Consider the following 62,241-nt stretch of genomic DNA (forward strand, 5'->3'; position numbering starts at 1 on the left):
ATTGTTGGTATAATATCCCCTAGGTCAAGGTTGACCAAATTGACTAAGCTTGAGTTGGCTCAAGCTAGAATCTTGATGTTTGAGTTTCGATGTTTGATATGGAGATTGCAGATGCAACCGTCCGATTGGAGATATTATTGGTGCAATTTTCCTCTGGTCAAGAAATGATCAGTTTGATGTGAAGAAGAGTCAAGTAGGTCAAAGTTGACTGGATACTTGACTGGGAAAGTCCTAACTGGAGGTTAGACAAGTGGAAGTCCTGGTGAGTGAAGTCAGGTGAAAGATCTAGTGAGTGAAGCTAGGCAGGTGAAAGTCCCGGTGAGTGAAATCGGGCAGTGGGAAAATCCTAGTGAGTGAAGCTAGGTGAAAGTCCTGGTGAGTGAAGTCAGGCACATGAAAAGTCCTACTCAGTGAAGCTAGGTAGATGGACAGTCCTGGTGAGTGAAGTCAGACACATGGAAATCCAGGTGGGTCAAGATTGACCAAACACTTGGTGTTGGAAAATCCAAGTAGGTCAAAAGAGTGACCGAACACTTGACACGAGATGGTAAGTCCAAGTGGGTCAAGGTTGATCTGATGCTAGACATGAGGAGTCCCAACAGGTCATGGTTGACCGGATGTTGGATTTGGGAGCCCTAGACTTGACTCGGGCAAGCAAGGGTTGGTCAATTTGATCAAGTGATCAAATTAGACTAAGCCCAATCAATCAACTGATCGATTGGGCACAGTGTTGCGACAAACAGCAACTCAATCGATCAGCTGATCGATTGGGCACAATGCTGCCACAAACAGCAACCCAATCGATCAACTGATCGATTGGGCACAGTGCTGCCACAAACAGCAGCCCAATCGATCGGCTGATCAATTGGAAAGTGATGCCGCAATTATAGAACGGTCCCCAATTGATCAACCGATCGATTTGAGGCTAATTTTCTCGCGCGGATACAGGGAAGTCTAAATTGATCGATCGATTCAAGTCATTTCCAGCGGAGCACAGAGGTGCTCTGAATCGATCAGCCGATCGATTCAAGTCTCCCCAATTGATTGGGATATGACCATTGCGTAGGTAGCGAGCGATGGATGACTGGGATGGCGTGGATCTCAAGTGGCAATTGATTAGAAGCAAGCCCAATCAATTGGGAGCCCTAGAAGCATCGAGTATAAAGTCGTGGTGAGTTTTCTTCTCCGTAGCGCTTACACGACTTCTCCAACTACTCTCCGCCAGTTCTTAGAAGCTCTTAGAGACAAGTGTTATTTTACTTCTAAGGTTCAAGAGGCATCTACAAGCAACAAGAGAGCAAGAAGAAGGTTTTTCATTTACATTCTTTGTATTTTTCTTCTTGCGTTGAGTTGTATGCTTGTGTGAGTATTGTAAGATGTTTCTCCACCTCCGGTAGTATCTAGAGGGAGTTTCTTTCTTAGTGGAGAGTGCTTGTGTGTGTGGATCCTTAGATTAGTCACCTCTTCTTAAGGTAGATACCAAGTAAATCATTCATGTTAGCATTGTAAGTGTGTTTCGTGTTTCATTCCGCTGCATATCATTATCACGAAGCAAGACAACGAGCGCGACGACCTATTCACCCCCCCTCTAGTTATAAATCGACCCTAACATATATCCATTTCCTAACTTCAGATGTCTTTTTATAACCCTTGGAAAATTCTATCCGAAGCTGGAAGGCGCCTCCAACGAGGCAAACGAGGATAAGACTTTATCCTCACCAACAACTACTTTTTGTCCGGTCTAAGGCGTCTTCAAGTGATTGAAGGCACCTTCCATGAATTGACGGTGGGCGCATGGTATCTCTAGCGTAATGGCCAGGGGTCGATTCTCAGGAACTGACGACCTGGGGTTTACCCCATCATGCGCCTATGACCTGTGTACCTGCATGAACCTCCCTCCATATCCGTGGGGTCGGCACTAGGGGGGCCGCTAAGGTAGCGGATCTACCTTTTTTTAAAGGTGCCTTCTATGAAGGCTTGAAGGTGTCTTCAATAGCTTAAAAGCGTCTTCCACCAGAAAGGAGTGAGGGCACCTCCAGCAGCGTTGGAGGCACCTCCAGCAGCGTTGGAGGCACCTCCAGTAGCTCCGTTTTGCTCTTCCATTGCTCTGTTCGCTTGGATGATTTCGGCCAACTGGAATAGGGTTCACCCGAACTCATTTTCCGGCTTTCTCCTTGAGCAGCCTTCCTCCTCGGCTTCTTGTCCCTCAGACCGCCACGCGCGTCCTTCTCATCCCCCGGTGTACTCTTCCATTGCACCTCATTCCTCAAATACACCGAGCCCGTCGGCTCCCTTCGTGCGCTATCCTTCTTGCTAGCTATGTCTTCCACTTGACTTCTTGTGTTCCTAAGCTCCTACACACTTAGACAAAAGGATCAAATATACAGGACCTAACTTAACTTGGTTGACCACAATAAACCACCATGGGGCTCTAACCGTTAAAATAAAAAAAAATCATATATCTTCACAATGATATGATATTATCCACTTTGGGTCTAATCCCCGTCGATTTATTTTTGGACTTTACCTAAGGTCTTATTCCAATTGAGATATCTTCTATCTTTTAAACTCATAATATTTTTCATGTATTTCTAATGTGAAACTATAATTGTATTCCCAATAATCCTCCCCTCAAATAACATACCACCATTATTCTCATGGTCTAAGTCTTCCTTTAAGCATCCAAGTCACCCTTAACTTGCTATGGGCATTTCCTCAAGCATCCGATCACTATTGATCTGTTTCAGGTCTCCCCTCAAGTATCTAATCACTATTGACCTACCTTTGGCCTTACTCAAACATTCAATCAATCGAGATCACTTCTCTCCTCTGAGACTTTTTCACTACCTAGGGTTCACTTCCTCAGGATTTTCGCCAAACATTCGGTCTCTTAACTTGCTTGGACTTTTCACCACCTAGAGTTCATTCCCCCAGAATTTTCGTCAAGCATCTCATCACCCTTGACTTGTTTAAACTTTCTGTTTGAGTTCACTCCTCTGGGAGCCCCTACCTCCTTCATTCATGGTCATTATTCCATCCACATGACTCGATCTGGACTATAACTCTGATACCATTTGTTATGACCAAAAGAATTCACACCTCTTCACAATGGTATACTATTTATATACTTTAGGTGTAAACCCTCATAGATTTATCTTTGGGTTCTATCCAAAAGACTTCATTCCAATGTAACTATCTTCCATTTTATAAATTCATGATCTTCTTTGTATATTTCTAATATGCGACTTAATTGTATTCCCAACGGGAGGAATTTATTCCCCAAGGGAATGGATCCGAAGGGAATCAGACCTTATTCTTGAGTGACAATTCTACCATCCAGTATTAGTTCGGCTACACCCATGGGAGTAATATTGTCTTTTTTTTGTTGACATCATATATCTAGTTCATATTATTCCTTTTTTGATAATCTATGTATTCAGCTTTTTGAACTGATTAATTTTGGAGGTGACCGGCCCGACCTCACGGAAATTTCTCATCGGCCACCAAAATAAATCAAGAAGCGCTCACGGAGGCCCATCCATGTAGTCAATGTTCTTAGAGTTATCGTCCCATGAGAGAAAAATCCTTACAGTATATCACAGTTAAGATTCAATCATTAGATGTCTGATTAAGTACTTAGAGGGTCTAACCACAACACAGTAGTTTTAGGGGTGATATTGCTTCATCTCAAATAGTCCAGTATCACTGATCCGACGTTAAAATATAAACAAATAAATTAGGAAAAATATTTTATCAGCACGATGACTTTTACATGAAAAGGTCAAGCATCCAACTAACTCCATTACGAACATTAATACACATGTCCACATTGTCATAATTATTTTCATAAATTAATAGCTATTAAATCTTTATTATTAGAGTTATTTAAAATAAATTTAACTGATTTATTTCATATTATTTAATTTAATATGAAAAATAAACTAGTAGTAGACAAACTCGGTCCAGTTTTTTTTTTTTTGTTGTTAAGCACCACAACATTCGAATTTGTTGTGTTAGGCACATACCCAAGGTATTATATTCCACAATGTATTGGCCCACTAATTCAAAAAATTAAATTCAACTAGGAAAATTCTTAAGACACAAAGTAAAAAAAAAAAGTTTAGAGGTGAGTAAAAATTCAACTAGAGCACAATCAAATTTGATAAAATGACTACGACAGTCGCAAATAACTCGGGCCCAGAAACATATTGTGGAATCCATCCAACTCAACTAATGGAAGCGTGCACGCTATTAGATTTCTTGATCTGGATTTGGTCCAACCTCTCGCAATAAAAGTTCCAACTTAACCATCTCATTATTTGCCCACCGATGTCAGCCCAATTTTCCCAACGCATAATTCCAAATATATTCAAATTCCATAAATTTTATAAATTTCTTTTCCGTTTATATTCTCCTCTTGCAACGTGAGAATCCAAGGCAGGGATTCAAATTTCGAACCCATTACCCTCGGCCCCACCTCTCTCACCCAATCACCGCCCGACTCGTCAGGTCCAACTGTGAGAGGCCGGCTTGAAAGAAAGCGACCCGGCCGTCGACCGAGCGAGTTTTTTTTCCCTTGATTTTTTTTTCTGAACCAATTACTCTTTTGTGCCAGATTTACCCTCAGTGAAAGTCTCAAATGACGTTCCCGTCCCTCCCCCAAAAGCCGCCGCGGCCGTCCGGCGGCCGCACCGAGGCGCGCTGGACCACGGCTCGCTTGTCATCTACGGAACGAATAACCGTCGGCGAGCGCCAACTCACGCAGGGGCGTCATCGTCAATTCACTCGAGTCACGTGGATTCCTGACGGAAAGATGCCTGCGAAGCGCGTGACTCCGAGAAAATATTCTCAGAACAAAAACATATAATTTCTAAAATTGCATTTACGACTCTAATTCCTATTCCATCCCTCTCTAGTCGAGTTAATCACCGAAGTCTGATAATATAGAAAGAAAGACTGCCTTGTTCTTTTTAAATTTTAATCACTTTTTTTTCAGTAATTATTGTAGAGCCATGAGGAAAGGGGGAATTGGAATTTTAATAATTAGGAAACAGCATCACATGAATACGGAAAGGATATGGGGGTTTTTCCCTAAAGATATGGCTAAAAGCTTAAATAAAACAAATTCATTTCCCTTAGTGAGAAAAAGCCCAATGCGTTGGTGTGTCACTCGAAAGATATGGACCATGGGAAGTGCATCATAGTGGATATAGTGTAGCACTTAATTATCACTCAAGATTTTAAAGGTAAAATTAAAATAAATGAAATACTATGAAATTTGGTTCCTCTAGTATAATATTATTATACTGTATATATATTTGTTTTTCAAAAAATGGTAACTTGAAATTAATTTAAAGTTGAGGGAAAAAAAAAAAAGAGGGAGGAAAAGGGTGGATGAATGGGGTTCTCGGGGGGAAGGAAGGGACAGAGCATTTGTTAACAAAGCCATTGAATGACCCCGAGCGCTCGGCTCCTTTTTCTTCCCCTCCTGCACCTGCCTCTCTCCTCTGCAACCCTTCTTCTGCACCTCCTCTTGCGCCTTCTCCTCCCTTCTCGGTTCGAGCATCTCCCACCCTTGGCCTGGCCGTTCAGGTACGACTAAGCGAGGGTAGAATTTCACCTTTAGGTGGAAATGGTGGGAAAGGTGGAACCTTTCATCGATGCCGCCGCCTGGACTTTGGTTTCTCGGTTTATTCTTCTCCTTAATGGTGTGGTTGGGTCGCAGGTTGGGAAGGAAAACTCCATGGAAGCGCTGAAGGCAAGTTTGAGGCAGGAGAGTTCGCATTCGGGACAGCAGCAGCAGTTGTCGACCGAGGAGACAAGTTGGGTTGGGGAAAGGTGGAGTTTTTCCGGCGAGGGGTTCTCCGTTGATGATCTTCTGAACCTAGGTGAGTTCGCGGAGAACGAGGCGGAAGAACCGGAGGTGGACGACGCAGGAAGGGAATTGAAAACCGAAGCTGAAGCGAGGGGAAAGGAAACCGAGAAATCCGGCACGGATTCCTCGCCTTCTTCCTCGGCGTCGGGTCTCACCGTCGAGCTCCAGGCGCCGTTACCGCCGCCGCTTTCGGACATATGTCTCCCTGTGAGTTCCGTTGTGGAGAAAAGAAAGCGAAGTTGCAATTTTAGTGCTTAGACAGTGATTTTCGATTGATTCTGAGGTGTAATTTTGAGTTGTTTCCCGTCTTTAGGGTCGTGATGCTGTTGAAGAACTTGAATGGATGTCCATGATCATGGACGACTCCATCTCGGAGATTCCGCCGCCTTGCTCCTGTGCTCCACCGCTTATTTTGCCGCTGGGAGAGGGCCAAAAGGAAAACCGCCAAGCCGGCGTCTTTGTGTCACAGAGACAAAACTCCCGTCCCTCTTTTGGACCCACCGTCTGTGCCCTCTCCACTGAGGCCATCGTCCCGGTAAAGGCCAAGCGGAGCAATCGCTCCCGTGGTGTCACCGCCGCCTGGTCCATGTCCGGCCCGCTCCCCTTCGCTGACTCGTCCTCCTCCGCCTCCTCGTGCTCCTCGACGTCCTCCTCTCCACCCTGCCTCATATACGACCCCTCCGCCGGCGCCGATGAGGAAAGTTTCCTCCTTTATAATATCCCCTCTCCGCCGCCCCTGCCACCGCCGCTGATCAAGAAGCACAAGCCGAAGAAGCGCGGCCGGAAGCCCAAATTCCTGCCCACCGCCTCCGGCCCCTCCGGCGAGCGGCGGTGCAGTCACTGCGGTGTCCAAAAAACGCCCCAGTGGCGCGCCGGCCCGCTCGGCGCCAAGACGCTCTGCAACGCCTGCGGCGTCCGGTTCAAGTCCGGCCGCCTCCTCCCGGAGTACCGCCCCGCCTGCAGCCCCACCTTCGTCAGCCACATCCACTCCAACAGCCACCGCAAGGTCCTCGAGATGCGCCGCAAGAAGGAGACCGAGGTCCTCACCGCCGCTCTTCCCGTTGCTTCCTTTTGAGCCCGGCACGCCCTCTCCAGTCCACTCGCCGATGGTGCATGTCTACCCTCCGTTTTGGCAGCGGTGTATTGGATTTTGCGGCTTTTTAGGTAGCGTTTTTCTAGGTGCTCTGTCTCTTGTAGCTTGGCTCTTGTTCTTCTCTTCCCCCTCTTTTAGTTTAGGCCATAATTAAGGGAAACTTTCCATTATTTTCGTGTGAGCTTTTACTGAAACAAATAGCGAGCAGCGAGAAAGATCCTTAGGAAGAAGAAGCTGCACTGTGAGTTAGATTTTTAGCAGAAATAGTTCTTGTGCCATCATCATCACTTGTAATATTTTCCAACCTTATACTTAGTCAGGAACAGGCAATCAGGAATCTCGTGATGGACTGCATTTTTCTTTCAAATCAATTGTCTCTCTCTCTTTTTTCTTATTATATTTATTGCGCTGAAACATCTGTTGCTGCAGTGCTGCCAGTGCTGCTCGCTTTGTTTCTCTGTCCAAACTCTCTCATTTCTTTTTTTCTTATTCTTGTTTTGGGGCGTAGAAGAAAGGGTGAGTCAGTCAATGTGTGTGATCTTTATTTCTGTGAATTGGACAGTTGGAAATTGTAGACGCCGACACGCCATTTGCTCCCAACTCCTAACCAATCCTGACCTAACTCCACATGGCCAAAATATCTACCGGTTCTGCCTCTGTAGCTTATAATACTGGCTGGGATTGCATATCTTACAAGCCTATGTATTATATATACTTCTTCCACTTGGCAAAGTTACATTAGGAAGAAGAGAAAGAATTATAAAAATTTTGAAGAATAAGTTGACAATTCCTTTCTTCTGTGTTTATCTAAAGCCTTTCGAGGCATTTTGTAAGGTGATGATAGGATGCATCCATCATTATCTTGCTAAGATGTGTTAGTAATACATATTGATGTTGAAGTGTCAATTGAAAGGAAGAGTTCAAAGTAGTTACTCAGGTCATATTTCTTCAACAGTGAACTTAGATGCTCCTATCTTCAACAGTAAAAATTTTAGTTAGATTGTTTAACTCTATATATATATTTACATTTCATCTAATTGATGAACAATCGTGATCATACCAAACTTGAACTCACTAAAATCAACTACTAGGGTAGCTCATTGTTGGATATCGGTTAGTCGACAACTTTTATAAATCATCATTGTAAGCTTAATTTGGGCAGTACGAAGGTAGATAAAAGTGCATCGACCTTTAGGTGCATGGCAATGGGCAAGCCATGTTCCATGGTGTGGAAGGCAGGCGAGAGTGGGGTCTCACTCAACCACCATCTTCTTCCGGAAAACCCTTCTTCTTATAATCATATAAGTAGACATATACGGATGGAATCAGAGATAGAGACAGGGGATGGCACATCCACTCACAGAGCATGTGATCTCTCTTATCTCAATTCACTGTTTGGTTTAGCTTTATTTTAACCTTTAGTCTCGATGAAGGACTGGATCTTTAAATTTGAACAGGAAGTTTCCACCCGCTCTGCTTGCCGGGCCGCTGACACCTGCCGTGCCTACTCACCAGCCAGCCTCGGCCCCAAGGCTGATATTGACCTCGAGGTGGGAATTTAGGATGTTGCAGGGGGATTTGTATGATGTTGGGAGTGATGAGTGATACAAGAGGTTTCCACGTCAAAGGAGAGAGTCAATGATCTTACTCAAGTGAAGAGTCAAAGGTCAAGAGTGGTCAATCATAGTGTTCTTGCTCAAGTTGTCTAAAGGGATTCAACCTAGTTGCTCCACTTGACTCTACGCTCTGCTCAGCTCTTCTCGACTCTAGGTGCTCAGCTACTCAATTTAGTACCTTATTCATCTCTAGCCAGGCTACCCAACTCTACGCAATCAGCTCTCCTCAACTCTAAAAGCTCAACTCCCCGATTCAGTGTCCTGCTCATCTCCAACGAGCCATCCGATTTTATGCTCTGCTCAGCTCTTCTCGACTTCAGAAGCTCAGCTCCCCAATTCAATATTCTACTCATCTCCAACCAAGCCACCCGACTCTACACTCTGATGGGTCCCAATTGGCTTGGCCAACTCAGCTCAAGGGTTAGCCTCCTTTGGCCTATGCAAGAGGAGCTTCTCAAACTTGGCCCTCTTTAGACTCAGTGGGCCAGACCCTTAGGCCCAATAGGCGTTTATCATGTAATTAAGAGTCATAAATGTTACCCTATGCAGATGGTTAGAAAGCATGAAGCAGTATGATTATATAAGATACAGTACCTACATTGTATAATACAAAATATATATATATATATATATATATATATATATATATATATATATATATGTATATCATGATGAGAAATTTTCTTTCCAATGACACGATAGCCAATTAATGAAGAAAGATTGTTATCTCCGTGGTATTATAAAAGGAGAGCTCATATCTACAAGTCAAGGTATGCACACTGATAGAAAGACACTCTCTTCATCTACTACTATTCATCTTCCTCCCTCGCCAGAGCCAGGACACCCTCTAGCCTTCCTTCTAACACTCCCTCTTCCTTTGTCTCTATTTCCAGCTTGATGAGGTCTTCCAGTGTTCAACCTTCTATAGTGCTCAATGATCAAGTCAACCTCGAAGACAACTTATTGGTGGCTCATCTATTGACGATCTCAGGCAGGATCAAATTAGTATCATCTGTGGAAGCATATACCTGAACTGAGATGTAAAGATGGATGATACTAAAAGACATGTTGTCATCAATATGAAGCAACAAGATCTCAACCTACTTGTAGCAGCCAAGGTACAAGAAGCAATGCAGAAGCAACAAATGGTGAACCCCTCACCTTCAATGATTCCCGCAACGTCCACTGTGGGACTTCAAGTGCCCGACATGAGGCCAAAGTCACTACAACCGATGGAGTTCCATCATCCCTTGATTCAAACTCTTGCATAAGTATTAATGAGGCATGATCGATCTCTAGAGTCTTCAACGGGAGAGACGCCTCCTTGGGATCCTCTTCGAGGCAAAGACTCGGCTACCCGCCGCTCAAAAGATTCTTCGGGTACTCCTTTTTCTTGGAGTATTCTTGAAAACCAACTACCCTACCACTTCTAACCACTCCAAATCGGAGAGTACACTGGGGCAACCGATCCGAAAGATCACCTAAGCAAATTTGAAAAATACAGCTTTGTTACATCAGTATACTGATGCATCAATGTCAAATGTTCTTGACAGCACTTTTCGTGTAGTGTCCGAAACCACTTAATTAATTAAGAAAATTTATTGGATTAAATTAGAATTAGAATTTATTTAATTAAGAAGATTTATTAGATTAATTGTAATTTAATTAGATTTGGAATTTAATTAATTAAGGATATTTATTTGATTAATTATAATTTAATTAGAATTCATATTTAATTAAGAATTTATAAATTTAAATAGATGAATTTAATTAGGATTAATTAAGTTAACCTATAATTATCGAATTTAGATTAATCAAATTAAGAAATTAATAGGATATATTATATAAAATATATAATTAAACAAGAATAAAAAAATATAAGATTAATATATTATGTAGGTAACATGTAATATATATAGTGTAAATAATGATTAAGAAATTATAATACTATAATATATGAATTATATATCTATATTATATATAAGGATATCTATATAAAATTATATTAAATTAGCGACTTAGTCTTCGTATAAAAATCTATATAATCATGGATATATATATAGGATATAGGAGGTTTGATTCAATATCAAATTAATGACTAATATAAATTAAATAATATAATATGTTAATTATTATGTATACATGTGGCAAAAGGCGATTCGCTCGCCCCCAGCGCCCCCGCCAACCCATCCCTAGGCGAACACGGAGGAGGTAAATCACGGGTGGCTATTAGCCATTAGTGCAAATGGCCAAGACATGGGGAGGTTATGCTCGGTCACGCCGAGTTTCGACCCCAATACCTCATGTGACAACACCCCATGCCTTAACCATCGTACCGCCCCGAGGGAATAATTATTATGTATACATGATATATATATGGAAATATATAATTTTATTCAATATCAAATCAATGACTTGTTATTAAGAATTAATTATATATATATACACACATGAATATGATATCCTGCGCGACATAGGTAGTGGTGGCATGTTTTTTATTCTGAAGAACAAATAAAAGATGTATATTTTGCAAATACTAAAGATATGGATGAAGACAAAAATAATAATGAAGAAGATGGAAACATAGGTCATTCTATAAATATATTTGATCCAAGAGTTTGGGATAACCTTAATACAAAAATGAGGGATTTACTCATTGAAAAATACCCAATTAGAGAGGTTAATTTTGAATACCCTCATGATGAATTTGGTAAATATTTTTCCTCAGAGCATTATAATAGAGTGCTTCCAAACAAAACCAATCATGGAAGAAAATGACTAGTTTATTCAAAAGAGTTGGATAACATATTTTATTTCTGTTGTAAGCTTTTAAAAATATTGCAATCGCGAAGTCAATTAGCAAAAGAGGGATCTAGGGATTGGAAACATCTAAGTGAGAAACTTAGAGAACACGAACAATATCGTGAACATCTTTGCTAATTTAAGATCCATGGAGTTACAGGTGAAATTGAGGAAAAATGAAACAATTGACAAAGAACTACATGAATAGATTAAAAATGAAATATACCATTGGAGAGGGGTTTTGACAAGAATTATAGCAGTGGTAAAATGTTTGGCTAAAAACATCCTAGCATTCCGTGAAAATAATGAAAACTTAAGATGGTTCCAAAGGTAATTTCTTGGGCTTGATTGAGATGATTGCTGAGTCTGATCCTATAATGCGAGAACATCTTCAGATCATTAAAGGAAAATAAATTTATCATCATTATCCCATTAATAAAATTCAAATGATTTGATAACAAATATGCCATTAAAAGTGAAAAGTTTAATCATTGAAAAGATCAAGAAAGCAAAGTATTATTCGATGATACTTGATTGTACTCCTGATACAAGTCATAAGGAACAAATGACTTTAATACTACAGTGTGTTAATGTGTCATGTATTCTTGTAAAAATTGAGGAGTACTTTATAAAATTTCTGAATGTTGGAAACATGAGTGGATTGAGTCTTTTCAATGAATTGTGTAATGCATTACACTCTCTTGGCCTTGATATTGATAATATTATAGGATAAGGTTATAATAATAGCTCTAATATGAAAGGAAAATACTAAGGCGTTCAGAAAAGATTGTTTGATATAAAGCCGAGAACCTTTTACATGCCATGTGGTAGTCATTGTCTTAATTTGGTGATTTGTGATATGGCAAATTTGGTGTTAAAGCAAAATATTTTTTTTGGAGCATGTCAATGCATGTATACAGTGTTCTCCAATTCTACAAAATGTTGGAGTATTTTACTTGATTGTTTGGATAATTTGACACTTAAGTCATTGTGCACCACTAGACGGGAAAGTCATATCGAAAGTGTCAAAGTCATTACATCATAAGTTGGGCAAATCAGAAAAGCTTTACTTAAGGTAGTTGATTTAACTGATGATGCAAGATTATCATGGGATGTTAGATTGTTAACAACACATGAACTTAGCAGCTTTGAATTTTTGTTAAGCTTGGTAATTTGGTATGATATTCTCTACAACATACACTCGGTCAGTAAATTCTTACAATATGAAATGATGTGAATTGATGTTGCGGTGAAACAATTGAAAGAGCTTGTTTCTTTTTTTTTTTGAGAATTATAGGGAAAAAGGATTTGCATCAGCCATAAATTCTGCTAAAGAAATTGCTTCCAATATAGGAGTTGACCCTGTATTTCCTGAGCGATGACAAACTTCTAGAAAAGATAATTTGATGAGATTGCTAATACTGAAAGAGAATCACAAAAAATTAAAGAATGTTTTAGGACTGATTATTTTCTTGTTGTGGTAGATATTGCTCTTATGGAGTTGAGGAGTAGGTTTGAACAATTGAATACTTTTGAAGAGATGTTTAGATTCTTGTTCGATGTAGAATTGTTAGTGGCATTGGATGAAGATGGTTTGAGAAAATATTGTGTGAATCTTGAATCTACTTTAAAAAAGGATGATCTCTCTAATATTGATGCCTATGATCTACTTTTAGAATTACGAATGTTGCAAGAGATGCTACCCCTAAAAGCATATGACACAAATAAATCTTGGACGACCATTAAAATTTAGAGTTTGCATTGAAAATGGATATTTTCCCTATGGGCGTGGTTGTCTATCAAATTTTATTGACTATTTCTTTGACTGTAGCATCAGCTAAAATGAGCTTTTCAAAGTTAAAATTATTGAAATTTTATTTGAGAACTATAATAAGTAAAGAGAGATTGAATGACTTAGCGATCTTTTGCATGGAAAAATACATATTGGAGGATATCTCATGTGATGATATAATTGATGACTGCTTCAAAAAATGCAAGAAGTGTACATTTTAAGTAATATTGATTGTTGAATAACTTATTTTGAGAAATCATGTAAAATGTTCTCTAATATATAGTTTCTTCAATTATATATTTTGATTTACGTTGATTATGATATTTAATTAATTTTTTAATATATATTTGATTTTTCAACTTAATGCAAGAGGGAGACCCCAAATGGCCAAATCTATAGTTTTGCTCCCAACCTAATTTTTCTCAGGGTCGTCCCTAGATACAGGACATGCATACCATGATGGAATATTCTTTTACTATGACATGACAGTTAATTAATGAAGGAAGAATACTATTAAAAGAGAATTATTTAACAAACTAAATCAAAATTAGGATGAAGTAATTATTAGAATATATCAATTAACTAATTTTTTTTATTACTTTGTCAATTGACAAAGTATGTAATTCCTCTATATATATTGTATATCTCATGGATAAATAAATCAAGAAGTTTGTTTTATTATCTCTTATCTCTCGTCTAGTTATCTTTACATGATATCAGAGCCTTTATTCTTCTTTTTCACCACGTCAACACCACCGCCTCTTATTCCTCCAGCCTCTTCTCGAGATGTCGACCATCGCCTCTTCTTCCTCCAGCCTCTACTCTATCCATATTCTCGATTTGGACCTCCATGTCTTCTTCTCCATCTCCGTCAATGCTTCCGTCGAAGAGAAATTCCAGATTCACATCCAGTGCCGCCATTGAACTCCTTTCTCCATTGAATTTTTTTCCCCTTCTCTCTTCCGTGTTTATCCCTTTATAAAATCTTTTATCTAAAATCTCTTTTTTTTCTCTTTATTAATCTGCTTCTAATCCCTCTTATTTTCTTATTTTCTTTTATCTTTAAAAGCCCTCATCTTTTCATTCCCACCTTAAAAATTATCCTTTCAACTGCTAGCCGCTCTCCTTCCCATGCCTTTGTTCCTTTTTTTATTTTATTTATGATGTCAGATAATCAATAACATCATGACCAAAGGCAAAGTTCAGAACTATATCAAACTTGTCACATCATTGGACATACTGGAAATAAATATTCTAGAAGATTTGATTGGTCATATACTCAAAGTAATGTCAAATTTATCTCAGAATTGGACATATTGGTGTTCAATGTCCTAGACAATTTGACTCAAATTTCATTGGTGGTCCTATGGTTTCAAGATAACCAACTATTTCACAAGTATATCCTAAAACACTCTCATCTATGCCTACTCATGGTAAACCCCCAGAGTTTTCATCTACTGAATGGTATATTGACACTAGAGCAACTCATCATGTCACATTAGATTATAATATCCTTACAAACGTAATATCGTATTATGGCTCAGATACGGTTTAAGTAGGCGATAGTTCAGATTTACAAATTGTTAATCTTAGAAACACATATATATTCATTTATCCAATCGTACTTTTTAAATACGTAATATCTTTTATGTTCCATCTATTACTAAAAATTTACTCTCTATATGTCAATTTTATTTTGATAATAAAGTCATTTTTTAGTTTTATCCTAATCATTATCTTATAAATGATAGAGGAACAAATACTATTAGTTTTATAGGAGAATAAAAAATGACCTCTACTATTTTCAAAGTTCTTCAATCAAAGCTTTTGTTGGTGAACACACAAATATACCAGCTTGGTATGCTTAACTTGGTCATCCTTCTCTTCACATTGTTTAGTCAATCATCAATAGGTATAATTTATCTACTCATTTATCTCCTCTCCATCTCATTCATGTAGGGTCTGCATGGAATTTAAAAGTCATAAGTTACATATCTCTTCATCCGATAATATTTCTAATTTCCCGCTTGAAATAATTTATTCAAATGTTTGGAGTCTTGCAACTATTTTGTCTAACCAAGGTTTTCAATATTATATTACCTTCATTGACCAATTTAGTAAATATACTTGGTTTTATCCTATGAGAAGAAAATATGATTTATTAGATATATTCTATAATTTTTAAAATCAAGTTGAACGATATTTTAATCAAAAAATACTCTCTTTTCATTCTAATTGGGGAGGTGAATATCAAGCTCTTCATCGTCATCTTGTCTCTTGTGGAATTGTTTATCGAATCTCTTGTTCTCACACTCCAAAATAAAATGGCTCTGTTGAGAGAAAACATAGACATATAGTTGAAGTTGCCTTAACTCTTTTTATCATGCATCAGTTCCGCATAAATTTGGGATGAAGTTGTTAGCACTGTCGTATATCTCATAAATCGACTTTAGACTCCATTGCTCAATCATAAGTGTCCTTTTGAAAAACTTTATAATTAAACTCCTTATTACACTTTACTTTGAATTTTTAGTTACGCATACTATCCATGGTTACGTCCCTACTTTGAACATAAACTTGACTCTCGTTCACTACAATGTATTTTCCTTTGTTATAGCAATTTGCACCATGATTATCGTTGATGAGTCTCTATTCCCTTTTTCTGTAGTTTCTTCGATCTCTCCTCCAGATACAAGTGACACCTTCTTGATGCCACCTAATATTGTCAGAAGTGATGGTATCCTAGGTCCTACTCCGGAGCTCTCTAATAACTCTCATATACCATCAAAATCACCTCAAGTTGTTGATTCAATCTCTGAAGCCTCATCAGTCGAAGATAATACAAGTCTATCATCAAAATCGCCATGTCAGTCTACTTTTTTGTCGCCATCAATAAGTGATTTAGATGATAATTCTCCTCGTCGCATGCTTCCCTTAAGTGGCATATATGCACAATGTTCACCGATGACAACTAGACATCCCCTTCCACGAGCTCTAGTGGTCTCCTCAAAATCTATTGAACTAACTTGTTTTACACAAGTGAGCAAGGATCCAAATTAGTGTAGTGCAATGGCTACAAAATTTGATACACTTCTTCTCAATGGAACATGGAGCCTAGTTCCGCGCACTCCTTCCATGAATGTTGTGAACTCTAAATGAGCATTTCATCTTAAGCATCGAGCTGATAGTTCTCTTGAACGACGACTTGTAGCCAAAGGATTTAGTTAGTAACCAGGTATTAACTTCAATAACACTTTTAGCTTAGTCATCAAAATTACATCTGTCAGACTATTTTTATCGATAGCTATTAGTTTTAATTGGTGTATACGATAATTAGAAATTCCAAATGTGTTTCTCCATGGTCATCTTGAGGAAACTGTATTTATGGAGAATCCACCTGAGTTCATTTATTCACAATTTCCATCTCATAATTACCAATTCAAGAAATCCTTATATGGCCTTCGACGAGCTCCTCATGCATGGTTTCATCGATTATCTAATTAGTTACAAGCTCAAGGATTTTCTGGATCAAAGACTGACTCCTTTCTATTCCACAAATATAATGATTGATCTATGATATTTTTTCTTATTTATGTGGATGACATCCTAATAATCGATAAAATCACAAGGGTATCATAACTTTATTAAATCTTCTCAATCAAGAATTTCCTTCTTGAGATTTAGGTATTGCTCATTTTTTTCTTGGTATTGAACTTATTCCATATGGGGAAGGATATCTTCTCTCTCAGAGTAAATACATTGCTGGACTTCTCCAAAGAGTCAAAATAGATAAAGCACATCTAGTCTCTACACCAATTGTCATAAACAACTCTAAAGTTTCATCCTCTCCTGCTCTCTCTGATTCATAGATTTATTGAAGTATTGTTGGAGCTTTACAATATATCACTATCACACACCCTGATATGATCTTTACAGTAAATCGTGTTTGTTAATTCATGCATACTCTAACTCAACAAAATTGGGATAATATAAAAAAAAAATACTTCGGTATTTCAAAGGTACTATTCTACATGGTCTTCTTTTATATCGTCAATCGTCTTGAAATTTACATGTCTATAGTAATGTGGATTGGGCAAGTTCTCCTTAAGATAGACGCTCTACTTGTAACGACCCGGCCCTCTTGGCCCATTTGGCGACCCTCGGATCGTCGACCGTCGGCCCTTATGTCGTCGGCCCATTTGGCGACCTCTCATGTCGTCGACCGACGACCCTTGGCCGTGCCGTTACTCACTAGAACTTTCCACCCCTGGCAGTGGATTTTTGCCTCCCCCGGGATTCGAACTCTAAACCTCCAGGCTTATGTATTAGAGTTTATGAATCCTGGTAACCAAGTGAGCTCACCATGTTGTTGTAACGACCCGGCCCTCTTGGCCCATTTGGCGACCCTCGGGTCGTCGACCGTCGGCCCTTATGTCGTCGGCCCATTTGGCGACCTCTCATGTCGTCGACCGACGACCCTTGGCCGTGCCGTTACTCACTAGGACTTTCCACCCCTGGCCAGTGGATTTTTGCCTCCCCTAGGATTCGAACTCTAAACCTCCAGGCTTAAGTATTAGAATTTATGAATCCTGGTAACCAAGTGAGATCCGCCCAAGAGGTCAAAGGGCCGGGTCATTACAATAAAAGGCGCCTTTTTATTGTAACGACCCGACCCTTTTTGGCCTCTTAGGCGGCCCTTGTGGCGGCCCAACTGGCGGCCCTTATGTCGTCGGCCAATTTGGCGACCTCTCATGTCGTCGACCGACGACCCTTTGGTCGTGCCGTTACTCACTAGGACTTTCCACCCCTGGCCAGCGGATTTTTGCCTCCCCTAGGATTCGAACTCTAAACCTCCAGGCTTAAGTACTAGAGTTTATGAATCCTGGTAACCAAGTGAGATCAGCCAGTTGGGCCGCCACAAGGGCCGCCCAAGAGGCCAAAAAGGGTCGGGTCGTTACAATAAAAAGGCGCCTTTTAGTGTAACGACCCGACCCTTTGACCTCTTGGGCGGCCCTTGCGGCGGCCCACTGACGACCCTTATGTCTTCGGCCCATTTGGCGACCTCTCATGTCGTCGACCGACGAGTTGGTACTGAGTAACGGCACGGCCAAAGGGTCGTCGGTCGACGACATGAGAGGTCGCCAAATGGGCCGAAGACATAAGGGTCGTCAGTGGGCCGCCGCAAGGGCCGCCCAAGAGGTCAAAGGGTCGGGTCGTTACACTACTAGTGGATAGACAATATTTCTTGGATGAAATCTTATCTCATGGAATTCGAAAAAGCAACCTATGGTATCTCGTTCAAGCACTGAGTCATGCAAAATATAAAACTATAGCAAATACAACGTCTGAAATTATTTGGCTTCAATTACGTCTCCCTGAACTTCATCTTGCATCAAATATTATACCAAAAAATTGGTGTGATAATATTGGAGCAACATATCTCACAACAAATCCAATTATTATGCTCTTACAAAACATGTGAAAATTGATTTTCATTTTGTTCGAGAGCATGAAACGACTCAACAATTATCGATTTCTTATATTTTTTATAGATGATCAAATTGTTGATATCTTTACCGAGCTATTATCTAAACAACATTTCAACAAGTTAGCAAGAAAATTAAACATCAGAGATCTCCTGTTGAATTTGTCGGAAAGTAAAAGAAAATTATTCAACAAACCAAATCAAGATTAGGGTATAGTAATTATTACAATAAATCAATTAGCTAATTTACTTTTATTACTTTGTCAATTGACTAAGTATGTAATGTATATATATATATATATATTTTGTATATTTTATGGACAAATAAATCAAGAAATTTGTTTTATTATCTTTTCTCTCTCGTCTAGTTATCTTTACAACTATCTCCATAGTATTATAAAAGGAGTTTGTATCTACGGACCAAGATATGCACACTGAAAGAAAGACATTCTCTTCGTCTACTACTATTTATCTTTCTCATCCGTCAAGACTAACTTGAGTATCAGAGTGGTTGAGCCAGGGTACAACTGGTTTTTCTTCTAACACTCCCTCTTTAATTCCTTTGTCTATATTCCCAGCTTGGCGAGGTCTCCCGGCATTCAACCTTCTACCACGCTTAACGATCAAGTCAACATTCAATGGCTCACCGGGGCTCATCCGTCGATGATCTCAGACAGATCAATATAATTTTGTGCTAATTATGGTAAATACATAGACTCCGGTGCAGTTGCTACACGTCAGTGGTGTCGATTGGGACATTGTCACCGACGGACACCGGCCGTGGGAATACCGGAGGGTGGTGATGCAGAACAGAGATCCAGGGACGGAGCCGGCGAGCTCAAGGGCTTCTGGTGGAAGTCGACGTACGACAAGGTAGGAACAATCCCACTTGAAGTATTTATTTTTCCCTGAATGTTTAATCTCCCCCCTTCTACTTTACTTTATTACGGATTATTCTTTGAATGTTGATGCTGCGGTTAAACTTAAAGAGAGGCAGCTAAAAGCTTCAGGAATTGTTGGATGCTTTTATTTGCTTTCGGGCTGACTTTTGCTTTGCACAAGAAGTTCTTTGTAACCTTGACCCTTGAATTAACGTCAAAAATTTTGGACTAGAAAGTGTGAGAATTTAATCCTCGACATTATTAAGTTAGCCACGTTAATCTCTCCTATCTTAGCCTTTCCTATGGGATAAACATTGAATTAGTCTTCCTATTTTAATTCCTATTTTAATGGGATAAGTAGTGGAATAAGTCTTGTTTTGTGGTGTATTTAAAGAGGCCTTCGAAGCTATAATTGATATTCCATAACAGTAAAGATTTTCTTACGTTTTTTCACTGTGCGTTTCTTTGAGTGCTGTGTGTTTCTTTTGAGAACAGAAGTGAGGCAACTTCTTCTTTCGTTGTTTTATTTTTTGTTCGCTGCATCCTGCTGCTACTCACCGATTCTGAGCCAACACTTGGTATCAGAGCGTTGGTAGTATAAGACATCCAAGAATCTACGATTCCATAAAATGTCGAGCATCCCAGTAAAGGAGAACGGCGGAGTGCCATTTCCCTATTCGATGCTAAGTCCTCACAATTATACTGTGTGGGCAATAAAGACAGAGGCGATCCTTGATACCCAGGGAGTCTGGGAGGCGGTGGAGCCAGCGGAAGGAGCCCAGGTGGATGCAAAGAAGGACAAAAAGGCACGTGCATACATCCTGCAGTGTGTCCCCGAAGACATCCTTCTCCAGATCGCAACAAAGAAGACGGCGAAGGAAGTCTGGGACAGCCTCAAGACGAGGTATCTTGGTAGTGATCGGGTGAAGAAGGCACGTGTACAAACATTGAAGAGCGAGTTTGACGCTCTCCGGATGAAAGAAACCGAAACGATTGATGAGTTTGCTGGCAAACTCAGTGCCCTAAGCAGCAAGTTCTCCACCCTTGGTGCCACGCTTGAAGATTCCTCGTTGGTAAAAAAATTGCTCGATTCTGTCCCTGATAAATTCTTTCCTATTGTTGCTGGTATTGAGCAATTCTACGACCTTGAGTCTATACCATTTGAGGAGGCTATAGGACGACTGAAGGCGTACGAAGAACGAACGCTACGACTACGCAGCAACACCAATGGCACTGAAGGTGAGCTCCTATTAACTCATGCCGAATGGCAAATGCGACAGAAGGGGAGCAACGTGGACACTTCGTCAGGAGGAAAGGGGCGTGGGTCCAGCAGCCCTAGTCGTGGCAAATGGCGTGGACGTGGGCGAGGGCGCGGTCGTGGTCGTGGTATGCAACGCCAAGACAGTGCAAGAGGGACTAGCGGCAACAACAGTGGCACTCGAGACAAGAGACATATAAAATGTTTCAATTGCGAGAAAATGGGGCATTATGCATCCGAATGCTACAACAAGCGGCGTGATGATGAGGCTCACCTCACTTGTGCCACCGATGAAGAGCCGGCACTGATGATGACCGTGTCCCACGAGGAGTCTGACGCTAGGCGTGAGCGGCAGGATACCATTCTACTCAGTGAAGAGAGGTTGCTACCGGAGATGTACCGAGGCGTTAAGAAAGAAGATAAGGACGTCTGGTACCTTGACAATGGTGCCAGCAACCACATGACTGGCCATCGTGAGAAATTTCAAAAGCTGGATGAAACCATCACCGGGAGGGTGAGGTTTGGCGATGGATCAACCATTGAGATCATGGGCAAGGGAACGGTTGTGTTCGAATGCAAGAACGACGATCAGAAGGCTCTCCACGAGGTATACTACATTCCGAGATTTTGTAGTAATATCATAAGTCTTGGTCAATTGACAGAAACTGGGAACTAGGTGCACATGGAAGGAGATGCCATGAAGATAATTGATAGAAGCGGGAAGCTCTTGATGCTGGTAAAGTGAACGCAAAATCGCTTGTACAAGATAACCTTGAAGACATTCAAGCAAATCTGTCTCCTAGCAAGCCTAGAAGATCCGACCTGGTTATGGCATGCAAGGCTTGGGCATGTCAATTTCCATGACTTGAAGCTATTGGGGGAGAAGAAGTTGGCGGTTGATGTGCCACTATTGCCTCAGCCGAACAAGCTTTGCGAGGTATGTGTGGTCGCTAAACATGGAAGGTCGCCATTCCTGCACCAAGCTAACTTTAGAGCGACGAAGCCGTTGGAACTTCTCCATGCTGATATTTGCGGGCCAATTTCACCAAGTACACTGGCTGGTAACAAATATTTCCTGTTGATTGTTGATGATTGTACAAGATGGATGTGGGTATTTGTATTGGCAGCAAAGAAAGATGCATTCCAAGCATTCAAGAAATTCAAGTCCGTGACGGAGAACACGACTAAATACAAGATCAAAACACTCCGGACAGACCGTGGTGGTGAATTTCTATCCACAGAGTTCACTCGATTCTGTGAAAATGAAGGAATCGAGCGGCACCTTACGGCTCCCTACACACCCCAACAGAATGGCGTTGTGGAGCGCTGTAACCGCACTGTGATGGTCATGGCAAGATCTCTCCTCAAGGGTACACATATGCCGGCAAGGTTCTGGGGAGAGGCAGTTAGGCATGCTGTCTATCTGCTAAATCGTCTCCCAACTAAGGCGCTAGGAGACCGTACCCCATTTGAAGCCTGGATGGGGAGAAAACCACATCTCGCCCACTTGAAAGTGTTCGGTTGTGTTGCATACGTGAAAAATACAACCCCTCACCTGAAGAAACTTGACGACAGAAGTTCACCTATGGTATACTTGGGTGTCGAGGAAGGTTGCAAAGCTCATCGTCTATTTGATCCAAGGCATGGCAAGCTACAAGTAAGTAGAGATGTAGTATTTCAAGAAAATAGTGAATGGACATGGACTGCAGGTGCTAACCATGAAGAAAACCTACCGGAGTTTATGGTGGAGGATGTACTCGACACCGACGAGGTGATTGTTGTAGCAGACATTGAGGCAGGAACAGAAGACGTCACAACATCGCCAGCAGCGTCAAGTCCATCTACACCATCATCGAACACCCATACAGCTTCCTCGCCTTCGATAACAAACTCACCCGAGTCTTATGAAGGACCAGTCCGTTTTAGATCCATTGCTGATATCTATGCCAACACTGAGGAAGTGGTTGGTATTGATGAAGAAGAGAATGAGGTAATGCTGATGATGTCTGAAGAGTCAACCTGTTACCAAGAGGCTGCAACCGAGGCTTGCTGGTACGAAGCAATGAAGGAAGAACTGGAAACTATTGAGATGAACAAGACCTGGACCATAACTGAGCTCCCATTAGGCCACAAACCTATTGGCCTAAAGTGGGTGTACAAACTGAAGAAAGATTCAGCTGGGAAAGTTGTTAAGCATAAAGCAAGATTAGTTGCTAAAGGCTATGTACAAAGACAAGGCATCGACTTTGAAGAGGTATTTGCACCGGTCGCTAGACTTGATACTATTCGAGTCATTCTTGCACTTGCAGGGAATCGAAGCTGGGAGGTACACCATCTAGATGTGAAGTCAGCATTCCTTAACGGAGAGTTAGAAGAAGAAATATACGTCTCTCAACCGGAAGGGTTTGAGGTACAAAATCAGAAACATAAGGTGTACAGGTTATTCAAGGCCCTCTATGGACTGCGGCAGGCTCCACGAGCTTGGAACATGCGGCTGAACAGGAGTCTGGTAGAGCTCGGCTTCAAAAAATGTATTCAAGAACATGCAGTATATACAAGAGGTGAAGGAGAAGCAAGTATACTTGTTGGAGTGTATGTCAACGATCTCATCGTGACAGGAAGTAGCACAGGAAGAATCAACAAGTTCAAGCAACAAATGATGACAGAATTTGATATGAGTGATTTGGGTCTTCTCTCCTACTACTTAGGGATTGAAGTGGAACAACAGAAGAGCCGAATTTTACTTAGACAATCAACTTATGCTAAGAAAATTCTGTCTCAATTCAAGATGGCAGATTGTAATGCCACAAAACATCCGATGGAACCCAAGACACAACTGCATAAAGACTTGGAAGGGACTCCAGTTGATGCCACAGAGTACAGACGCGTCATTGGTTGCCTGAGATATTTGCTACACACACGACCAGACTTGTCATATCCTGTCGGGATGGCGAGCAGATACATGGAAAGGCCTACAACCATGCATCACAAAGTGGTCAAACAGATTCTCAGGTATTTGAAAGGTACAATCCATTTTGGACTTGCTTACATAAAGGGACCCCCGGAAATTAGTATATTCGGCTACTCGGACAGTGATTTAGCCGATGATCTCGATGGGAGGAAAAGCACAAGTGGAATGACTTTCTATTTTAATGAAAGCTTGGTGTCCTGGAATTCACAGAAGCAGAAGACAGTGGCGCTTTCATCTTGTGAGGCAGACTTCATGGCAGCCACAACTGCGGCCTGTCATGCTTTGTGGTTGAGGAGTCTTACTAGCGAATTAACCGGTGAAAAGCCAAAGCCGGTAACTTTGTTTGTTGATAACAAATCTGCTATAGCACTCATGAAGAATCCGGTATTCCATGGTCGAAGCAAGCATATAGACACAAGGTTTCACTTTATCAGAGAATGTGTTGAGAATGGACAAATTGTGGTTGAGTTCGTTAATACCGGAGAACAGCGAGCGGATGTTTTAACTAAAGCATTGCTAGGAGTGAAGTTAGCTACTATGCGACAACTACTCGGCATCCGAGACTTAGAGTCATGTCAGGATTAGGAGGGGTAATGTGAGAATTTAATCCTCGACATAATTAAGTTAGCCACGTTAATCTCTCCTATCTTAGCCTTTCCTATGGGATAAACATTGAATTAGTCTTCCTATTTTAATTCCTATTTTAATGGGATAAGTAGTGGAATAAGTCTTTTTTTCACTGTGCGTTTCTTTGAGTGCTGTGTGTTTCTTTTGAGAACAGAAGTGAGGCAACTTCTTCTTTCGTTGTTTTATTTTTTGTTCGCTGCATCCTGCTGCTACTCACCGATTCTGAGCCAACAGAAAGTAAATTCATGCAGTCTATGTATTAACCTTGTTTGCATCAATGGGTGAAACTTTTTATGGCCAACTTCAAATTCAAATCAAATAAAATTAATCCTTTTCATCTTATCCATAATCCTTATATCAGCAAGCCTCTAAAACTAATTTCTCCGTCGTAATAATTAAAATTTATTTTCAAAGCCTCTAATTAAATCATTGTAGCACCATGATGGAGAATTGAAGCAAGAAAAAGACAGTACTGAACCATCAACTTTCCACTTAATTTGCTTAGTGCTGAGCAAATGTGGTGCCACAAGTTGATGTTTGTCTTCTATGACTGCTCATGATGATCTCAACTTGCTGTTCATCATATTTAATAATCCATTTTAAGGCCAGTTTTTAGTTCGCAGAACTCTGAAAAAATAATGTTTAATTTGCACTGCAAAATGGATGCAAGTAGGGAGCAGATTGCAATTAATTAACACTTCACAGATCAGAATCAATGAATATAAACTGATTGAGTTTATCTCTTGGGTCATGTAAAGGGAATTCAAAGCAAGCATTTGCAGTTGTTATTTAATTATTATCATTCAAGTAGAGACACAATTTTGGTGGAGTGCTTGGAGGTTCCGTTTATTTGTTTTTTTTTTTTTTTTGACAAAAAATAATAATCTTTTATCAAAAGGCTTGTTTTTATGAAGAATAAATTATTTTAAGAAGAAGTATGATCTTGTCCGGAATATGTGTCAGACGAAGGCCGGATGAATTATTGCTAGTGTTGATGGAGAGGCGACTGAGACATCCTTCTCATATGCGTCCACCAGAAAGGATCCCCACATGGCGTTGACGAATGACAATGACTGAGTCGGCAGTACCTGATCTCTGCGCACAATCAGACAAGTACACAGAACGTTAGAGGTCAGAAACTAGGGAAAAAGTCCCCGGTGCAGACTATCCGACGCTCAAGTTAGGTACTTTTTCCCCAGAAGAATAGTGTACGAAGGAGAAAGAAAAGTAGAAGACAAGTGCGAATGTGTGAGAGAGCGTACCTGCGCAAGGGAGAGAACCTCCCTTTTTATATGACAGTGTATACCTCTAGAGGCTGAGCAATGTCAGAGAAGTCGGGTGTTAGGATCTATCGGGTGATAGAGGGCACGTGGCATCCTCCTGTAGACTGAATGAATGTTCCATTTGCAGATGATCGCAGACTGTTGGAATATTCCCCGATACTCAACAGTTATTCTCTGACAGACGGTTACAATTATCTGACTTTGTTGTCGTGTAACACCTTCTGTCCTGACCGAGTATGAATAGGGCAACTCAGGATAATCTATCGGGTATAACACTTGACCTAAGCCTTGGGGGTCGGGAGCTGTGGAGAGATCATCTAAGAGCCGACCGGGAGTTGGTTGACCAGGAGTTAGCTCACTGAGAGAATTAAGCCTGAATATAATCGGTTCGTGAGAACCCGACAATCAGATCCAAGTCAGATATCACTCCGACTGCCTATCATGTCTTAGACCAGGGTGTCTTAGGTCTAGGGTCTTGGTATGTGAGAACTCGATCAGGAACCATGTTACTGACATCGTCACATAGTCCTACTTCCTCTTTCCCTGTCTGCTGATTGTCACGTCCCCTTGATTTCTGACTGTCACGTCCCTTTGACTTCTAACTGCTCAACTTTATCGGACCTCATCATTATGCGCCGTATCAAAGTACAATTCACTTTCTTATTCATTTACAAGATTTTCGATCAATCTAAGAAGAGAGGATTGTTCTCCTTTGACAAGTCAAGAAAATTAAGTGATTTGAGTGTTTTAAATGGGTCATCCACTAGACAACTCTATGCGGATTAAGAGGATCAAATCAAATAGATGATTAGGTCTAGTCGATTGGATCACTCGAGCAAATTGATTGAATGAACCAATTGGATCAGTCGATCTAATAAAGTCAATTGGGTTATTTGTTGAAACGAGTTGATCCTAAGTTGGTTAGTCGAGATAATAGGTTAGTGTTATTATAGATGATACATGTTGGTTATTTGGTTAGACAAGACAAATAAATACAAACATAGACAATCAATAGTCAATGATTTATTTGATTTATTTTTTTAAAATGTTTTTAGTAACAAATTATTTTCCTGGGCAAATTAAGAGACAATCACAGTTGGCGAGCAAAGAAAAGGAGTTGGCTTTCAAGGCTTTTTAGCATAAAGTTAACAACAATAATAATATTCATCGTCATCATCCTCTAATTCATGTTAATCAATTATTCTCCCGTTGAACTGTCCCAAATCATTCCACCACATTTCTCACTAATAATAATTGCACTAATCTATTTCTTTCTCTTGAAAATAATGTGAATAAAAATACAATTCGATCCGACTTTAAATTATTAAAGTTGGATTTATATGATTTTTTTTTTTGAAAAGAAAAATGTGAGAAGAAACTTCAACTATCAAGTCGGTTCTCCTTTCTTTGTCAAACAAACGGTCCAATTCTTAAAATTGAGATTTCTATTGCATTTCTCAGTTTCTAATGTAGCGACGACACGTGGCTCGACGGGTATACTAATTCTTGAGTCAGCGTGCAGTCACGCGATGCGACGCGCCATCTGTTTAGACCGGTTTTCGTCGTTGCATTTTGAACCGGCGGATCGGTTTAGCCTTCGGTTCCCCGGCTCAATTTGCTTCAATGTTTCGACAAAAGTCAAACGTGCGATGAACCAAATTATAGATCTATGGCCCATCAAACCAAAAATTGAACACATTTAGATCGGATCGGTTTGGTTCTCCAATGGCTAGAGCGGTCCGGTTTGCATTCAAAATGTCGATTTCGAAGACGAGAGAGAGATACGAGATTGCAATCAAATAGCGACGGGAAAATCGTTGTTTACTTGCCTACTATATTTTTCTTTTTAAATTAAAACATATTTTAAACACACTTGTTCTATTTCGCCTGCAAAAAGACATTGATAGTTTAAATATGTACAAAATATATTAAATGCGTCGATAATTTTTTAATCGCGTGCAAAAAGAAGAAAAATAATAGTTTTCCTTTTTTTCCAGAAAGATAAAATAGAATAAAATCCACGCCGATCATCTGCCATCTTTGGCCTTCGCCGGCATCACTGCGACTGGCGGCGCGACGGAAGCCGCGGCCGTCTCTCGCAGCATCTTCACTACCTCCGTCATCGACGGGCGGAGCCCGGGGTTGTCTCCGACGCACATTGCGGCGACTGTCAGGGCGGCCGCGGCCTCCCCGGCGTCGTACTCCTCTCCCAGCCTCGCGTCCACCACCTTCGCCCCCCGCTCCCCTGGCGATCGCAGTGCCGCCGCCATCGCGGCCGTCAGTCGCAGCTCCCGCTGGGCATCGAATGCCTCCTCCCCAGTTACTATCTCCAGGAGCAGCACCCCGAAGCTGTACACATCGCTCTTCTTCGAGACCATCCCCGTCCGCAAGTAGTATGGGTCGATGTACCCGGGCGACCCCACCGCCATCGCCCGTCCGGACCGCGGCGGCGCCACCGCCGCTGAGAACCCCGCCCGCGCCGACCCGAAGTCGCAAAGCTTCGCCTCCATCCCGCCGTCGAGGAGCACGTTCGCGGCCTTCACGTCGCCGTGTATCACCGTGGGGTCACACCCGTCGTGCAGGTACTCCAGCGCTCTCGCCACTTGGTGCGCCACAGCCATGCGCCTCGCCCACGGCAGCGCCGTCCCGCCTCCTCCGTGGAGTTTCTCGTGGAGGGAGCCATTCGGTTCGTACTCCAACACCAAGACACCTTCTTCCTCTGCAATCGCGCGGGGCCAAGAAATTAGGGCTAGATTTGGGGAGGATGGAAAAGGACGAATACGAACACGATTCCGAGCCCAACCACGGTCGTCGCAGTATCCGAGGAGGCGTACGATGTGAGGGTGGCGTAGCCGGAGGAGGACGTCGAGCTCCTGGCGGAAGGCTCGGTGGAAGCGCTCGCTCGGTCGGTGGAGCTTGACGGCCGCGAGCGAAGCGTCCGGGAGGCGGGCAAGGTACACGGTGCTGGAGCCGCCTTCGCCGACCACTGCGTCGGGGGCGAACTTCCCCGTCAGCGATTCGATCTGCCGCCACCGATACCGATGGACTTTGTCCCCGATTCCACCGCCTCCTTTTTCCTTCTCCGGCGGAGTTCCCGGGCTGTCGCCGATGCGGGGATGGGCCGGGCCGAATTCCCAGTCATCCGCAGTCCGGCAGCAGCCCCAGAGCGGTATTCTGTACCCGCAGAACATCCTAAAGCAAACAACTGTACCAGAGGCAGAGGCAATAGCCAATTGAGGCTGTCGTCTATTTATAGGGTCATCTAATCAAATAATTAGTAAATAATTAATAAACAATGCTGCTAATAATTATGTTTATTGTCTCTTGGATTTCTATTCTACCGATAGAAGAAGAGAAGTAGAATTCTCCTTTTTGAAATTAATAAACAGAGATGTGTACGCCTTAACTGCATCGGATGTTGCCTTCCCAACCATCATCAGTCATCGCATGCCCCGGACAAACTTGAGTTGGCTATTACATAGCAGAGTTGTTATCATATAATAAGGATTCGAATTTTGACAAAGTCGAAGAAAAAAGATCCTTCTCCGTACTAGTTAATTACAGTTTCTTGATTTACCTCCTCATAGATAGTCATGGGGCCGATCATATCTTTTTACTACTGATACGGTGATGATGAGGGACCCCATCCCGTGGCCACGGTGTAGATCAAAGTCAAGATGGTCAACGCGTAGATAGCATTGATCGATCGGGCGAAGCATGCCCCGACCGGGGAAGGCCCCGATCCGCTGCCTCTTTCGACACATGGAGGAGTCAAACGACCAACGCTCAATGGATTATTGGACGCCGAACGGAAGAGGAGATGAGGTGCAGAAGCCGAGCCGAGCGGCTATCCCGTTCGGTCAGACAACAGAGCTTGACTGGCAGAGTTCAACTTCGCCCGAGCGATTACTCCGCTCGACCTGACATCAGGGCTCGACAGTGACAAAGTGGAACTTCGATCAAGCGGACACATGCGCAGACGTAGTGAGGTTCTGGCCGTCCGGTGGGGGCACCAGAGCACTGAGATTCCGGCCGAGCGGCCAACCCACTCAGTCTTGCAGTACACTCCCTCTGATATCCAGCGACATCCTTTTGAGAGTCGGTGCTGCCAACATCGGGCATGGATAGCCAGAAGATCGTACGGCAAAAGCTTCCACTGTCACTTCAGAGATATGCTCGACCCGTTAAACTACTGTGTCATGGACATTTTACTGACAAGTCTTTTTAGGAAAAACTTTTAAAAGCATGCTCGTCTTGGGAAGCATACACGCGCGCTACATGAGCTTTATATAAAAGGAGGTCCAGACATTGACGGAGGTATGCGATATTCACTATTTGTGCTAGTATTCTTGTTGCTCCGCCTTATATTTCATCGTCGGTGACTCACTTGAGCGTCGGAGGGTCAACGCCGGGACCCCTTCCTTGACTCAGTACTGACGCCAAGTCCGAGCAGAGTATACGAGTGATCAAATGGAGCACCACATTTCCGACTTTCCATCTTTTTAACTTTCAGACAGGATGAACTACCATTCGTCATCGCATAATCGAATCAATTTACTCCTCTGGGTTAGCCTTAGAACGGATTGGTAAGAACGTTGGGAACAAACGTATTCACCTTTTACCATAATAATTAAATCGGCTCGACCGGATCAATCCGGTCCAATTCCTCCAGCCCTCAATCAATTTAGAAAACTAAATTAATTTCGCAAGTATCGAAAATGAATTAAAAAGAAAATAATGAAATTGTTAATAAAATTTAAAAGTCAAAAGCATGTGGTCATACAAATTGGAAGACATGTAAAATCATGCAATTAATATCTTTTCCTAATTGATTATTGGAATTTTATAATTGGAAAAAAAAAAGTTATGTGTCCTCTCATCGACTGCCAGCAATGCCTCGAAATGAATAAGGTGATGCCCATACTCAACTAAATCATTTAATTATTTGTTGCCCGAATTAAAGTCAACAAAAAATTTGATTAAAACCTATCATTTTACAAAAAAAAAATAATAATAATCTCAAATTATATAAATCATTAAAATTATTTTTAAATCATCAAAATAATTACTACAATATTATAGTATTATTATATTAACTAGTGATCGTGCACACGCGTCGCGTGTGTGATATAATACTAAAGTAGAGTTATGACTTTTTAAAATCTTTGAAAATCAGAATTATTTGGATTTTCGATTAATTATTTGGGTAAGATTCGGTCCATACAATATTGCAATAATGCAAAGGTAACGGGGTTCCCTATGAAAAAAATTAGTTTAATTGAATATTATACTTATCTTAGTAAAAAAACTAAGAAAAATATATTTTTTAATATTGTCGGTCTAAATATTTATAGAAGTTTTTTTGATAATAGTGTTGTCAATTTAAGATGTGGGACTAAAGAGAACCATATTTTTTTATATAAAACAATCAGAGAAAATTAATGATGAGAAAAATTCATAATAATAAATAGGAAAAAGGATATTAGCGTAAATTCATTTTAGGCTTCACCAAAGTTAGTTAGTAAAGGGGGGAGATTTTTTATTTTTTTTTTGAATTTATGAATTAAAAAAATAATTGAAAAAAAAATAAAATATTTTTTTAAGAGTTTATTTTTAGGGTTCAGGCTTTGGTTGTAGTATTAAAGTTATTTTTTTTTAGATTTTACCTCTGGGGTTTAGGCTTCCCAATTAGGTTATAGTGTTTGGTTTTAAAAAAAATTAAAATAAAATTAATTTAAGCATTTATTGAGTATTGTAATATGTTAAGGGGATATATTAAGGTATTAAAAATTTATATAAGGAAATGTTTAATTTTTTAATTGATTTTTTAAATTTAAAATATTAAAAAAACAAAAAAATAAAAAAAAGCTGATCACAGACCGATCAGTACATATCCTGATCGGACATGCCGCGTCGACGTCGCGCATCTTAAGTCCCGCGGGATATCAAAACTCATATATAATTATTTGGATTTTCGATTAATTATTTGGGTAAGATTCGGTCCATACAATAGTGCAATAATGCAAGGGTAACGGGGTTCCCTATGAAAAAAATTAGTTTAATTGAATATTATACTTATCTTAGTAAAAAAACTAAGAAAAATATATTTTTTAATATTGTCGGTCTAAATATTTATAGAAGTTTTTTTGATAATAGTGTTGTCAATTTAAGATGTGGGACTAAAGAGAACCATATTTTTTTATATAAAACAATCAGAGAAAATTAATGATGAGAAAAATTCATAATAATAAATAGGAAAAAGGATATTAACGTAAATTCATTTTAGGCTTCACCAAAGTTAGTTAGTAAAGGGGGGAGATTTTATATTTTTTTTTTGAATTTATGAATTAAAAAAATAATTGAAAAAAAAATAAAATATTTTTTTAAGAGTTTATTTTTAGGGTTCAGGCTTTGGTTGTAGTATTAAAGTTATTTTTTTTTAGATTTTACCTCTGGGGTTTAGGCTTCCCAATTAGGTTATAGTGTTTGGTTTTAAAAAAAATTAAAATAAAATTAATTTAAGCATTTATTGAGTATTGTAATATGTTAAGGGGATATATTAAGGTATTAAAAATTTATATAAGGAAATGTTTAATTTTTTAATTGATTTTTTAAATTTAAAATATTAAAAAAACAAAAAAATAAAAAAAAGCTGATCACAGACCGATCAGTACATTTCCTGATCGGACATGCCGCGTCGATGTCGCGCATCTTAAGTCCCGCGGGATATCAAAACTCATATATAATTATTTGGATTTTTGATTAATTATTTGGGTAAGATTCGGTCCATACAATAGTGCAATAATGCAAGGGTAACGGGGTTCCCTATGAAAAAAATTAGTTTAATTGAATATTATACTTATCTTAGTAAAAAAACTAAGAAAAATATATTTTTTAATATTGTCGGTCTAAATATTTATAGAAGTTTTTTTGATAATAGTGTTGTCAATTTAAGATGTGGGAGTAAAGAGAACATATTTTTTTATATAAAACAATCAGAGAAAATTAATGATGAGAAAAATTCATAATAATACGCCGCCGCAGCTGAGACTCGAACTCTAGATCACTGATTGTTTGGCTTGTGGAATTACTAATAAATCTTGAAATTATTTTTAGTGTGAATAGGAAAAAGGATATTAACGTAAATTCATTTTAGGCTTCACCAAAGTTAGTTAGTAAAGGGGGGAGATTTTTAATAAAATAGTAAGATATTACAAATTTTGATAACTAAAAAGAAGTTATTTATAAATTCTTGAAAAATGAAGCTCCTTTTAATTATTTTGTTTTTTTTAAAAAAAAAAGAAGCCTTCTGATGATAATTTATATAATCTGGGATGTCCATTTTATTTTTACCAAAAAAACATTTCTAAGAAATAAATGGATAATAAAAATTTTAAAATACGTATATATTTGGATATCTGCTGAGTTAAAAATAAAAGATTGTCTTGTTAATGAACAATTAAAGGGGTCGCCTCACACTACAACTACTAACTACTTCTTTCATATATAATTAATTGTGTATTGTTTTATATAGCAAAATAATAAATTAACTTGATTATTTGATATTGACAATTAATTTGTTTAATAATGGATATCTAAGTACTTCAAGATATTAATTTATATCTCTATGTAAATATATTTGACTTATACTTTTGTCTTAATTTTTAGTTTTTTATTTTTATTTTTTGTTTTCTGAAAAATGAAATTTCAATTCCTTCCCTTAAAATCGAGTAGTTTCAATTTGGCTCATCAAAGAAAGTGCCATCTGAGGATTAGAAAATGCATAATTTCGATTAACGTCATGTATTGATTGATATCTCATTACATCATATTTTGATAATATTCATATTTTTATTTATTTATTTGAGCGAGCAACAAACTTTGACTGCTATTAAATGTTGTTGTTTGCATATATGTTTTAATTCTTATTTTTTAAAAATAATAATAATAATAAAGGATTATAAAATAGGAAGAAGAGCAAATCAAATTAAGCATGCAAACAAGAGATTCTCCTTCTCCTTTCTTTCAATTCCCCTGCTTGCCAATTGAGATTCTTCCTGTTCTTCACCGGAAAAAGCAGCATTTGCTTGAATTGATCAAGCGAATGCGAATATTTTGTAGTCAATTTCGAAGAAGAGTATAAAACGAGGTGAAATTTGATACCGACAATTCATCAATTTGCCGCCATATCCGCCATTAACGGAGCTTCTATGTTCTTGCTCTTCCTATCGGCGACGACAATGGCGTCGAGGGAAGTCCCACTTGGGTCGCCTCTGGGCAAAACGAAGCAACCTCCTCCTTCTCTCGAACTCTTCAGTGACGTCGGCGGCGGAAGGAATTTCCCGCCGCTCGTCGTCGCGGTCATCCCCGTCCTCGTCGGCGCGTTTCTGCTGATCAGCTACTACTACGCCATCGTGAAGAAGTACTGCGGCACTTTGGACTCCCGGTGGCGGCGCTCCGGCGGCGGCGGCGGCCAAGAGTTCTACGACGATCGCTGGCGCGAAGAAAGATGGGATTTTTCGGAGTCAGATGGACTCGACGACGCCTCGATCGCCAAACTATCGGTCCGCGTTTACGGTTCCGGCGACGGAATCGTCGGCGCCGCCGATTGCTCGGTGTGCCTGGGGGAGTTCCGGGAGGCGGAGCGACTCCGGTTGCTCCCCGTGTGCGGCCACGCCTTCCACCTGCGCTGCATCGACGCGTGGCTGAAGGCGCGCGCCAATTGCCCCCTTTGCCGGGCCAACGCCTTGCCGGTCACTCCGAAGCCGGAATCGCCACCGCCTGCTGAACTGGTCGTCGCCGACGGCGAGGCGGCGGCGATATTGGTCGGAGGCGAGGAGTCCGGAGTCATGAGGCGGTCGATGTCGATGGAATTGGCGCACGAGCAGCGTACTATGAGCTCTGTTCCTTTGAAGAGATCCTTATCGGTTGGAAGGTTGACGGTAAGCAATTCGATGTTTCCTTTATGAGATCATTCATGGTAATAGTTTCAATCGGATGAACATGAACAGTCATTGACGAAGAACTCGAAAGGAATGTTGGTAATAATATTTCTTTTTAAATCGGGTTGCCTTGTTGCTTAAGATATTGATAACATTAAAATTAAAGGTTTTTTTATTTATTATTAAAAATAGTAGGAGTGGGGTGAGAGAGGCTCGAACTCTCGACCTCAGGATAACTCAACAGCTATGAGACCTACGCGCTAGCCAACTGCGCCACCACCCCATGATGCAAATTCCTCTTTATTAATATAATCACTTGTATAAACAGATTTCAATTTCTATTTTTCAATTTAATTTTAACATATATAGACTATTAGCACTGAACTAGACAATTAAAATTTTTATATCATTATACACGTTGTATAATTTAATTAATCGATGTATTTTTCTACCTTACTTTATACTTTATAATATTAAAATCTTAGTTGGATTAATTTATTTTTATATATATATATATATATATAAATAGATGGTAAATCTGTCTCTTTTTTTTTTACTGTGGATAGATACGAGAGAGCATATTAAAGTTATGGTGCTCTACGCTTATTTTTTATTCATTATTTTCCCTATACTAATCCATTATACGTGTAAAAAGTTATTTATAATAAAATATCTTCCATCCTAATCCAACAAAAATCAAGTGTGAATGTTGTTGCCTGCTAGAATCAAGTGTTACTAGAGAGGCGAGTACAAAATTATCCCCATCGTCACGTAGCAGACGACTATAGTCTATATATAAAGCAAGTAACAGTGTTGTATGTAGACAAAAGTACTAGTGCATCACTAAATTTGCTGCCTTCTATCTCTTATATATACAAAGAGCCGTTGACATTTTCACTCTTGAAATCGACAACTAAAAAAGAAAAGAAGCTCACAAGTCGAGATAAGTTGTTGTGGGTGGTTATGAACACATTGCTGAAGTTTGGATGATGCTACCCTAAGCTCTGATGTCAAGCATTTTAGGCTATAGTGTACAAGGCATGCATGGTTGTAGATTGTCTAAGTACCACTGAAGCCACCGAAGAGAATCAGCGAAGTGTTGACTCCCGGAGGATCTTGTCTCTTAACAGACTTCCCTGTTCTCTTTCTCTCCGTGCCTGCAAAGGCAAGAGATAACGAGAGGGATTCTGACAAATCGTCATCATCGTGGTCGGCCGTAGTAGAACTTGAGAGTTTTTCGAGTTTTCGGTCGTAAGCCAATGGCGACAAGGACTGAAATGTTTCCTTCTTGGACGAAGGCTTCTTGCCACCCAAAGCTAATTCCAGATCAGGAACATTTGATTGTGGTGTATCTTCATCAACTGGGGGAAGGAAGTATCTGAAGCTCTCCATCAACTCGCTCCTACTGGGGCAGGAGTCCACCGGAAAGAAACACCTTTCGGTGCATTGTGATCTCTCAGTCATCGCATGGCTGTAGTTCACACCGCCGCCATTTTGCTTTTCTTCAAGGTAGCTAGTTAGAGATGGATGCAGATTAGATGGCAATCCATATCCCATGTTTGTATCTACTCTATAACCGGCAGAAATAGGGCCTTCCTCATCAAATTTTGTCCGTTTGTGCTCTCGTTCCTCTTCCATAGGGACATCTTTTTCATCTTGCCATTCATAAGCTTCGATACTCTCTGATCTTTCACCATATAGTGTTTCTGACCAAGAGCGGGCACGCTTCATGTTGGGCTTTGAATCCCAGCTCAGACAATCAACTTTTATTTTTTCTTCTGGCAGAGGTTCTATTTTCACCGGGTTCTTCTTCTCCCTCATCTCTTGATTCTCATCATCATCTGCTTTTTTGAAAATAAATGAAACATGGAGCAGCAGTGAAAGGATAATAACACAAATTATCACATCAAGTATTTGGTAAAGAAAAATCACCTTGTGGGAAACCAGAAGGGACTGAATATCCAGATAATGATCTGGTAAGTTTTTTCTGTTCACTAACAGCATCAACGTGAGTAATTTTTCCAACATCGACCTCGTTATTAGTCTTTCCCTGCAAGCAAATGGGAAATCTCTCATTCGTAATTGTATCTTTCCGTAAAAACAAGAACAAGGTTAATCACGAGAGGTAAACGATCATTCAATGCAAATAGATGTTGCAGCCAGTAGAATTCATATTTAACAATGTTTAAAATATCAGTTGCTACAGAACTTAGTGAAACCAGTCACGGTTATCAGAAATACATTTTAGAGGCAGTGTTTGAATCTGTACAAAAGCCAGGCATAGTCCTGACTCCCCAAGAAAAACAAAGTGTATACATTGTGTGCTGATCTGTGAATCCTTGCTGGATTGTACCAGAATTCATAACATCTAATGACTCATTGAGGAACTGGTACCTATTGCCGAATATGTATATATGGTGACAAAAAGGCGAATACGCTCGCCCCCAGTGCCCCCGCCAACCCATCCCAGGGCCAACACGGCCGAATATGTATATATGAATCATGTAAATGATAAACACATGCTAATAGATTTTTACACACTAAGCAGTACAATCCAGAGTTCCTGCGGGAAACTACAATGTACAAACGTACTTGGAGGGCATCGTCTATATCTTTACACCTTAGTACATGTGTACAATGATGATCCAGACACAGAATGGTATGTGTCACCAGACTGGTGACGTATTCCATTCTCCATCCCACATCTTGACCAAGTAAAAGATTCATATATTATATACTGACAAGTATCTAGCATTCATCGGATGCCAGTAATCATCCATACCCCTAATATATAATGGTTGAACTAGTATCTAATTTACCAATATGTAATGTTTGCTCAATTTAGGTCCAATTATATTGAGTGGTCCGAGTCAGTAGAGTACAAAATATAGGCCGATCATCTGAATCGTGGCCTAGGTTACCTTGATGGTCACAACAGAAGCTGTGTATACACCTCCGTCAACTAATAAATACAACCTTCCCATCCCAGAAAAACATATGATAAATTAACCAAACGGTCTGTGTATTCATAGCGTCATGAAGGTCTAGTCACAATTGAAATGAAGAAAGTCTGTGTATGTATATCCTCATAAAGGTCTAATCACAATTGAAATGAAGAGAATCAAATCCACCTGTATACATGTAGACAGCTCGACAAGAGTAGAGTTCTAAAAAGTGAGAAGTTGAAAAAACTTGATGTTGCTGATAAAATGAGTTCAGGCAACGCAACCCCTGAGTGTAAGGTTACATGTATATGACTAATATTTTTGTGATGCTAATAACTATCACAATTGAGTAGTCATTCAATAAAAAAAACATTTTATGTGCAAATATAGATGACTATAATCATCTATTAAGGAAGAAAAGTAAACCTACCAGTCCAGTTCTGTAGCATGCGAAGTGATCTGGAAGTTCATTGCTCCCCGTCTCAACAGCTGCCTTGGATAATGAATTTCTAATGCCACAAAAATCTTTGACGTCATGATTATCATTATCAAGGCTGGTAGATGAAGTACTATGAAAGTCCACAACAGAATCAAACTTTACTCTTCTATCAGCACAGGATTCATTACTAGTAAGTTCTTTCGGTAGGTTCTGATGACAATCATTTTTCAGCAAGGCAGATACTTCATATGCCTGAGAAGATATATCTTGAAGGGGTTTGCTGGGTATCTTTGATTCACAAGGATTGTCATGCAAAGCAGTATGAGGATTTGAAGAGTCCAATTTCCTTACTCTGAAGACACCCCAAAGGAAAAATAATGTATTCCAACCTAAAAGGCATACAGAAAATCAAATAGTTGAGATAAAATTCCTAATAGAATTATTATATGCATGTTCTATCAGATCACAAATAGGCTGCCAAACTATCTTTGTGCCAATCTGATAACAAAATTATCAAAACTATTTCATTCAGGTCAACCTGCTAGATTTACTTAACACAGTAAAACAGTGATTGACATGTGGTAGCTAACTAAGCATCCATGTCAGTTGTCATAATCAATCAACAGTTATACTAATGCCTCATAAGCACAATGAAGGATTCTAATGTGATCTCATAGCAGATATAATAGTATGGTAATTATGACAATGTGGATGCTGAGCCACCACAACAGCTACCTGTTATTAACAATTAAGTAAATCTAACAAATAGGATTGAAGTTGAATGATCAAGTTTAAACAAAAGGAATGTTTACAATCCTAATTGAAATCTAGGTGATACTTGAGGGACCATTGTGCAATTAACTGTAACAAACTTTACAAAGGTAGATAAAAAGAGGATGACATTTGTCAAAAAGAACTCAAAACTGAACAAAAAGACAAATGGTGTATTGATATGAGCATGGATTTCTTACGCTGAGAACTCTCAGGTAGAATACTTGAAGGAAATATAAGAAGCTCTAGTTCATTGACATTTCCTTTGAGGGCTAGATCATTTTTCAATGCAGTCTCCAATAGCTTCTGGTAAGTTTTTTCAAAACTGCAAAAATAAACAAGAAATCATCTTTTGAAAATATTATCATTCCAAATGTAAATAGAACATTTCAACCATTCAAACCTCTCAGAATCTTTAGCAAAGAAATATAGAGCAATGTTATTTTCTTTAGGACCAGTCTCTTGAAACTGCAATGGCCACAAACTAACCCGAGGAACTTCCTCCAACTGAATTTTGTAAGGAAATTGGCATGATATTTCATGCACCTTGGGTGATGCAAAATTTGACAAATGAGCTTGAATTCCACCGATAATTTCAGGAACTCTTCCAATTCTTAATATCTCAAAAACACCCCTATAAGAAAATTAACAAATGAGCATAGAATGATGCAATGGTACCCAAGGAAAGAAGATAAGATATAAGCTTAACTAAAATCTAATTTTAGAAATTGAGAGAGTTAAGTATCATACTGCCATATAAAATCATGCTCTGGCATGGCAAGTGATCTAACAGTAGTTGCCTGTAAAGGCAAGTGATCAGGTAAAAATTGAGTCAAATTGCTCCCATTCACTTCATAAAAAGCAGTAGGGTTGGCATTTAGGTCCTGTACTTGACGAACAAATGATGACTCCAAGTGTTTGCCTTGATCGTCTATACTATTTTTTCTGCTATAGTCAGTATCATTGGTACCTAATATCCTTTTCCCTGTATGTTCTTCTTTTATAGGCAAATTGTTCTGAGATATACTTGACAAAGAACTTCTGGAAGATCCTTCACAAACTGCACTCTTCCTCAATAATCTAGAGTCAGATATATCAACAGGCCTAATCTTCTTTGTGCTATGCATTACAGTTTGGAGGGCATCCCTCCACTTATTCCTCTTTCTTGCCCCATCTTCCAAACTCACATCGGCAGGATGGTTCTCAGATGCAACTTGGATAGACTCAGTAGCATGGGTTGTGCTACACAATCTCGACTCAGAGATATTGACAGTTCTACACATTGTAGCTTTGGGTGCATCTCTCCACTTATCCCTCTTGCTTGTCCTATTGTCTGAACTCACATCAACAGAAGGCTTTACTGAAGACATGGGAAGTCTGGCATTTTGGCAAGAGTCAGTATCCTGGTTTGCTTCATTTAATTTGGCATGATCTGATTGATGAATCACCCCTGACATGGCAAGTCTTGACTTGCCAAAACTATCTTTGGTTTTCTCATCTGTTGGAACCTGGTGGGAGCCTGCAGAAGGTGATTCCCTTCCTGTTGCAACTCCATCCGCATTCTTGGAAGATCTATCTTTGGTTTTGTCATCTGTTGGAACCTGGTGGGAGCCTGCAGAAGGTGATTCCCTTCCTGTTGCAACTCCATCCGCATTCTTGGAAGATCTAGCTGCTATGGAAGATCCATGAATATCTTCACTTCTCTGAGATTCAACAACCTTTTTATTTCCAGTGTCAACATTGACAACGCTTTTACTTTTAAATGATAGTGGTTTCTTCAGTCCTTTATGCAGTAAAAAAGTCAACAAGATAAGTTATTACAATGTTAAATGTAAAAATTCTCAGGTAATTAAAAGATATGTTCACTAAATAAGGTTCTCTAATAGAAGACTCTTTACCTAATTTATTTTCTGTATTGGATCCTTTGCTACTGGTAAGGCTTGTTGTCTCAAACTTATTAGTTGAATCTCTGTCAAGTGGTGCAATCTTCAAATCCATCTTTGGAATATGCTTTCTTTTGATTGGCAGTGGACCAACAATTGTATCATCAACAACAATGGTGGAACTAGTTCTCTCTATAACATTTCTTTCCACAACGGTGGATCTCGCTCTCTCCATAACATTTCTTTCTTTCAATTGTTTGAAGATTTTGGGGTTCTCAGCTTGAGGTGATTTAAGTGTCTGAGCTTTCGTTGGTTCATCATTAAGATGGTCTGAGCTCACACTCTTGAATGATGCAGATTTGCTCAATGTTTTCACTAGTGTCATTGTTTTTTTGTTTCCTGATGTAGACTCTCTAGTTAGTTTTTGGGAGACAGCTTCAGGCAATTTCTTTACTTTGGCTTCAACATTTTTCTTAAAAGAAACTTGCCTTGAAAGAGTCCCTGTCCAAATTGTAAGGTACCAGTTGTGCTTAATCAAGTAGTAGAGAAAATAAATACAATATTTGAAACATGAAAACTTACCCCTTGGAGAATAATGCTCTCTTTGGACAGATTTAGAATCCAATGTAAGTGAACGAGTAAGGGTTGGAGAATTGCTTGTAGCCAAACCTTTAGAAGATAAAGTTAGGTTGGCTCCCTTTAATTCAGTAGTATGAACGCCTTTAAATGAATTTTCATGAGAATCCAATGTAAGTGAACGAGACAAATTCTGGGAATTATTTAAAGACTGGTGTCTAGGAGAGGAAATCACGCCAGTCTGCTTTACTTCTGCCACATTCAAGTTTTTGAATGAATTTTCCCGTGAGAAAACTGCACCTGTCCTAGGACTGACCGGCTTTAAATATTCATCCTTTTGTCCAGCAATCTTCTTTCTAGCTGGTGGGGCCACATCCATTTGGTGCATGTGCCTCTTTCTTGGGATTGGACTCTGCGTTTCCTTAATGGGTATGCATGCTCTTTTATTAAACTCGCATGTTTCAGTATCAGTTGACTTAGCATACAACCTTTGTGAATTCTCGGCATTTGCATAGCTCCCAAGATTTTGAATTTTCTTGTTCAAGGATTGTGTATTTGGTGTTCCACAAACTGTCTCAACTCTGTTCAGATCTTTTGTTTCAACTTCCTCCTTTAGCTGACACTCTTCACATAGCCAATCTCCCTCAGGAACTTTAGTCAGCATAATTCGCATGCAGTAACTAATCCACATTATAAAAACTGATTAGTTGAAGATTTAACAAGAAAAATATGCCATTAACAATGGAAATTCCTTACGTATGTTCTGCACCATCAACGCATCTACTACATGTAGCGAGAAGCTCCTCACGGCCAGCATCTCCACATATATCACATACCTTTACCTACATGACATTCACAATATATTATATATCAGCTTACTAAATAAGGACAAGTAACCACGATACACATGGGCAAGCAAATATATGGCTAGAACTAATAGAAATTATCCACAAGATTTTGAATGTTATTCCTTTACTGACATCAATTACCTGTTAAGCATAGCATCTAAAGATGCTGACTGAAGTGTAGTTTTGATTATTCACTATAGCAAGTAAGATAAGAATTGAGTTTAAGATCCATTACTGATGCTTAACTGTACCAGAATTTTAGACCATGCCTAAACGCATAAAACAAACAGAAAAACAGCACAAGAGGGAAAGAAATTATAATTGAAAACTGCATAGACAAGAGCAAGCCATATTAGTACCGACTAATTGGGATTCCTATTAATTAAATCCACACAAAGAGGTATGGGTTGCAAGCTAGCACCTTGCCTGCTAGTTGTGTTGTCATAGCACAGAGAGAATGGGATCTCTGCTAAGACCACAACAATGAAACTAGATTTTGGCAATACAACTAATTGTGTTTCCACACGACTCAACCTTGGAATATTTTTGTTTGTGATACAAAAAGAGTAGATCGCACTTTTTAAGCAGTGACCTTCTACAACTCAACATGAACGCTATAAATGGCCATAAGCACCCATCCTGTGCAAAAACAGTGAGAGAACACGATAGTTCCAACAATGAACAATCTAAAAGGAAAATAAGAGAGATACAAATCCACTTTGTCAAAGCTCCTCAGCAGAAACCTAGAAAAGTATAATCAAAATATTATTCTAAACAGAATTATGCCAAATTAGGCAGTCAAGGGCACTCTAATACCAAAGATCTATCAGAAATTAGGTAGTCAAGGGCACATAATATAATGGTCCTTGGTTATATCAAGGATGGATTCAGTATCATAACAACTTGATCTCTTGTCCAGCCTATTAACTCAAGAGTATGCAAGATTAGCACACATCAATGATCAAATGTATATTTTTTATACAGAACATCCACTCAGGTAGGGTAGTGGCTTTGTAAGATAAAGAGTGGAACAGATGCATGAGGCTGTTGGTCTAGGGAGAGTCAATGTTTACATCCTTACACTTGTAAACGTGGTTGTTATAGTGTCTCAAACCCAAGTTGTACTAAAGCAAATTTATCAAGTGGCATTGTAGTTGCTACAAGGCCGAGCCTCCAATTGTTGTGTAGGTAGGTAGGTAGATAGCTAGGATAATAGATAAAGGGGCAATGAAAAAATTATCTACCAAAATTCACACTTAACAGACTAAAGCTGTTGAGCTCGTTTGAATTTTCTTTTAAGTCATTGGACTAGTGCAGGGTCACAACTGAACAAGCAGAGCAAAATGCTTTCAGATGTGAAGGTGATAACATGATTTAACTTAAAGCCATTAGCTTGGCACCTATTATCGAACAGTATCCCATGACCACAATACAATGTCTCTCTCTCTTACAGTTTTAGAGAATTAAACAGAAATATTATCCTGAAATATTCCCCTATGTAAAAGGTACTTTTAGAAAAAAGGCCTTTATTGTTAAATAATAATAGGATAATGGAAAAAAAAATATGCTAATATTATTTTGAAAATAACAATAGTATAAAGGTTCTCCACATTGTAAAACTGCACTGCCTTATCATTAGTTGTCATATGTGATGTAATTCTTGCCCAACTGCTAATCACCCATGAAAGTACAAAACAAGGCAATTCTATGAAAATACAAGCCAGAGAATGATTTCACTTTACAATAAGTTGAAGTCACCTCAATGATACAAAAGCTCTGAAGTTTCTGTTATAGTGACTATATATAACACTGAATAACTTCTGCCAATTAGTCCTAAAGATACATACAACAAATTTTATTTGTCAAAGACATTTCTGCAAAATTAAAATGAATGCAATAAACAAATAGCAGATGTTCAAGAGGAAATGCATCTAAGGGAAAACTTTTCAAAGCCAAAGACAATGTTTATGGTACATTTGAACTTTCAATTCAGCCATGATCCATGCTTGGTTATTATGACTCAAGTGAAATGAGGCAATTTGATAGGATTAAATTGCCTACGGAGTGCTTAATATCTCATGTAAGCATCGAAATGTAATTTTATGATGAAAGATTAATTAAATGGTCCTAAATCAGACCTCAAATTAAGAATTTTGGAACTGATAATTTAACCCTTATCCATATGTTTTTTTTAGAATGCCAACCATGGTTTTGAAGAATACTTAGTTTATCTTTCCAAGGAATAGTTTTCCTAATAATACTTTGCCAAGATTAACTTTCATGATTTTTTTTAACTCAGGTACCAAATGCCTTAACTGAAACCAAGCTATCGCATCCTATAATATTTTTTAACCACTTGTAAACTTTGGTTTTCTTTACTAACCACACATTGCCAAAAAGAAGTATACTGGTGGTATTATCATAGAAAAAAATTCACTTAAACCCTATTAAGAATCATTTGGGATCACCTATAAAGACACTTGATGTTTCTATTTTAAACAGAATTAATGGCCTACACACCTAGAGATTCTCCATTAACAGTCCATTGATAAACATCTGCTCTTTCTTATATAATTGGAAACTTCAATGAAGCAAAATAATATGCAAACAACTTGACGAAAAATCAAATAATATAAAACTCACATCAAACAGTATGTTATCCGATTCAGAGGCTTGACCAGGAAGAACAGACTGATGCTGCGTTGCAGATTGATGCAGACTGGACTCGCATCCACCGAGGCCAGTAACAGATTTCAAGCATGGGTCTTCATTCTTGAACTCTCCCAAAGATGAACTGCTCCCGATATCTGTTTCTTTACCAGCTCTATTGTCAGGAAATGAGATCAGATTTTGTTCGTGATTGCTACCAACAGAAAACAATCTATGGCACGGTGATCCATCCTTAACTATTAAGCACTCATGAAATGCTCCCTGAAACTGAGATGGTTTATTTGATTCCGTGGCATTACAACCATCAACACTATGACTAGAAGTATGATTACTTTGACAAGGCGAATTTGAATTTAATTTTTGTGGACTATTCTTCTTTGTGAGGTCAGACATAATAGAAAAGCCTACATTAAGTGGACTGGGCCTTTTCTTGTGAAGAAATTCTCTGTGGTGCATGCTCAGCATCCTTGAGCTAACATGGTCTCCTTCCATACCATAACCACGAGATTCATAAGTGTCTTCACCTTGAATTGCCATTTTAGTTTCCTCAGTTTTAAACTTACAAGTCGATGATGAGCTACAAGGAGCATCTTTCTTAGCCTGTTTCAGACTATGATCTAAACCTAATGTGTTGCCATCTCTAGTCCGTGGCATGCATGAATCACTATTTCTGTGGCATCTTGGCATACAATACTCTCCGTCCAATTCACTATGCAGCATAGCAGCCCCACTATACTTGCATGGCATTTCATGACCCTCAACCGGAACATCTTTAGTAACAAATTTGTCATCCTCTTCAACAGTTGAAACCTCTGGGAGCATGTCAACATCTTCAGAAGTCTCATATGCTGAAGGGTTCCTTAATGTTGTTTTACTTTCTGCATTTTCAGAATATGAATCATTGCTCGAACTTCCACTCAATAAGTTGCTTGTTTCACTAGCTGCAGTCTGTAAATCATCACACGATCTTGGCTTGATATCATTGAAAGAACAACTATCTGTTTCTTTCCTGATATATTTATTATCAGAAGATCCACAGTCAACATTTGGGTCAAATGATACAGCCATCCGATGCATACAAGAAGAGCAAGGAGCAGAGCAAACATTGCATGTCCCAGATTCCACCATGATATCTCCTGAAAATATAGCCCTGCTTTGTTCTGTGAATCTGTCCTGTTGATAAACAAAACATTAGAAATTTTAGTAAATTTGAACCAAAAAAAAAACAGGTGATGAGACAGAGGCATCGAAGGAGGAAAACTTTATGATGACATATAGTAGATTAAATTAAACAAAACAAACAATTTTCTGACCACCTCTGAACTTCTATTCTTTCTTCAACCCTTAAAATTTTTCTGCCACATTTTCAACACACATCCAAACAGAAGATTAATGATATTAAGGTGAATGCCTTGCAAATTTATATAATGTCTCTTTAAACAAATGATAGATTATGAACAAATTTCAAATAGATTAGCATATATAATTGATCATTTTTTTCTATGTTTAATCTATACGAAGAAACGTTTTTTTTTATCTCAGTATTAGTACTGAGAACGATACTTGGGATCTCGGTCTTCAATTTTTGCAAGTTGAGACCACTAATGGTGATTCAAACAAATGGAATTAATTCTCATGTTCCTGAACAAGGAGTCTGTGGGACAAAAAATACATTTTAAGGATAATTTTAAGAAGGAAAAAAAAACGATACGAGTATGTATCAAACAAGAACAGACGAACTGATACATCGTTTAAATGCAGACAAACGATGATATGAAAGCAAGAAGACTGTTAAAACTCATTCTCTGATGTTCAAGATTTGATTCTTCTTCTTGAATGAGATTACTGTTTGCTATGACAGGTGCCATCGAAAATTAAAAAATATCTTGACATCTTCCGCACCCAAAGGGAGAATCACACCACTGGACGACGGAGAATAAAACCTCGTATGCCTACGGCAATTTTGCAAAAATATAAATCTGCTACGATCTGAAAACAAGACGATCAATGGTGCACCAGAATATAGAACAAAGCAAACAAAAACATGCATACGAATCAAAGTTTTGTCGGGTGGTTAAAACACACGAAAAAAAAAGAGTACTTACTCATCGGTGAACCAAGAAAAATTTGAAACCTATAATCCGTTCAAAAAATTCCGTTCAAGGCACCAAATCAAACAATTGCTATGGGGTACAAAATAACGAACGAGAGAAAAAAAAGCTCATCAGCTTCCGAGAAAAGCAAATCCGAACAGAAACGAACATCTGAGTCACGGACAACAAAGGAACGGCCTAAATCCCCCAAGGAACATGATCGAACACCCGCCGCAGGCTCAAAATCCCAATTTTGAACAGGAGAGGGGCAAACTGTACATGCCTCCAGGTCAGCAGGACGTTCGTAAGCTCCCATGTATCGGGGAGCTATGCTCGCCCCACCTCGTCCTGCGGGACGACCATCAACAACGCGCCCTCTCCTACTCCTATTCCGTTAGTAGATCAGGGCGATCAGGAGACAAAGCAAAGGTGGCCGCAATCGATCACTCTGTCGGCCCTTCAGCAAGCGTCGGCTTCCACTGGATCTGATTGGCCGACGATTTCAGCGAGGCGGAGGATGAAGGAAGGGAGAAGAACAGAGCAGAGGTCGGAAGACGCGAGGGAGAGAGAGAGAGAGAGAGGGGGAGGGGAGAACGACACGGGCATGGGAGTGAGGGCCCTTTCTCCTTCTCCGCTATTATCTAAAATCTACAAAACTGGCAACAAAATTTTAAAACTTGTTTGGAAAACACAAATATTTCCTTCAATATCAACGGTGATCTCGCCGGCATTCTGCCACGTGTACGGTTCCAGACCAAGCGTACGGACCAAGCGGGTAAAAGAAGCGTGAGGAATCCGATGAGACGAACCAAATCTTCCGCGTCACGCTTCGAGATGCGCGCAACGACCCCAAATCCCGACCAGGAATCAAACGACCCTGATATTCTGCACGTACGGCCTCCCCACTTCCCGGCGTACCCGTCCCCCGCGTCCAAGTGGGACAACAGGCCCTGTCCACCAAGTCCAATCCACGACAGGTATGAAACAAGGGTTCCGTACGCTGCCGAAGCCTCTGCGACACGGAAAGCTGGACGCCGTTCCGTCGCAGCAGCCTGCGATGGAGAAGCCAAGCATCGTGGCCGTCCATTCGTTGGATTGTCGTGCGGGACAAGCGGTAACTTGATGGATCGTTGCCGTCCATTCGTTGTGAAACGCGTTTACGTGGATTAGTGGTAATTAAAATTCACACGCGATGATAATTAATAATTACTATTATCATTACGATTGATAAAATAAACTTTTTTATATTGCTTTATAAAATATTATATCGAGTTTAATTTGCTTCATATTTCCATGGTAATTCGATGCGTGGCTAATTAATCGAGTTGATTAAGACGGCATCACGCGTGTCTTCAAGTGCTTAAATCTTAAATGACGAGGTCATTACAAATGTATTAAGATTTAAGGATGATGAAAGCTTGTTAAAATGCAAAAAAAAAAAAAAAAAAAAAAAAAAAAAAATCCAACATAAATCAGCAATAAATTCATCGTTTCATGAATATGGAAATCCTTGAGTGGGGCATAGAGTACTATTTTGTGAAAGAAAAATTTGGTTGAATGAATGATTAAAATAGTAAGGCAGGGCTAAAGAAGAGAGGGACAAACACCTTTTTAAATAATTGAATAGTTAAATAAATAAATTATTAATTAATGGAGATTTGACAATCTTGCATGGGTTGGAAATTTAATTAAAGTGGCGTGTGTGTTTGCATTCGTTAGCCATCAATTTTTCCTTGTTATTTTCTTTTTAATTAATTTTTCGGGGCCCATGGCCACTAATACGGACGGTGGGGGTAATGAATTCAAATTAATGATGCCATTAATTAGTAAATGTATTTCAAGAATAATTATGTCAACAAAATGAGAGGAGGGTTTCTCTTATTTTAATGAAAAATTAATTATGTTGATCCTATCATAAAATCCGTATTTAAGAATAATTTTAATACTTATGGACTCCATTATATGGGATTTATTTAACATTTATTTTTTTTTAATAAAAAGGAGAAAATTTGCATCTTCCTTTTAAGTATAAACATGAGAAAGATCCTTAAAATAATTAAAACTAATGTTTATTGGATTGGAAGGTTACAAATAAAATCTTATATTAAAAATATATTATAAAAATCATAAATTTATAAGAGAAAGATATTTTATTGGTATAAAACCTAAAAATAAAATTACGAGTGTTTAGAATTAAAGTGAATAATATCATATCATTATAGAGATATCTAAATTTATTTGATCTTAACAATTGATACTAGAGCACGGACTGCGAGAAGATCTAATTGACTGTCCATAAGAATTATAGTCTAATTGAGTCATGTGAGTAGAATATGACTTAAAACAAAGAAAGTGAGGGCTCTCATGTCTGGATCAAGAGAACCATACATCAGTCAGAGAAGCCCTAGTTGCAACTAGACAAAGAAGACCTAATATGTCATTTGGACTAAGGGGCAACGAAGTCCTAGTAAGTTAGGAGGACCGAGGGGTAAGAAGATCTAGTAAGTCAATTGGACTGAGGGGGAAGGAAATTCAAGTAAGTTAGGAGGATTGAGGGGTAAGAAAACCTAGTAAGTCAATTAAACTAAGGAGCAAGGAAGTCCTAGTAGATTAGGTAAACCGAGGAGCATAAGGTTGGAAACAAAATTCCATATTTAAAATACATAGGAAAGATCATAGCTTATAAGGGAAAGATATCTCTATTAGTATGAAATATTTTTTATAAAGCCTAAAAATAAAACTATAAGAACTTAAGTCTAAAGTAAATAATATCATACTATTATGAAGATATCTAAATTCCTTCGATCATAATAATATTTACATGTCTCCATGAATTATAGAAATTTAATATGACAAAAAATATATTTCTAAACCTTGATCACCTATAAACACTAACTTAATTTTAAAAAAAACCACTTAAATCAATTTTTCTCTGCTTGAGATGAAGCACAAAGTTCTTTTTAGGTCTCCTTTTCTCAACACAATCATAAGTAAAAGTTGACTAACACATTTAGATGGTCTAGTGAAACTTTTGATATACTTTCAAATTTGACATCACTTTTGTAGGCATGATATGAATAGCAAATTTGACAAGACTTTTGTGGTGTGAATGAATTTGAAATGGATAATTATGGGAAAGTTTATGGGGATGAATCAATGGAAGGGCCTCATTTGATCGAATGAGGGGTGATGATGAACTTTTAGGTGTGAAGAAGAAGCGGTGGAGTAAGAAGACGAAGAAAAGAATAGGGAGTGTTATTGAATTAGGTATTCTGTACATCCCGTAACATATATACCAAAGGTATCTATCTATTAATACATGTGACGACTTAAGTAAATAAAATAAAGAATAATAACCAATATAACTTATTCTAAACTTTGTTATCATCCCCCCTTAAACTCAAAGGTCTATGAAGAACATTGAGTCTGGAACATAAAGCGAGAAATCTATAGGCTGACAGACTTTTGGTTAACGTATCTACAAGCTGATCAGATGAGCGAGTGTATTGAACAAGTAGAATTTGAGCTGCAATACATTCTTTAACAAAATGGTAATTAATTTTAACGTGCTTGGTTCTAGCATGCAAGATCAGATAGGCAAAAAGATAGATAGTGCTCATATTATCACAAAGAATGCACAGTATATAATCCAAAGGAACAAGAAGTTCACGAAGTAAAAGACTCTAGCTAGGTAATTTCAGCAACTCCATTGGCAATAGGACGATACTCTGATTCAGTATTAGAATGTGACACAACATTTTGCTTCAAAGAAGCCCACAAAACAATATTACCTCCAAAAAATATGCAATAGCCACTTGTACCACGAGGATCATCCATATAAGAATCCCAATCCACATCAGTATAGCATACCAAAGATGAAGAGGAAATAGGGGAATAGATAAATCAAGGTACAAGGTAACATATAAATACCTCAAGATTCATTTAACAGCTTGCCAATGAGAGACAATAAGTAAATGCATGAACTGACATACTTTATTTATAGAAAAAAATAAATCAGAACGTGTTATTGTGTAATACTAAAGAGCATCGACAATGTTGCGGTTGTCTTAGCCATCTTCTAAGGGGACACCATTATATAGAGACAATGAAACGGTAGAAGACATAGGATTAGCAAATAATTTGGAGTCAAAGATGCTAGTTTTCTTCAAAAGATTAGTAATATATTTTATTTGACTGAGATGTAAACCAATATCAGAGTAATGTACTTCAATACCCAAAAAATAATGCAATTATCCATGACCCTTTACGTTAAATTATTTATTAAGAAAACCAATCAAAGAAGTAATGAGACTCTATGTACTACCAGTAATAATAATATTGTTGACATAGACAAGCATAATAAGAATACCAAAGCTCAAGGAGAAGAAAAACAATGAGGTATCAGCCTTAGAACCAGAAAAACCTCAATTCAAAAGTGTTTGACTAAGTTTTGTAAACCATGCAGTACAAGGCGACTATTTCAAACCATACAATGATTTATGTAGTTTACACACCATATCAGGGCAAGAAGAATTAATGAGCCTAGGAGATTGATTCATATAAACTGTCGCAGTAAGATCACCATGAAAAAAATTATTCTAAATATCAAGTTGACAGATAGACCAATTGTGAGTCACAATAATGATAAGAACCACCTGAATTGTCTGAGGTTTGATAACAGGACTAAAAGTTTTAATGTAGTCAATAGATATAATTTGATGATATCCTTTAGCAACCCAAAAAGTCTTGTATCAATCAATAGAACCATTTGGTTTTAACTTCAAACGACAAACCCATATATAGCCTATTGATATTTTCTAGTTTTACAACAAGAGACCGTGTGTTTTGAAGCATTAACACATTAAACTTAGTTAACATGGCTTATTGCCACTCAGGAACACTAGCAGCCTGCTTGTATGCATTTGGTTTAGATTGACTATCAGAAATAATAGTTACACATTGTTTAAATATGCCAGACTTACTTCGAGTTATTATGTTATGAGAATTTGTAGTTGGTGCTATGATATTCTCATCAATATGTGGCAATTCAACTACCAACGGGCTGGATGGATGGGAAGAAGGTGAATTGTAAGAAGGATTAGACTCAATATATGATGGAGTTGGGGCAATGGAAGGACTAGAAGAAGAAGAAGACTGTGAAGGTGGAGAAGATGTTGTAGGAAGTGGTGAAGCATTACAAGGTGGTGATAGGATACATATGGCTAAAAAGAATTAAAGATATGAAAAGTTGTAATGATTTGTGAAGAACTTGAACGAATAACAGATGAAGAGGATCATGAGGAACTAAAATGGAAAAATGTCTCATTAAAAATCACATGACGAAAGATATATAATTTTGAATTGGAAGGATTAAAATAAAGATATCCTTTATGTTTAGAATTGTAACTAAAAAACACACATTGACACAACCTAAATTATAATATATTTGAATCAAAGGGATGTAAAAAAGGAATACAAGTACAACCAACAGTTTGAAAAAATCATAATCTGGCGCCCTATTATAAAGAATACTAAAAGGAGACTTGAGTTGTAAGATTTTTGTGGGCAACCGATTAATAAGATATATGACTATAGAAAATGCATAGAGTCAAAATTTGAAAAGCATATTAGAGTGAGCTAAAAGAAAGAGACTCATTTCGACAACATGATAATTCTTAGGCTCAACTTTATTATTTTGTTCTGGAGTAGAAGCACATGATAACTGATGATGAATATCTTTAGAAGTAAAAATTCTTGTAAGGGATTGAAATTCTCCACCCAATTAGAATGAACAATTTTTATAGAAATATTAAATTGATTATGCACTATATTATAAAATGTAACAAAAGTGTTATATGTCTCATTTTTAGAATGCAACAAATATAGCCAAGAATATATAGTAAAATCATCAATAATCAACATAAAATATTTATGACCAATAACAGATGAAATAGGTGAAGGACCCTATAAGTCAGTATGAACAAGATCAAATTTATTTAGTGCATAAGAGCTTGAAAAAGTAAGTGGCAATTTACAGCTCTTAGACAATTGACAGGAATTACAAAAATATAAAAAAATAGATTTGTTCATAGATACATTACAAGACCTTAAAACTTGATTAACAATTTTAAAAGACGGATGACCAAGGCACTTGTGCAGAGATTTGAATAAGAGGAAACAACATCATGAACTTGAAAAAAAACTTGAAGACGATGTATAAGATGAAGCAGAAAATAGTGTCAGATAGCAAACTTGGTAAAGACCATGATCAATGATTCCTCAGAGAATGACTTTGTATGTGACCTAATCCTTAACCAAGAAAAAATATGGAATGAAACTCAACATAAGTTTTATTATCAAGACACAAATGAGAAATACTAATGAGATTTTTAGACATGACAAGAGTATGAAAAACATTAGACAACTTGATATATTTAGAATAGGTAGGTAAAATTGAATTGTCAATATGCAAAATTACAATGTTCTTACCATCACCAACCATCACATGCTCAGCGCCAGTAAAAAAAAGTGGCAAAATCCTGCATAATCATATCCAAGGTAATGTGATGAGTTGTTCCTAAATCCATGTACTAATTAGGATCATCCATTGTATCAGGCATACCAATGAAACCAGACACAACGGAGCTAGTGGCAGATAAAGACATATTAATGGTAACAAAATTATTGAAAGACCAGCAATTATGACACTCAAAGACCCTAACATTATCTCACTTCGTATGTCTTTTTACTTGCATCTTGTTTCACAAAATTTCCATTTTTTGTGGAACCCTAACAGTTATGACACTAAAAAAAAATTTGTATAACCAATAGAAGAATAAAACTATTTCAGTATCAAATTTCCAAAAGAGACCTCATTCATAAACAAACTGAAAATAAATGTTACTACACAAAACATTAAATGCACTTTTAAAGGCTTTGTTGACTACACAATATTTATTGTCTTTTTAATTTCTTCTCCTTATTTATTCTATAGTACAAGATATATATCACGGAAGGAAATATTTTCTTTTAATAGATTTTGATGGTTCATCTATCAGTAAATATAAAATATAACTTATGCACATATCTCAGACATATATATTAAAAAGAAAAATATTTTTTGTTATCTACCTTTATTGAATTATTTTATTTACAGATGTAGTCAATGGATGGATGAGACTGCAACCAAACTAATTTACTATATTTAGAGTTGATTATTCAACTTCTGCATCGACCAAATCAATTTCTATATTAATTGCTTTTGCTTTCTTCTTCTTCTTCTGAGCAAGTAATTAATTAAATTTTTTTATTGTCTAGCTTAATTGGTTAATAGTCATTGTCGTGGGGGCCATGGATAGGTATGTTTGGAGGGAGGGTGGGGAGGGGGCGCGGAAAATGTGCTAAATTTAAAATATCTCTTAATTTTTATTATTTTCGTCTCAAATATATATTTAATATACGAATCATATATGTATAACCAATGAGGTAATTGTTCGAGAATGGACGATTTTTAAAATTTTCAAACATTAACATAGAGGAGACGATTTTAAAAAAAATAAAATTCAAAGGCATCTAAAAGTCTAAATTTCTTATTCAAAGATTTGAAAATGAATTTAAATTTAAAAACATTGACCTTAGTTCTTGATTCTATTTGAAATAATAATTTATTGATCTTTAAAATTTATCTATAAATCAAAATTAAATAATTATTTATGATCTCACTTCTTTATAATATTTAGTATTCTGACATATGATATTTTTATTTTGATCTAATAATCATCCTAATTAATAACTTAATAAAATAAAATTTATATTTTACAACTCTCCTTTAATTAATGAAAAGAAGAAATTAAATAACAATTTACTTTTTTTATTGTCGTTGTGGTTGGACAAAGGAAAAAAAAAAAACCTATTTGTAAAAAGTTTCTCATTACTTTTGAGAAAAATAGAGAAGAAAAGATAAGGAGGAAGAAATAAAAGAGGAAAACTTTATCTTGTTCGCTAGCAACCTTGATTAATTTTGATGAATTTGCCAATGACACAAAGAGAGCAAGTCAAGGAAAAATATGACTATTCTTACGCGATCAACAAAATCCTAGAAAATATGAGAAAATGAAGAAGATACGAGAGTCGAGAGCTGCTCTTATGACTAGAAGAGGGTAGCAACTGATAATGTGTTTCATGCTTGCCGGAGAAGAGAAAGGAAAAGAAAAAGAGAATTATTGTGCTTGAGAAGATCAAAGAAAAAAACTACATGTTTACTTCCATTGGAGAAAAGCATAAGCCTAAGGAAATGAGGAAAAAAAGGAAAAAATAAAAGAAAAAGATGGGTGAAGGCACGGTGAGACAATGTTAATAGGGAAAAAAAAGAAAAAAATAAATAAAAGAGAAGGTTTCTTAAAAATACCTTAATTCATTTTATACCAATTGACTTGTTTAAATCTTAAATTTAGTTAGACTATAATTTTACCAAATAAACTCCAAATCAATCCCGATTTGAACTCAGGCCTATGCCTAGGGCCCCAAAAAAATTGGGGCCCATTAGTATTAAATTTTCTTAAATATATTTAATAATTAAAATTTAATTTTGTCAAAGGATAAAATCGTTACTTTTGAAATGTAACCTTCGAAGTCAAAGTCAGTTATCAATTCCAATGGAAACTTTAATTAATTCCAATGAAATTTTAATTAATTCCAATGAAACTTTAATTAATGATATCTTAATTATAATTATTATATTCATATACAATTCTATTAAAGCTATCAACCTTCCACATCCGAATTTCATTTTCTTTTCTTCACATAATCACATTCTTCTCGTATTCTTACTACTAATTCTCTCAAATTTCATTCTTTGAATTTTTTCTCCCTGGTCGCTGCATCAGTGATTCTCTCAACTCTCAATCTCAGAAGACGTCCTTCGTCTTCCTCAATCATCTGGTAATACTTTTTCCGATTTTTTCTTCTTTATCGAAATATTCTTTATTGTTTTGTATAAATAATAAATTATAGATAGAATGAATCCAAATATCGTTAGAAAAATATATCATTAGCAATTGACCAATTGTATGAATTTTTTCCCCATATTTTATTTTTCGATGCAAGCAAATTATTAACATTACTATTTACTAACCTGATTTATGCAATTAAAAAATCATAAAATATGATTCATAAATTTTTGTTAGACTGTTACTTGTTAAGTACAGTTTATTATATACTATTTAAATTGATTAATGCAAATTAAATTTAATATTTTATTTTCTTATTATATTTGTGCAAGAAATAGTCGAAGTTTGAAATATCATTAAATTAAAACTACACTACGGAAATCAGGTTTTATTGTTAATTTAATTTTATGTAATTTTATTTTGATAAAATAGTAGAGACTTATATTTTCTTTGTTATTATTATTTTAATATAAATATGTCTGTAAAAAAATATGATTCTGGATATATGAAACGTATGAAAAAAAGAAAAATAGAAGAATTTATCCAATCTCAAAAAGGTGCACTTGATAGATTTATTATTAATAATCAAAATCAAAATTCAAAAAATAATACAATTAAAAATTTAAATGAAAAATTAATTGAATTTCCACTGGAGGATAATACTTTAGGACAAACAGAAATCTATCAAGAACTTTCTAATGATCATAAATCGAATTCATCAAATATTAATATTAATGAAGAAAATAATTGTAATTCAGGAGAAGAAAAAGATGACTTAATAAACTATGAAGATAATTTTTTAAATAATATTGATGAAACTATTATTCAAAATATATATGATCCAACACAATGGAAAAATATAAATACCAATTTAATAGATTTATTAGTTGAAAAAGGTCCAAGAGAAATCAATATTTCTTTTCCAAATGATGAAAATTCTAAACATTTTTCTATAATTCATTACATTCAAAAATTGCCAAATGGAGAAAAACATGATAGAAAATGGTTAATATATTCAAAAGAATTAGATAAAGTATTTTATTTTTGTTGTAAATTATTTAATCAAAAATCAATTACAATTCAATTAGCAAATAAAGGATGTCGAGATTGGAAAAATCTTAGTGTCAAACTTAAAAGTCACGAAACAAGCAGTGAACATATTATAAATATGAATATTTGGTTTGATATTGAAATGAGATTGGTTAAAAATAAAACAATTGATCAAAATTTACGAAGAAAAAATAAATAAGGAAAAAGAACATTGGAATAATGTATTAATAAGAATTATTGCTATAGTTAAAAATCTTGCAAAAAATAATTTGGCATTTCGTGGTACAAATGAGAAAATTTATCAAGATATCAATGGAAATTTTTTAGGTTTAATTGAAATGATTGCAGAATTTGATCCTATAATGTAAGAACACCTTAAACGTATTCAAAATGGTAAAATTCATAATCATTATCTGGGGCATAATATACAAAACGAGTTAATAAATATATTAGGAAAAGAAGTAAACAATATTATAATTAAAAAAATAAAAGAAGCAAAATATTTTTTAGTTATACTTGATTGTACTCCTGATGTTTACAAATGTCTCTTATATTAAGATGTGTAGATATTTCAACAAGTCCAATCAAAATAGAAGAATATTTTATAGAATTTTTAAAAGTAGATGATACATCAGGAAAATGTCTTTTTATACTCTTATTAATACAATAAAGAAAATTGAACTAGATGTAAATGACATAAGAGGACAAAGATATGATAATGGAGCTAATATGAAAGGTAAACAAGGCGTACAAAAGAGATTGTTAGATATAAATTCTAGAGCTTTTTATACGCCATGTGGTTGTCATAGTCTTAATTTAGTACTATGTGATATGGCTAATTCTTGTCCTAGTGCTATAACATTTTTTGGTGTGATACAACGTATTTACTCATTATTTTCTTCTTCTACAAAAAGATGGAAAATTTTACAAGACCATGTTTCTAATTTAACTCTTAAACCATTATCACAAACAAGTTGGGAAAGTCATCTTGAAAGTGTTAAAGCAATAAAATATCAAGCTCCACAGATAAGAGAAGCTTTATATAAACTTGGAGAAACTAGTGATGATCCTAAAACAAAAAGTGAAGCAAATTCTTTAGCAACATATGAGTTTGAAAATTTTGAATTTTTATTAGGTATAGTTATTTGGTATGATATATTATTTGCAGTTAATACTGTCAGTAAATCTTTACAATATAAAGATATGAATATTGCTATTACATTAGATCAGTTAAAAGGTCTTGTTTCTTTTTTTAATGATTATAGAGAAAATGGATTCATATTTACTGTGATTTCTGCTAAAGAGATTGCAAATGAAATGAATATAGAACCAAAATTTCATGAAAAACGTGTAATTAGAAGAAATAAACACATTTGATGAGAATAAAATTAATGAGGTGAAGCTTTCAACTGAAGAATCTTTTAAAATTAATTATTTTAATTATATTATTGACCATGCTATTTCTTCACTTCAAAGTAGATTTGAACAATTTAAAATATATGAAGATAATTTTAATTTTTTATATGACATAGAAAATTTAAATTGCTTGATGATAATTTTTTAAAAATAAAATGTTTAAATCTTGAAAATTTTTTAACACATGACATGTTATCTGATATTGATGGTTTAGATTTATTTTTAGAATTAAAAGTTTTAAAAGAACTAATAAATCCAGAATTAAAAACCGCGCGCACTTGAGGTATTGAACCTTATAAAAAAATTAAATTATTTTCCTAATGCATGGATAGCTTATAGAATATTATTAACTATACCGGTTAGTGTAGCTTCGGCAGAAAAAAGTTTTCAAAATTAAAATTTAATAAAATTTTATTTATTTTCAACAATGTCTCAAGAAAGATTAAATAATCTAGCAATTTTATCAATTGAAAAAAATTTATTATCAAAACTTGAATATAAAATTTTAATTAATAATTTTCCATCTCAAAAAGCTAGAAAACTAAATTTTATATAAAAAGTTACTTTTAAATTAATATTTATTTTTTTAAAAAAGAAAAATTTAAACCCGCTATTGTCGATCCCAAGTCCGAATGAAAAAGGGTGAGGGGAATTTTTTTTTTTTAAAAAAAATTATTGAAGACCTAATTTTTTTGGCCTAGGGCCTCATGAAACCTTGAGACGGCCCTGTTTGAACCGACTTAATGTTTATATCCATCCATATCCGTTAAATTTAATTCAAACTCGATTCAATTTTAAGTTAGCACATTCATTTCATATTCTACTATTTAATTCATCACTTTATTATTATATACTTTATTTTTAAAATTTAATAGTTAATATTCTAAATCACAATATTTTTTTTTATAAAAATGATATTAATAAATAGCTTAGATGTTCTAAATATATGATTAATTTTAGTTTTTTATGATAAACGATGATGAATAGATCGGTCAAAATTTATAGTATTATTATTATTTTTTAAATGTCAGGGGGATTTCAACAGTTGTGTTACTGTACTATATATAACTATAATAATAATATGAATATAGATTAAAATTATTATAATTTTTGAACCAGCTTAATCTTATTTTTTTTATAAACGCTTCTTGATTTTCATTTTATACACATCTTTACCCTACATATTTATGTACGACTGAGTATCTAGACGCTAGGAAGTCCGTCCAGGCACTCCGAATTCACACTCAGTCGCCCATGAGTGTGTAGGCTAAAATTTCTATTAGCCTGCTCATCTATGTTGGCACCCAGCGTGGATGCCCCTCACATGTTCGAGGTGCCTCAGATCATCCGAGATGCCTCAATCAATTTTTTTTTTTTTTTTTTAAGCTTCTAATTTTGTCAATAAGATTTTACCTTTAGGGTTTAGGGGTTAAGTAAAAAAATTAAATTGATTTTTTTTGGATATGCACGAGATCTGTAGGATATCAAAACTATATATATAGTGTGTGTTGCTCTAATACTGACCAAATGTTATAGATTGTTGCGGACTTGCAATGACCCTCATGGGAGGTTCATGTATTTTTTTATTCTAAAATCGCAGTGTCTTCCTCACCACACGATGCCTGACTCCTGCTTGTCGCGCTTACTGGGCCTGCCGACCGCCTCCACCCACCGCTAGTGGCCTCTGGCCGCCTGCTTACCCAAACTACAACCTAGGGGGGAGTGAACCCAGGGGGATCGTAGCCAATTGCGATCAGATTCTAGCCTTGATCCGGCGTGATCGCGGACAAAATCCTGTAGCTATCGGACCCTGACCGATTTGTGGCCGGATTGCGGTCGTATTACAGCCAAAATCGGACAACAATTAGCCTTGATCTGGTAGGACGCGATCTGGCAGAACGCGATCCGACCAGAATGCTATTGTGATCCAGTCGAGATACTGTTGGAATCTAGTTGTGATTCGGTCGGGGTTCAATTGGGGTCCGGCTTGGGGTGATCTGTTGACATGACTCGCGACGAGGCAACACTACAGAAGAAGATGAAGACACAAGAAAATTTTGGATTTTAGAAAAAAATTTATGTGGACCTATCAGAGGACAGGTCCGCAGTAGTTATATATATATATATATACAGCCCTACGGTGTGTAGGTCATGGGTACATTGCGGACTCCACCTTGTTAGGACACTCTGACGAGCTAGAGAGAGTGATTAGCTCTAATAGCTTCTTCAAAGATTTTGTTGTAATGGAAATTTGAAGCAAATCCTGACACCCTTGATTTTACTTAGTATTCACCTTCTTGAGGTGGCTAATTAAAGGATACACTCTCCTCACTCACAGTACACTATGAAATTCTCCTTCTATGAGGCAAAGAAGCCTCATATAAACTCCAACACAAGAATACACGAGAAATACAACAAAAGATACAACAAGAATAAAGAAATGAATACTAACCTTTGCTCTTAAGCTCTTATTATTGTGGATCGCCTCTTGATGCTTAGAAATACAACAACACTTTGCTCTAAGAATCTTCAATAACTGGTTGAAAGAATAGGAGAAGAAGAATTGTATTTGAATCTTCGTCGTTGCCTTCATATCCCATCGATTAGGGCTCCCAATCAATTGGCCTTACTCTCAATCGATTGGTCTTACCCTCAATTGATTGCCACGTAAAATCCGAGCATATATATCCAGCCATCCAAACCTCGCAACGGCTCTTTTCTTCGTCACTTAATCAATTAGTCAATTGATTATGAGCCTTCTCAATCAATCACCTTATCGATTACTAAGTCTATTGTTTGCTCACGAGCTTCTCCCAATCGATTACCCAATCAACCACGCTCTCATGAGGAAGTTACTGTGCTTCATGACAAACTCTTCTTGATTGATCAAGAGCTCCTCTTTGTCACGAAGAAATGCACCCAATCAATCACTTGATCGATTGGCATAGGTATTGATCGATTACCTAATCGATCCAACACATTTCTATTTCACGAACTTCTCCTCCCAATTGATCACTGAATCGATTGGGTTTTATCTTGATTGATTACCCAATCGATTCGAGCCATTTCTGCTTCGTGAAGACAGACTCCCAATCGATTCACTGATTGATTATATTTGACACAATAGACTAATCGAATTCCCAACCCTAACTCACTTAACCCGAATGTAGGGTTTCCTTGCCCAACCTTCGATCAACCATGACCTATGGGACTTCTCTAACAAGTATCTAGTCAACCTTTTAACCCACTTGGACTTTGTCAACTTCTCATTGGACTTTCGATCACCAAGTGCGGTTCTCCTTGACTCACTTAAATTTTTCTCTTACCTAACTGCAGTTAAGACTTTACCTTGCCAGCGTACGGTCCTCCTTGACTAACTTGGACTTCCCCTTGTATAATCACAATTAGGGCTTTCCTTTGTCAATGTACGATCCTCCTTGATCCACTTAGACTTTGCTTGTCTAATCGCAGTTAGGACTTTCCTTGCCAACGTGCAGTCTTCCTTGACTCACTTGAAATTTTCCTTTGCCTAACCATAGTTAGTACTTTTTTTGTCAACGTGCAATCCTTCCTTAATCCATTAGGACTTTGTTTCCCTAACCGTAGTTAGGATTTTCCTTGCCAATGTGCGGTTCTCCTTGACCCACTTGGACTTTCCTTGCCAATGTGCGGTCCTCCTTAACCTACTTAGACTTTCCTTACCAACATGCGGTCTTCCCTAATCCACTTGGACTTTCCTTTGCCTAACCCTCGAGTTAGGACTTTTTCATTGCCTAACCCCTAGTTAGGAATTTATCATTGTCTACCCCTAGTTAAGATTTTGTCTTGCCTAATTCCTAGTTAGGACTTTACTGGTCAAGTACCGGTCCTCCATGATCTACTTGACTTCTCTATCATATGTCCCACAACATATTGTCCAAACATGTTGTCCATAATATATTGTCCAAATATCGAAACTCAAGCTCGAATCCACTCGA

At 37.5% G+C, this 62,241-nt stretch overlaps 4 protein-coding genes and 1 non-coding gene across 5 annotated transcripts; 2 read left to right on the plus strand and 3 right to left on the minus strand.

Moving 5' to 3' along the window:
* Positions 1 to 5,379: 5,379 nt before the first annotated feature.
* Positions 5,380 to 7,365, plus strand: LOC122025056 (GATA transcription factor 5-like). Its single transcript, XM_042583810.1, has 3 exons — positions 5,380 to 5,592; positions 5,726 to 6,082; positions 6,189 to 7,365. The coding sequence occupies exons 1-3, from the start codon at positions 5,395 to 5,397 to the stop codon at positions 6,948 to 6,950; spliced, it is 1,317 nt and encodes a 438-aa protein (XP_042439744.1). The 5' UTR covers positions 5,380 to 5,394; the 3' UTR covers positions 6,951 to 7,365.
* A 20,233-nt stretch (positions 7,366 to 27,598) lies between these two features.
* LOC122022463 (salt tolerance receptor-like cytoplasmic kinase 1) lies at positions 27,599 to 28,901 on the minus strand. The gene is made up of 2 exons (XM_042580483.1): positions 28,487 to 28,901; positions 27,599 to 28,402 (listed from the first exon to the last, which is right to left on the minus strand). The coding sequence occupies exons 1-2, from the start codon at positions 28,872 to 28,874 to the stop codon at positions 27,711 to 27,713; spliced, it is 1,080 nt and encodes a 359-aa protein (XP_042436417.1). The 5' UTR covers positions 28,875 to 28,901; the 3' UTR covers positions 27,599 to 27,710.
* Positions 28,902 to 33,689: 4,788 nt separating this feature from the next.
* LOC122025004 (E3 ubiquitin-protein ligase Os04g0590900-like) lies at positions 33,690 to 34,744 on the plus strand. Its single transcript, XM_042583761.1, has one exon. It carries the CDS (start codon positions 33,894 to 33,896, stop codon positions 34,650 to 34,652), a length of 759 nt encoding a protein of 252 aa, XP_042439695.1. The 5' UTR covers positions 33,690 to 33,893; the 3' UTR covers positions 34,653 to 34,744.
* A 79-nt stretch (positions 34,745 to 34,823) lies between these two features.
* TRNAM-CAU lies at positions 34,824 to 34,908 on the minus strand. The gene is given in 2 exon segments: positions 34,824 to 34,859; positions 34,871 to 34,908. It is a non-coding gene; the product is annotated as a tRNA-Met (tRNA).
* A 537-nt stretch (positions 34,909 to 35,445) lies between these two features.
* LOC122023858 lies at positions 35,446 to 47,476 on the minus strand. Its single transcript, XM_042582252.1, has 11 exons — positions 47,134 to 47,476; positions 44,731 to 45,930; positions 41,996 to 42,081; positions 41,246 to 41,919; positions 40,679 to 41,164; positions 39,531 to 40,563; positions 39,184 to 39,414; positions 38,981 to 39,105; positions 38,001 to 38,398; positions 36,558 to 36,675; positions 35,446 to 36,466 (listed from the first exon to the last, which is right to left on the minus strand). The coding sequence occupies exons 1-11, from the start codon at positions 47,164 to 47,166 to the stop codon at positions 35,685 to 35,687; spliced, it is 5,166 nt and encodes a 1,721-aa protein (XP_042438186.1). The 5' UTR covers positions 47,167 to 47,476; the 3' UTR covers positions 35,446 to 35,684.
* Between the last annotated feature and the right edge of the window lie 14,765 nt (positions 47,477 to 62,241).

The sequence above is a fragment of the Zingiber officinale genome, chromosome 9B, assembly GCF_018446385.1.
Source record: "Zingiber officinale cultivar Zhangliang chromosome 9B, Zo_v1.1, whole genome shotgun sequence".
Lineage (NCBI taxonomy): Eukaryota > Viridiplantae > Streptophyta > Magnoliopsida > Zingiberales > Zingiberaceae > Zingiber > Zingiber officinale.

What these genes read in the sequence shown, in the direction of transcription:
- LOC122022463 (XM_042580483.1), bottom strand. Translation starts at nt 28,874, where the DNA reads ATGTTCTGCGGGTACAGAATACCGCTCTGGGGCTGCTGCCGGACTGCG. An exon ending in CGGATACTGCGACGACCGTG is followed by an intron (nt 28,403 to 28,486) that starts GTTGGGCTCGGA and finishes GCGCGATTGCAG; the next exon opens with AGGAAGAAGGTGTCTTGGTG.
- LOC122023858 (XM_042582252.1), bottom strand. Translation starts at nt 47,166, where the DNA reads ATGGGAGCTTACGAACGTCCTGCTGACCTGGAG. An exon ending in CGGATAACATACTGTTTGAT is followed by an intron (nt 42,082 to 44,730) that starts GTGAGTTTTATA and finishes AATGTCATGTAG; the next exon opens with GTAAAGGTATGTGATATATG. An exon ending in CATGCTACAGAACTGGACTG is followed by an intron (nt 36,676 to 38,000) that starts GTAGGTTTACTT and finishes ATTTGCTTGCAG; the next exon opens with GGAAAGACTAATAACGAGGT.
- LOC122025004 (XM_042583761.1), top strand. Translation starts at nt 33,894, where the DNA reads ATGTTCTTGCTCTTCCTATCGGCGACGACAATGGCGTCGAGGGAAGTC.
- LOC122025056 (XM_042583810.1), top strand. Translation starts at nt 5,395, where the DNA reads ATGAATGGGGTTCTCGGGGGGAAGGAAGGGACAGAGCATTTGTTAACA. An exon ending in CCCTTGGCCTGGCCGTTCAG is followed by an intron (nt 5,593 to 5,725) that starts GTACGACTAAGC and finishes GTTGGGTCGCAG; the next exon opens with GTTGGGAAGGAAAACTCCAT. An exon ending in TTTCGGACATATGTCTCCCT is followed by an intron (nt 6,083 to 6,188) that starts GTGAGTTCCGTT and finishes TCCCGTCTTTAG; the next exon opens with GGTCGTGATGCTGTTGAAGA.